At 45.6% G+C, this 72,089-nt stretch overlaps 1 protein-coding gene across 1 annotated transcript; it reads right to left on the bottom strand.

Annotated features, from left to right (window-relative positions):
- Positions 1-42,261: 42,261 nt before the first annotated feature.
- On the bottom strand, positions 42,262-56,906 carry LOC123119723 (uncharacterized). The gene is made up of 13 exons (XM_044539626.1): positions 56,489-56,906; positions 55,023-55,194; positions 54,731-54,948; positions 53,596-53,659; positions 51,862-51,934; positions 49,758-49,835; positions 49,408-49,565; positions 49,072-49,240; positions 44,979-45,438; positions 44,469-44,843; positions 43,764-43,967; positions 43,296-43,429; positions 42,262-42,892 (listed from the first exon to the last, which is right to left on the bottom strand). The coding sequence occupies exons 1-13, from the start codon at positions 56,852-56,854 to the stop codon at positions 42,712-42,714; spliced, it is 2,652 nt and encodes an 883-aa protein (XP_044395561.1). The 5' UTR covers positions 56,855-56,906; the 3' UTR covers positions 42,262-42,711.
- Positions 56,907-72,089: the final 15,183 nt, after the last annotated feature.

Here is a 72,089-nt window from a genome sequence, read left to right as displayed (position 1 = left end):
CAACGCCTGGTCAGGTCAGATACATTTACTCAAACATGATATCCTTCGAGCATTGACCCTCTATCGAATGGGCACCCTCAAGGGCGTCTTTGAAATAGTGCTCCGTCTTGCGGTGGTCCTTGCCTCTTGGTGGACCCTCAACTGCCACAACGGCGGCCTTCATTTTCGCCCAGTGCATCTTGACGCGGGCGAAGGCCATCTGCGCACCTTCTATGCATGTCGACCGCTTGACCGCGTTAATTCGGGGTAGCGCGCCGACGAGTCGCTGCACCAGGCCGAAGTAGCTGTTTGGAATGGGTTCGGCTGGCCATAGCCGGACTATGACGTCCCTCATGCCAATCCGAACATCCTATGCAGCTCGGCCCACTGCGTCATCTGGTCGTTCAACAATGCTGGGTGCTCCTATGTCGCGAACTGTGACCAGAATAGCTTCGCCGTCATGTGCCCCTCCTGGGCCCGGAAGAACTGCGCGGCATCGGTGGCACTCTTCGGAAGATCTGCAAAGGCGTCTAGAGAACTCCACAGTCAAGTGAGCGAGGCATACTTCTGACTGCCAAACTTACTCTATAAAAGAAAGGGCTTACCAGCCGCTATCTGCTCGGCCTGCTTGACCTCCTCGTGCGCCGCCCGGAGCTTGGTCCGTGCCTCCTTGCCCTCCTGGAGAGCCTTTGTCAGCTTGACCGCTTGGGCCTTATTATTCTCTTGCAAGGACTCGCACTGGCTGGCGGCATCCTTGAGCTCTTGTTCTACTTCGGTTACCGGCTCCTCACATTGGCGGCGGGCAACCTGCTCGACCTTTAAATCTGCAAACGCTTTGTCAGCAGCTGCTTGGCTCACTCGTCCCTGCTCCTTGGCTCGGGCGAGGTCGCCCTTCAGGGCCTCGACCACGGCTGCACTACCTGCAATAATGAACAAGGGCAACATAGGAGCTTAGACCCCACATGGGTATATTACTTTAGGTGTGTAAGCATTTTTTTCAAAAACATACCTTGCGCCTCTCAAACCTCTTGTTGATGCAGACAAGATCCTCATCGGCCAGCCCCAGCCTCCACTTGAGCTCAGATACTTCAGCGGCCTGGGCGGTTGCTGCTAATAGTGAAGCCTGCTTCTCAAAATAGACAAGTACATATCTTCTGCAATATTATCGATCCTCTGTTCAGCGTTTTTCCAAAAGTCGAACAGAGTCTCAGGGGCTACTATCTATGCACAGACATATTTTTCATATGGAAAGCAGCTAAAGACATTACATCGTATACCTCAAAGCCTGTTCATAGGCTAGTGAAGGCTTCGTTCAACCCGCGTTTGGCAGACTGTACCTTCTCAACCACCGTACCCATCAGGGTATGATGCTCTTCCAAAACGGACGCACTTCTAGTGCATCCGACTGAGTGTTCAGCGCCTCCAGATTAGAGGAGGTCGGTGCCGGAATAGGCGCTCCCCTGTCCTTCGAAAGGGGTCGCTCATTCGATCCCGGAGCCATTTGGGTCTCCGGAACGACATCTGGCTGGGGGCCGGACAGGTTAGGGCCCCCGTCGTCAGTCTCCATGGGGATTGTGCCCCCCATGTTCTCGGCAGCTGAGCCATTACCCTCTGGCACCGTCTCGGCGGTCCCCTGCGCCTCCCCATAGACCGAAGAGGTCCTTTGGGATAACAGCGTCATCTGCAATAGGTGGCAGGGAGGTTCACGGAGGCGTCTCACTCTCCATCATCTCCGACACCAGAGAATTCCCCGACGATGAAGATAGTTGGGGCAGATCGCGGGCCGGACTACAGCGCATGATTTAATATGATTCCCACGATTCGAAAAAGACTGGATGTGTGTAGAGCATCCTTAGATACTTGCAATTCGGCTAGGGGCTTGACCCTGGGGTGATGCTTGGGGATGGCCTCGGTGTCCGAATCCGAGCCATCCGATAGGGATATCGTTCCCCTCTTGGACACCTTCACCTCCGGGTCTATGGAGGTCGCCCTCTTCTTCCCCTTGGGAGGAGGGTTATCTTCTTCCTCCTCCTCTTCGTCTTCGTCTTCGTCCCCTTCGTGGGAGGAGGGAGCCTTGGTCCCTCCGGACATAGCGTCCAAAGTACCTTTATGGTGGAGGCCACTGTCAGCCTCCTTGCCCTTCTTCTTCTTGTCCTTCTTTGCCGGCGCCTGGTATGGCGCCGAGACCAGCATCTTCATTAGCAGAGGATCAGCTGAGTCTTCGGGGAGTGGAGCCGAACACCTGATCTGCTCTGCATTCTTTGTCCAGCCCGGTTTAGAGGATGGGATTCTCAGTGCACCCCCTCGGATTGATGAACTAAGCTACGTTAGGAAATTAAACACTTACCGGGGTGGCCGGATGATTGTAGTCGAGGCCGATGTCCTCGGTCGTCTTCGGCCATGACTTCTGAGTCTTGAAGAGCAATTTCCAGATTTCTTTTTGCATCATGCCGAAGAATTGTTGCAGGGTCCGCGGCCCTTCCGGATTAAACTCCCACATATGGAGAGGTCGTCGCTGGCAGGGAAAAGTTCGGCAGACGAGCATCACCTGGATCACGTCAGTGAGGATGGTGTCCTTTTCTATGATACTTTTGATGCACTTTTGCAGCATCAGCACCTCGTCAGATGATCCCCAGTCCAGGCCCTTGTTGGTCCACGACGCAAGCTGCAACGGGGGTCCGGATCTGAATGCAGGAGGGGCCGCCCTCTTGGTGCCGTTGGGTTCGGTGATGTAGAACCACTCCTGCTGCCATATCTTGATGGTCTCCACAAAGGCCCCTTTGGGCCAGGTAACATTGGGGAGCTTGCTTACCATGGTGCCGCCACAATCCGCGTGCTGCCCGTCGACCACCTTCGGCTTCACGTTAAAGGCCTTGAGCTACAGGCCGAAGTGTGGGGGATGCGGAGAAATGCCTCACACACAACGATGAATGCCGAGATGTGGAGGAAGGAGTTCAGGGCTAGATCGTGAAAATCTAGCCCATAATAGAACATCAGACCGCGAACGAAGGGGTGAAGGGAAAACCCTAACCCGCGGAGGAAGTGAGGGATGAACACAACCCTCTCGCCGGGCTCTGGAGTGGGGATGACTTGCCCTTTTGCAGGGAGCCTGTGTGCGATTTCCGTGATCAATTACCTCGCCTCCTGAAGCTCTTTGATATTCTCCTCCATGACAGAGGAGGCCATCCACTTGCCTTGAGAGCCGGATTCGGACATGGCTGGAGTGTTTGGTGGGAACAGAAAAGATCGAAACTTGGGCGCTGGAGCTCGAGGATGGAAGGGCTGAGGAAGAAGAAGGCGTGGGGCAAAAAGATGGGTCCTTATCCTCTTATAAGGGCAGTGGATATCAAGTGCCCCCTCACAAGCCTTAAAACTCGCCTATTCCCAAGGGGTCGTGCGAACAACACGGTTGGATTACCCAAACCCGTATTGATGAGAATCCCGCAATAAGGGGACATGATCTCTGCTTTGACAAGATGTGTCATTAGAGGCCACACCTCGAAACGCGAAGCAAGAGACCGCAAAACGGTTCAAAATAATAATAAGGCCAGACATAACGTCTTGCCGAAAAAGTAGTCAGTGGACATGACTTATTTTGTTTAAGTATCTTGCCCCTGTGGTTGGGGGTTGTAACTATTATACAGAGACGGATTCAGTTCTCTTGTTCGGAAGACTGCCTTGTTGTACTCGGAGGAGGAACCCGCCTTGCAATGCCGAAGATAATCTGCGCGCTGGACACATTGTCATTCAAGCCTGGTTCAGGGGCTACTGAGGGAGTCCTGGATTATGGGGTCCTCGGGCGTCCGGGCTATGTGACATGGGCCGAACTGATGGGTCGTGAAGATACAAGATGGAAGGCCTTCCCCCGTGTCCGGATGGGACTCCCCTTTGCGTGGATGGCAAGCTTGGTGTCCGGATGTGTAGTTTCCTTTGTCTATAAACCTCTTATGTACAAACCCTAACCCCCTCCAGTGTCTATATAAACCGAAGGGTTTAGTACATAGAGGCTATCATAAATCATACACGCTAGACATCTAGGGTTTAGCCATTACAATCTCGGGGTAGATCGACTCTTGTAACCCCTATACTCATCAAAGTCAATCAAGCAGGAAGTAGGGTATTACCTCCGTTAAGAGGGCCCGAACCTGGGTAAACATCATGTCCCCTGCCTCCTGTTACGTTTGATCCTCAGACGCGCAGTTTGGGACCCCCTACCCGAGATCGATCGGTTTTGACACTGACATTGCACACAGCAAAACAATAGTCTGGTGTGTGCTTGGCGCCCCCTCCCACATATATATAGGTGGGAGGGGGAGGGGAGAAGCCAGTAGGCGCCCCAAGTAGGACTGTGTCAGGACCCCGACTCAATGCCACATCGATCTAGCATGTAACACCTCATATCACTTTGCGGCCTCACGCACGGTATTCCCACGGGTGTCGCCTTACCTTTGCCCGGGACCGTTTGCGCCTTTTGGCACACGTATATGACAGTGTCGCTAGCATCCATATGATAAGGAGCCCGGGCTGACATGGCTAGTCGTAAACCCAAAGTGGCACAGACTTACAGGGACAGGCATCCATGACCCAGCATCGAACGTGTCGGTCATCAGCGAGTGGAATCCGGGCTGTAGCACTGGGCTAGCAGGACTCCGGTGAACCGGGCTGTAGCGGGCTAACAGGACTCCGGTATTCAACGCGTGACATTTCCCCGAAGGGACAGACACAGGAACGAAGAAGGACACATGCCGGCCAGCCTAAGTGTTCCGGAGCAGTAGCAAGCTACCATGGCTCAGTGGAAACACTAGGAGACATTTCCCCGTAAGAGAGGCTACTAAAGATAAACAACTAGATGGTCAGATCCCACACATACCAAGCATTTCAATAACATACACACAATATGCTCGATATGTGCAAATACAACATGGCATCACAACATGACTCTACGACTCAAGTATTTATTCAATAGGCTCCGAGGAGCGAGATATTACAAACATGGGTCTCACGACCCAACACTCAGAGCATACAAGTCAAAGCACAAGCGGAAGCTATCATGTCTGAGTACAGACATCTATAAATGAAAAAGGCTGAGAAGCCTGACTATCTATCAGATCCTGCCGAGGGCACAAGATCGTAGCTGAGGTATCAAGCTAAACGTCGAAGTCCACGTGGAACTACTAGTGAGACTGAAGTCTCTCTGCAAAACATAAAATAGGCAAACGTGAGTACAAATGTACCCAGCAAGACTTACATCAGATCTATCTACATATGCATCATTATCAACAAAGGGGATGGTGGAGTTTGACTGCAGCAAGCCAGCTTTGACTCGGTGGCTATCCTAAACTACGACTGCAAGCAACTCTTTTGAGGTGGCGCACACGAGTCCACATATTCACCAACCAATACACCACTATGGATCCCCTCCCGTCTCCCTACGAGAACGCCATCCATAGCACTCACGCTTATCTTGCGTATTTTAGAGTATCCACTTTCACTTGTCTATGAACTGATATAAGCAACCCAGAAGTCCTTTTCCGCGGACACGGCTATTCGAATAGATCATATTAACCCTGCAGGGGTGTACTTCTTCACACACGCTCTCACCACTTACCGCCGTTTACATGACATGTACTCGGCAACCTTCAAGCGGAAGCCCAACGTGGGTGTCGGCCACGGCCTACCTAAACACTCAAGTCTCTAGTCCAGGTTTATCGCCTATTCGGGTTCCATCCATGAGGAGATCCGGCCGGAGTTTCGCTCACAGCCCCAAACGATGTGTACAGGGTTCCGTGACACCAAACGGGTGCCCGGTTTACCCGGCCACGTGCCTACCGCATCACAGCCCACCCCTACGGTCAGCGCTGTCCACGGCCTCCAGCATACTACAAACACCAGAAACTACTTGCAACTCCTGGACAGAGGACAAGGGTGATCAAGAAGCCGAGAGGGTCCATTGGTTTCGGGCCCAATGCGTGGTAGTAGCTGAATCATGGATCACAAACACAGAACTCAGTTCCTGAGGACGGCTGCAATGAGACAACCCACCATGTACTCCTACATGGCCTCTCACCGCTACCTTTACCAAATCGTGTTCACACACTTAGCTCACACACAGTAGGACATGTTCACACACCTCTGATTCATCCCCGATGAATCAGACCTGACTCAACTCTAAGCAGTAGCAGGCATGACAAACAAGCATGAATGAGTAGGCACATCAGGGCTCAAACAACTCCTACTCATGCTAGTGGGTTTCATCTAATTACTGTGGAATGACAGGTCATGCAGAGGATAAAGGGGTTCAACTACCGCAGCAAGTAACAGATGAATCGATGTTGTCCTAATGCAGTAAAAGAGAGCAGGAGCGAGAGAGTAGGATTGTATCGGAATGAACAAGGGGGTTTTGCTTGCCTGGCACTTCTGAAGATAACATTGAGTCTTCATCAGTGTCAACGATCACATCATCGGTATCACGTCTATCGAGAGGGGACAAATACCGGCAACACAGAAAGGAACACAATCAATGCAATGCACAATATGATGCATGCTATGACATGGCAATATGAAGGTGTTTTGGGCTAATGCAACTAGCAACAGATTAAATGAAGTTGGTTTGAATATAAAATTCAAATTCAAACTCCATATGTGATTATTCAAATGCCATTCACTTCATTTGTCCTAAACAGTAGTGATAAGTTGTTCTAACATGCATGAAAATGGTACAGATGGATTCCTTGAATTTTTCTGATAATTTTTCATATATAATTTATTTAATTTGGAGTTACGGTTAATTTTCTATGATTTATTGAAGTTTTAGCTATTTTCTGAAATTAATAAATCATTTTAGGATTTATTTAAATTCCAGAACAAATACTGCGTCAGCATGACGTAATAGTGACGTCAGCAGGGTCAAAGGCGTCGACCAGGTCAAACCTGACCAGTGGGGTCCACTGGTCAGTGACCCAGTCAACTAACCGGGTTAGTTAGCCCTAACTAACTTAGTTAGCCGGGCGGGGCCCGCATGTCAGTGGCTCACCTAATTAACTAAATTAATTAACACTAATTAACCTAATACTAATTAGGCAGGCGCCTGGGCCCACACGTCAGGGGTCAAACCCCCGGGTCAAACCCGCCGGAGTTGACCCGCGGCTTGTCGCCGGCGACGCCAGCAACGGCGGAGGGCGTCGGAAACGCTCCTTCGGCGACCAAAACGGCGACTGAGGGGCTCTACGCGTAGCTGGGAGTCGCCCGCATCCATTTGTGCAAGCGGCAGGGGCTGAGGTGGCTCGAGCTCACCGGAACGGGGTCCGCGGCGGCGACCGGAGTTCGGGCCAGCGCGGGCACGGGGCTACGCTTAGCGAGCGAGCGAGCTGAGAGGCTGGGCGGGCTCCTGGGAGATCCACGAGCTCGGGGTCGTGCTCGGACGCGAGTTTGGTGACCTGCAACGACGGCGGCGACATCGCCGGCGGAGCCGAGCTCGCGGCTCCGGTGGAATCGAAGCTACAGGGCGAAATCGAAGGGGGAAAGAGGGAGGGGAGGCGTAGGAGCTCACAGCGGTGCCGTAGAGGAGGTCAGCGAGCTCGGGGAGGGGCTGGTGACGACGGGAGGTCGCCGGCGATCTCGGTGGCCCGAGGAGGAAGAAGACGTCGGGGACGGCGCTCCGGGGCTTCCGGCGTCACATGGGTTGGTGGAGACGAAGAAGAGGGTGCGGCGGTTCTTCTGGAGGCATCGGCGAGGCGAGGGGTGGTCGGTGGCCGCGGCGAACAGCGTCGGTGGCGACGGCTGCGCTCGGCACGAGAGGGAGAGGGAAACAGAGGAGGGGAAGAGCTCGGGAGAGAGTGAGGAAGTTCGTGGGGGCCGCGTGGCGTCTCCAGGGAGTAGTGGAGGCAAGCAGGGAGGCAGGAGGTGGCCGAAGCAGGGAGGAGGTGGCCGGGGCGCGTGGCCGCGCGCGCCGGGCGCGTGCCCGTCCTCCTGGCAGAGGAGGAAGGCGACAGGGGAGGCGCTGGTGGGCTGGGCCGGCCAGGGGGGGAGCTGGGCCGGCTGGTGGCTGCACGGGTGAGGCCAGGTATGTCCTTCTCCCTCTTTTTATTTTTGTTCTGTTTCATTCTGTTTTTGTTTTATTTAAATTATTTTGCCACTGTTTTGAATTTTAAAATAATTCAAACAATGCCAAAAACTCCTCTGAATATTTTATAATGCTAGATGGACTTTTCCAAAAGCTTATAAAATATTTCAGGGGGTATTTAAATTATATTCTAATTATATGAATATAATTCAAATTCAAATAGCTAAAGATTTAAATTCAAAGTCCCAAGAATAAATCCTTAAAAATGTTCAATATTTTGGTTGGGACCAGAACCCTTACCAAAAATTATCAAACATTTAAGAGGAGCACTTTGGAGCAATGAATGAGATTTCCAGGGTTTTTGCCCCTCTTTTATTTAGGGTTTTGAGGCTTCCAACATTCCTCAATTCAAGTTTCAAAAATATAGACATGATGCACACATGAGGCTAGGCTAGAGCAATGCCAGAAGCTAGGGATGTGACAACTCACCCCCACTAAACAAGAATCTCGTCTCGAGATTCAAACATAGGGTAAGGTGAAGGGGAAACGCAACTAGTATAATCTTCACGATCCAGGTTGCACTTCATAGGAACGTAGATTCGATCACCATCATCGTCTTGAAGTCTTGCTCTGAGAATTCCTGTCAACATGACATGGAGGGAAGAAGGAGACTCTAGAAGGGTCGATCTCCTCGAAGATCGAACAACTTACGGACTGAGACATAACAATATCCCTCAAGCTGAGAGACGAAGCACACCTCTAGAGAAATGGAGTGGAACAGATGACGAAGGTTCACTAGGTAGACAACAACTCCACACCTAAGAAGGTGTTAAACGATTGTCAACGTAGCGAGGAGTTGAGTTGCCATGATACCACAACGAGACACCTTCGGAACCGTGACTCGTAGAGATATTCCCTTAAGTGGCAAAAAGAATTACTTTTGATTCAGAGATCATTGAAACTCTTTATACTAGCTTAAGGCAAATCATAATCGATCATTTAGAGGGGTTCGATAGAATGGCATACTCAAACTTGGATGAGGTGGATTACCTTGTTGAAGACAACGTAATGGATGAATTTTGCTTATCACCGGAAATGGAAGAGACCCATGGTAGAATGGCACATTGGCGGTGCAAGCTGGGAACAAAATGCAAATGATGGGAATGATTCTGGTAACTGGGGAAGAACCCAACACTAGAGAGTTAATTCACTGTTTGAATAGGTCATAGCATTGCCGAGGAGACTGAGAGCAAACCCAGCTAGTGCCGATGATAAGGCGTAGCGCTTGTGCGTGCTCTCAAGAACTTGAGCATTTCCACAATCATCAAGGTTTTATCAACAACCGCGTCAAGGGTGATGACAACACAACATACTACCATGATGAATAGCGATGGACGATGCAGATGCGAAGGAGGATAACACTTTCTCAGATCTCACCTTAGCGAGGCTAAGCAAATAAAATCTGGATGATCGACCGAGAGACATTTAGCACTCCGCTTCTAATGTTCTCCTTGACGTCCTAGTGTATCCCATTCATAGATATGGTTTGATAACTAGAACATCAAGTAAAAGGTCGGACATCGGGAACACAATAATCATAAGGCACAACTAGGAAGTAAATCCTACGAAGTCCTTATGGGAAGGTGGCCAACTGCTTCAATCAAGATACCACAATAATAGGTCCTTCGGCTGGGTGGTGCTGGCCACGACATCCACTTTACCGGTTATCGAGGGACCAATATTATAGTTCTTGGGAAATGTTCCAAACCATCATATCTGTCTGAGATTCAGATCTGGTTGGTGTCAGGATATTCCAGACTCATCGAGTCTAGGAAGAAAATGAAAGTTTGCAACACAAATCGACGAGATGACGTTGCGGGATTCTCGGGAGATGAACTACGATGGCAAGCTCCAAAACATGAGCTAGTTCTGCTACAAACATGTGAACATGTTGTCCAAGACAAGCATGATCACAAGGTAGTCTTATAATAAAACACTACCGAGTTCAGGAGGGGGAACCATCATTAATGACATCGAAGTCTCCACGCGTGGAAGTCCAAAGAGTTCACCTTGGACAGACTCCTTTATCTTTGAACAACTCAATCAGTGGCTTGGTGTGCTAGGATATACATATAGAATGGAGGTTGCAAATCTCCAGACCACAGAATACTTCGCACGTATGCATGACTGACTTGGGATGATTCCAAGGAAACAACATTGACTTTCTCGAATTCACGGCGGCAACTTGCATCAGATGCACATGAATTAAAGGAAGTCACTCCTTCATCCAAACATATGCTTCATGAGCTAGCATGAACAAATGCTTTCAAAAATTTCCAACACTAGCTTAATGTTCAACAAAATTATGGAGGAGATAAGGATGTTGTCAATGGGCTCAACAACAATTCATCTGGGTTTCCTTTTAAAAGGAATTCCATAGTTAAGTGAACAAGTGATAGCATTGGTCAGGCCAAAGATGTAATGGTGTATGCTCGAGGGATCAACCACGAACAAGACAACATTACGAGCATCATTGGTATTGATTTGATTTGACGATAGCCCACACTCAAATCAAAGGATTGATAAGGCAATAGGTCCAGCAACTGATCACAGGGACCAACCGATGAAGATATCATCTTTCTTCAACACACACTACACAAGAATATCCCTTTGGAACGAACTAAGTCAGGCAAGCTTTTACCTTCCAACTCTCCAAGTTGTTGTCTAGCTTAACCAACTAGCTCAGGGATATCCATCATAGATTCTTGGAGAAAGGGTGGTTTACAATAAACCAACTTGATCACGAGCTCAACATAGCGGTCAGGTGACAACCTGGTAGTACTTCCGAGAAGATCTTCGGAAAATCACGAACCACCGATATGTTACTAAGCTCGAGAACAATCTTGCTTTTCGGGGCAAGATGATATGATCAAGTGAGCGAGGGCTTGACAAGATCCTAATTCATCAATCGAAGGGTGCACCGAAATAAGGACTAGGTAGCACGATCAGTCTTAGAAGGATGATTCAAAAACCAACATACTAAGAATGAAATTATTGTCCTTTAACTACCCAGCAACGAGGTTGCTAGGCGTATTGATTTCACACATCATGATTCACTTGTCGGCACTCCGGCTGCAACAACACGGAACCAAGGAATGAAAAAGGATGGCGTGAAGTATCACTATGTCAAGAATTCACAAAAGGTGGTGCAATTCTCATGAAATTCCTGTCATAAAGAAGGTAATACTTCAGGGTAGAGCAGACCAGAAGCTGGATTGTATCTTGATCTGCGGAACACAACTACTTTGACCCAATCCTAAATATGGATGAGGTACTGGAGTTTGTTTCTCCTAGTCATTCTGCGATAGAATGGCTTGACGGACCACAAGAGTAATAGGCATCGATAAACGAACGCACGCATACTCTTGACTATCAATTGATAGACGAGGGTCAGAATGCAACTAAAGAGAACAACTCAAAGGAACATATAATTTTCTGAGTTGTGGATGCATAGATTAGTATGTCGAACCAAGTTCAACATATTTCTTCCGGATAACCCATGCAGAAAGGTAGAACTGGCAGAGTCACGATTTATGAATGGAGGACTCCTCAAGGATAATCCTGTTGTGATATTTCAGTTCAACGAGGAACTTCTGCCATAAGTAGTTCATGGTATTTGGAAGAAGAAGATACCACAGACTTCAAGGACTATCGCAAAGGTTACTAATATCCTAAAGGCACTAGCAATTACTATCAACATGAAGTAGGTAGAGTGAATCTCGGGTTCAGAACCCAGGAGTAGAATACCTACTACTAAGTAGCATCACGGGATGCTTTCGAGAATAAAAGCCAGAATCATCACACTGGGAACACAAAACATTGCTAGATTACTAGGTGACTCCCTAAAACACCTAGGGTCATAATAATAGCTCCAACATATATGTCAAGGCAATAATTACCTCAACACACCGATTAGTGTGGTTAATCTGGCCCATGGGAACATCGGAAACAGAAGGAAGGATTTGCAAATGCATCAGACTATTAGAAACCTGGGATGACTCGGACAGCATAACGGCTGTAAATGCTCAGAAAAGATTTGAGACATTCACAAAAATGGTGGCATAACCACTCAGAAGCACAATATCAAGGTTTCGAGATCAACAATTAACATACGGAAGTAGTAGGAACTGAACTCAAGCTTAATCCAACAATCTTATAAGTCTACGGATTAGTAACACGTGATCCTAATAGAAAGAAGAGATAGCCTAGTTCTTAATCCCCGTAGAAGAGAAGATGACTCAGATCAGAAGGGCATAAGGTATAAGGAGTAAAAAGAGCCTTACGTTCCATCCCACAATCAATTCCCTTACATAACTAAAGAATTTCTAGACTCAACTTCGACCAGTTTGGCTTGGTAATCCTACAGGCAGTCAAGCTCTGATACCAACGCTGTCAGGACCCCGACTCAATGCCACATCGATCTAGCATGTAACACCTCATATCACTTTGCGGCCTCACGCACGGTATTCCCACGGGTGTCGCCTTACCTTTGCCCGGGACCGTTTGCGCCTTTTGGCACACGTATATGATAGTGTCGCTAGCATCCATATGATAAGGAGCCCGGGCTGACATGGCTAGTCGTAAACCCAAAGTGGCACAGACTTACAGGGACAGGCATCCATGACCCAGCTTCGAACGTGTCGGTCATCAGCAAGTGGATCCAGGCTGTAGCACTGGGCTAGCAGGACTCCGGTAAACCGGGCTGTAGCGGGCTAACAGGACTCCGGTACTCAACGCGTGACATTTCCCCGAAGGGACAGACACAGGAACGAAGAAGGACACATGCCGGCCAGCCTAAGTGTTCCGGAGCAGTAGCAAGCTACCATGGCTCAGTGGAAACACTAGGAGACATTTCCCCGTAAGAGAGGCTACTAAAGATAAACAACTAGATGGTCAGATCCCACACATACCAAGCATTTCAATAACATACACACAATATGCTCGATATGTGCAATACAACATGGCATCACAAAATGACTCTACGACTCAAGTAGTTTATTCAATAGGCTCCGAGGAGCGAGATATTACAAACATGGGTCTCATGACCCAACAATCAGAGCATACAAGTCAAAGCACAAGCGGAAGCTATCATGTCTGAGTACAGACATCTATAAATGAAAAAGGCTGAGAAGCCTGACTATCTATCAGATCCTGCCGAGGGCACAAGATCGTAGCTGAGGTATCAAGCTAAACGTCGAAGTCCACGTGGAACTACTAGTGAGACTGAAGTCTCTCTGCAAAACATAAAATAGGCAAACGTGAGTACAAATGTACCCAGCAAGACTTACATCAGATCTATCTACATATGCATCATTATCAACAAAGGGGATGGTGGAGTTTGACTGCAGCAAGCCAGCTTTGACTCGGTGGCTATCCTGAACTACGACTGCAAGCAACTCTTTTGAGGTGGCGCACACGAGTCCACATATTCACCAACCAATACACCACTATGGATCCGCTCCCGTCTCCCTACGAGAACGCCATCCATAGCACTCACGCTTATCTTGCGTATTTTAGAGTATCCACTTTCACTTGTCTATGAACTGATATAAGCAACCCAGAAGTCCTTTTCCGCGGACACGGCTATTCGAATAGATCATATTAACCCTGCAGGGGTGTACTTCTTCACACACGCTCTCACCACTTACCGCCGTTTACACGACATGTACTCGGCAACCTTCAAGCGGAAGCCCAACGTGGGTGTCGGCCACGGCCTACCTAAACACTCAAGTCTCTAGTCCAGGTTTATCGCCTATTCGGGTTCCATCCATGAGGAGATCCGGCCGGAGTTTCGCTCACAGCCCCAAACGATGTGTACAGGGTTCCGTGACACCAAACGGGTGCCCGGTTTACCCGGCCACGTGCCTACCGCATCACAGCCCACCCCTACGGTCAGCGCTGTCCACGGCCTCCAGCATACTACAAACACCAGAAACTACTTGCAACTCCTGGACAGAGGACAAGGGTGATCAAGAAGCCGAGAGGGTCCATTGGTTTCGGGCCCAATGCGTGGTAGTAGCTGAATCATGGATCACAAACACAGAACTCAGTTCCTGAGGACGGCTGCAATGAGACAACCCACCATGTACTCCTACATGGCCTCTCACCGCTACCTTTACCAAATCGTGTTCACACACTTAGCTCACACACAGTAGGACATGTTCACACACCTCTGATTCATCCCCGATGAATCAGACCTGACTCAACTCTAAGCAGTAGCAGGCATGACAAACAAGCATGAATGAGTAGGCACATCAGGGCTCAAACAACTCCTACTCATGCTAGTGGGTTTCATCTAATTACTGTGGAATGACAGGTCATGCAGAGGATAAAGGGGTTCAACTACCGCAGCAAGTAACAGATGAATCGATGTTGTCCTAATGCAGTAAAAGAGAGCAGGAGCGAGAGAGTAGGATTGTATCGGAATGAACAAGGGGGTTTTGCTTGCCTGGCACTTCTGAAGATAACATTGAGTCTTCATCAGTGTCAACGATCACATCATCGGTATCACGTCTATCGAGAGGGGACAAATACCGGCAACACAGAAAGGAACACAATCAATGCAATGCACAATATGATGCATGCTATGACATGGCAATATGAAGGTGTTTTGGGCTAATGCAACTAGCAACAGATTAAATGAAGTTGGTTTGAATATAAAATTCAAATTCAAACTCCATATGTGATTATTCAAATGCCATTCACTTCATTTGTCCTAAACAGTAGTGATAAGTTGTTCTAACATGCATGAAAATGGTACAGATGGATTCCTTGAATTTTTCTGATAATTTTTCATATATAATTTATTTAATTTGGAGTTACGGTTAATTTTCTATGATTTATTGAAGTTTTAGCTATTTTCTGAAATTAATAAATCATTTTAGGATTTATTTAAATTCCAGAACAAATACTGCGTCAGCATGACGTAATAGTGACGTCAGCAGGGTCAAAGGCGTCGACCAGGTCAAACCTGACCAGTGGGGTCCACTGGTCAGTGACCCAGTCAACTAACCGGGTTAGTTAGCCCTAACTAACTTAGTTAGCCGGGCGGGGCCCGCATGTCAGTGGCTCACCTAATTAACTAAATTAATTAACACTAATTAACCTAATACTAATTAGGCAGGCGCCTGGGCCCACACGTCAGGGGTCAAACCCCCGGGTCAAACCCGCCGGAGTTGACCCGCGGCTTGTCGCCGGCGACGCCAGCAACGGCGGAGGGCGTCGGAAACGCTCCTTCGGCGACCAAAACGGCGACTGAGGGGCTCTACGCGTAGCTGGGAGTCGCCCGCATCCATTTGTGCAAGCGGCAGGGGCTGAGGTGGCTCGAGCTCACCGGAACGGGGTCCGCGGCGGCGACCGGAGTTCGGGCCAGCGCGGGCACGGGGCTACGCTTAGCGAGCGAGCGAGCTGAGAGGCTGGGCGGGCTCCTGGGAGATCCACGAGCTCGGGGTCGTGCTCGGACGCGAGTTTGGTGACCTGCAACGACGGCGGCGACATCGCCGGCGGAGCCGAGCTCGCGGCTCCGGTGGAATCGAAGCTACAGGGCGAAATCGAAGGGGGAAAGAGGGAGGGGAGGCGTAGGAGCTCACAGCGGTGCCGTAGAGGAGGTCAGCGAGCTCGGGGAGGGGCTGGTGACGACGGGAGGTCGCCGGCGATCTCGGTGGCCCGAGGAGGAAGAAGACGTCGGGGACGGCGCTCCGGGGCTTCCGGCGTCACATGGGTTGGTGGAGACGAAGAAGAGGGTGCGGCGGTTCTTCTGGAGGCATCGGCGAGGCGAGGGGTGGTCGGTGGCCGCGGCGAACAGCGTCGGTGGCGACGGCTGCGCTCGGCACGAGAGGGAGAGGGAAACAGAGGAGGGGAAGAGCTCGGGAGAGAGTGAGGAAGTTCGTGGGGGCCGCGTGGCGTCTCCAGGGAGTAGTGGAGGCAAGCAGGGAGGCAGGAGGTGGCCGAAGCAGGGAGGAGGTGGCCGGGGCGCGTGGCCGCGCGCGCCGGGCGCGTGCCCGTCCTCCTGGCAGAGGAGGAAGGCGACAGGGGAGGCGCTGGTGGGCTGGGCCGGCCAGGGGGGGAGCTGGGCCGGCTGGTGGCTGCACGGGTGAGGCCAGGTATGTCCTTCTCCCTCTTTTTATTTTTGTTCTGTTTCATTCTGTTTTTGTTTTATTTAAATTATTTTGCCACTGTTTTGAATTTTAAAATAATTCAAACAATGCCAAAAACTCCTCTGAATATTTTATAATGCTAGATGGACTTTTCCAAAAGCTTATAAAATATTTCAGGGGGTATTTAAATTATATTCTAATTATATGAATATAATTCAAATTCAAATAGCTAAAGATTTAAATTCAAAGTCCCAAGAATAAATCCTTAAAAATGTTCAATATTTTGGTTGGGACCAGAACCCTTACCAAAAATTATCAAACATTTAAGAGGAGCACTTTGGAGCAATGAATGAGATTTCCAGGGTTTTTGCCCCTCTTTTATTTAGGGTTTTGAGGCTTCCAACATTCCTCAATTCAAGTTTCAAAAATATAGACATGATGCACACATGAGGCTAGGCTAGAGCAATGCCAGAAGCTAGGGATGTGACAGACTGAATCCTACTTGGGCTCCTCCCTAGCCGCGCGCCCCCCTACCATATATGTCGGAGGGGGAAGGAAAGGGAGGGGGAGAGGGAAGGAAGGGGGAATCCTATTCCTCTCTTTCCCCTCCCCTCTTTTCTTCTCCTCCTTGGCCGGCCCATATGGGGGGCGCACCAGCCCCTTGTGGCTGGTGTGTTTCCCTTGTCTCATGTGCATGGACATGTAAGGTTGGTCTGGGCCGCTTCATCCCACAATACCACTGAATCAAAATAAGATGTTGGTGGTAAGCAGTATGACTATCACCGCCCACAACTCTTTGTGTTCTACTCATGCATATCATCTATGCATAGACATGGCTCATGATGCCACTATTGGGAAACGTTGCATGGAAAATAAAAATAATTCTACGCACATGCAATGATCTATCGATGGAGATGCATAGTAGCGAGGGGGAGAGTGTGTCTACATACACTCGTAGACTGTAAGCGGAAGCGTTTCTCAATGCGGTTGATGTAGTCGAACTTCTTCGCGCTTCAACTGATCAAGTACCGAACGCACGACACCTCCGCGTTCTGCACATGTTCAGCTCGGTGACATCCCTCTCCTTCTTGATCCTGTAAGACATCGAGGTAGTAGATGAGTTCCGTCAGCACGACGGCGTGGTGACGGTGATGGTGAAGTGATCCTCGTAGGGCTTCGCCTAAGCACAACGAAAATATGACCGGGGGTGTAAACGGTGGAGGGGGTGCCATACACGTCTAAACAATAGTCTGATGTGTGCTAGGCGCCCCCACTCCCACATATATATAGGTGGGAGGGGCAGGGGAGAGGCCAGGAGGTGCCCCAAGTAGGACCTAATCCTACTTGGGCTCCTCCCTAGCCGCGCGCCCCGTGCCATATATGTCGGAGGAGGAAGGAAAGAGAGGGGGAGAGGGAAGGAAGGGGGAATCCTATTCCTCTCTTTCCTTTCCCTTCCCCTCTTTCATTCTCCTCATTGGCCGGCCATATGGGGGGGTGCACCAGCCCCTTGTGGCTGGTGTGTTTCCCTCTTGGCCCATAAGGCCCATACCTTTTGCCGGGGGTGCCCGGAACCCTTCCGGTGGCCTGATAAGTACCCGGTACTCCCTGAAACACTTCCGGTGTCCGAATACTATCTTTCTATATATCAATATTTACCTCTCGGCCATTTCGAGACTCCTCATCATGTCTGTGATCTCATCCGGGACTTCGAACAACATTCAGTCACCAAATCTCATAACTTCATATAATATTATATCATCATCAAACGTTAAGCGTGCGGACCCTACGAGTTTAAGAACTATGTAGACATGACCGAGACACCTCTCCGATCAATAACCAATAGCGGAACCTGGATGCCCATATTGGCTACTACATATTCTACGAAGATCTTTATAGGTCAAACCTTTATGACAACATACGTTATTGGAAGTGCAACTATCCCTGGGTGGTTTTGGTAATGTTAACAACATATAGCTCATTGAGCTAATACTATTTCAAGATAAATATTTCAGGAAAGCTCAATGATTGGCATGGCATGGATTAGAAAGTGGACCCCTCAAAATGCTAAGGACAAAAGATTGGCTCAAGCTTCAAAGTCCAAGACTCTACATTTTATTTTTAGTGATCCAAGATCACATTGAGTTCATAGGAAAAGCCAATACTATCAAAAGGGGGTGAGGTGTTGCTTAATGAGTTACTTGCTCAAAGTGCTTAGTGATATGGTCCAAAAATCCTCAACTACTTTCTCATACCGACATATGTCCCAAAACCAAAAGTCAAACTCGGCCCCACCGAAACTTTCTATCCGGCGCCACCGAGTTCACTTGACATAGCCACTGCCAGAAACCCTAGTCACTTCAGTCTCACCGATAGGGATCTCGGTCTCACCAAGATGGGATTGCAACCTCCCTGTTTCCCTTCGTAACATTTCGGTTCAATCGAGATGAGAGATCGGTCCCACCGAGATTGCAATGCAAACTCTTTGTTTCCCCTTCGTAACGTTTCGGTCTAACCGAGATGAGCGAATCGGTCCCACCAACTTTGCCTGACCAACTCTCCGTTTGATTATTACCAAAATCGGTTCCAATGAGTTTGAGTAATCGGTCCAACCGAGATTACGTTATGCCCTAACCCTAATGATATCGGTCCCACCAAGTTGACATGTTGGTCCCACCGAAAATCCTAACGTTCACATTTTGAACTAAATCGGTCTGACCGAGTATTCTGATTCGGTCCCACCGAGTTTGGTGATTTGTGTGTAATGGTTAGATTTTGTGTGGAGGCTATATATACCCCTCCACCCACTCTTCATTCGTGGAGAGAGCCATCAGAACATGCCTACACTTCCAACATACATTTTCTAAGAGAGAACCATCTACACTTGTGTTGAGGTCAAGATATTCCATTCCAACCACATAAATCTTGATCTCTAGCCTTCCCCAAGTTGCTTTACATTCAAATCATCTTTCTACCAAATCCAATCCTATGAGAGAGAGTTGAGTGTTGGGGAGACTATCATTTGAAGCACAAGAGCAAGGAGTTCATCATCAACACACCATCTATTACCTTTTGGAGAGTGGTGTCTCCTAGATTGGCTAGGTGTCACTTGGGAGCCTCCGTCAAGATTGTGGAGTTGAACCAAGGAGTTTGTACGGGCAAGGAGATCGCCTACTTCATGAAGATCTACCCTAGTGAGGCAAGTCCTTCGTGGGCGATGGCCATGGTGGGATAGACAAGGTTGCTTCTTCGTGGACCCTTCGTGGGTGGAGCCCTCCGTGGACTCGCGCAACCATTACCCTTCGTGGGTTGAAGTCTCCATCAACGTGGATGTACGATAGCAGCACCTAGCAGAACCACGGATAAAAAATTTCCGTGTCTACATTGCATTTGCTCCCTCCAAACTCCTCCCTTTACCTTCATATGCAATTGTTTTACATTCCGCTGCTATACTCTTAGAATTGCATGTGTAGGTTGATTACTTGATTTGTGCTAAGTTGCTAAAATCTGTCAAGACTTAAAATTGGGAAAAGGCTAGATTTTTATTTGGTCAAGTAGTCTAATCACCCCCCCCCCCCTATAGACATACTTTCGATCCTACAGTTATTCCATTTGTCTATCGGTATGTTACTTGCCCGAGATTCGATCGTCGGTATCTTCATACCTAGTTCAATCTCGTTACCGGCAAGTCTCTTTACTCATTCCGTAATACATCACCTCATGACTAACTCCTTAGTCGCTTGCTTGCAAGCTTATGATGTGTATTACCGAGAGGGCCCAGATATACCTCTCTGATACTCGGAGTGACAAATCCTAGTCTCGATCTATGCCAGCTCAACAAACACCTTTGGAGATACCTATAGAGCATCTTTATGATCACCCAGTTATGTTGTGACGTTTGATAGCACAAAAGGCATTCCTCCGGTATCCGGGAGTTGCATAATCTCATAGTCGAAGGAATATGTATTTGACATGAAGAAAGCAACAGCAATAAAACTAAACAATCATAGTGCTAAGCTAACGGATGGGTCTTGTCCATCACATCATTCCCCTAATGATGTGATCCCGTTATCAAATGACAACTCATGCCAATGGTTAGGAAACCTTAACCATCTATGATCAACGAGCTAGTCAAGTAGAGGCTCACTAGGGACACAATGTTTGTTTATGGATTCACACATGTATTTAAGTTTCTGATCAATAAAATTCTAGCATGATAATATACTTTTACCATGCATAAGGAAATATAAAATAACAACTTTATTATTGCCTCTAGGGCATATTTCCTTCAGTCTCCCACTTGCACTAGAGTCAATAATCTAGTTCACGTCGACATGTGATTAACACCTATAGTTTACATCGCCATGTGACTAACACCCAAAGAGTTTACTAGAGCCAATAATCTAGTTCACATCGCCATGTGATTAATACCCAAAGAGTACTAAGGTGTTTTGCTTGTGAGAGAGGCTTAGTCAACGGGTCTGCCACATTCAGATCTGTATGTATTTTGCAAGTTTCTATGTCTACAATGCTCTGCATGGAGCTGCTCTACCTAATTGCTCCCACTTTCAATATGTATCCAGATTCAGACTCAGAGTCATCTGAATCGGTGTTAAACCTTTCATCGACGTAACCCTTTATGACGAACTCTTTATCACTTCCATAACTGAGAAATATTTCCTTATTCCTCTTAGGTAACTAAGGATAATTTTGACCGTTGTCCAATGATCTACTCCTGGATCACTATTGTACCCCCTTACCAAACTCATGGCAAGGTACAAAATAGGTCTGGAACACAGTATGGCATACTTTAAAGAACCTATGGCTGAGGCATAGCGAATGACTTTCATTCTCTCTCTATCTTCTGCCGTGGTCGGGCTTTGAGTCTTACTCAACTTCACACCTTACAATACAGGCTAGAACTCCTTCTTTGACTGATCAATTTTGAACTTCTTCAAAACTTTTGTCAAGGTATGTATTTTATGGATGTCCTATTAAGCGTCTCGATCCATCCCTATAGATCTTGATGCCCAATATATAAGCAGCTTCACCGAGGTCTTTCATTGAAATTCTTATTCAACTATACTTTTATGCTATCAAGAAATTCTATATCATTTCCAATCAACAATATGTCATCCACATATACTATCAGAAATGCTATAGAGCTCCCACTCACTTTCTTGTAAATACAGGCTTCACCGTAAGTCTGTATAAAACCATATGCTTTGATCACCTCATCAAAGCGTATATTGATATTCCAACTCGGAGATGCTTGCACTAGTCCATAGATGGACCGCTGGAGCTTGCACACTTTGTTAGCACCTTTAGGATTGACAAAACCTTCTGGTTGCATCATATACAACTCTTCTTTAAAAAATCCATTAAGGAATGCAGTTTTGATGTCCATTTGCCAGATTTCATAAAATGCGGCAATTGCTAACATGATTCGGACAGACTTAAGCATCGCTACGGATGAGAAAATCTCATCGTAGTCAACCCCTTGAACTTGTCGAAAAACCTTTCGTGACAAGTCGAGCTTTGTAGACACTAACATTACCATCAGTGTCAGTCTTCTTCTTGAAGATTTATTTATTTTCTATTGCTTGCTGATCATCGGACAAGTCCACCAAAGTCCATACTTTGTTCACATACATGGATGCTATCTCAGATTCCATGGCCTCAAGCCATTTATCGGAATCTGGGCTCATCATAGCTTCTTCATAGTTCATAGGTTCGTTGTTGTCCAACAACATGACTTCTAGGACAGGATTGCCGTACCACTCTGGTGCGGATCGTTCTCTGGTCGACCTACAAGGTTCAGTAGCAACTTGATCTGAAGTTTCATGATCATCATCATTAGCTTCCTCTCTAGTTGGTGTAGGCATCATGGGAACGGATTTCTGTGATGTGCTACTTTCCAAATTGAGAGAAGGTATAATTACCTCATCAAGTTCTACTTTCCTCCCACTCACTTCTTTCGAGAGAAACTCCTTCTCTAGAAAGGATCCATTCTTGGCAACAAAGATCTTGCCTTCGGATCTGTGGTAGAAGGTGTACCCAGTTGTTTCCTTAGGGTATCCTATAAAGACGCACTTCTCCACTTTGGGTTGGAGCTTATCAGGCTGAAGCCTATTGACATAAGCATCGCATCCCCAAACTTTTAAGAAATGACAGCTTAGGTTTCTTGCCAAACCATAGTTCATACGGTATCGTCTCAACGGATTTAGATGGTGTGCTATTTAATGTGAATGCAGCTCCCTCTAATGCATAACCCCAAAACGATAGTAGTAAATCGGTAAGAGACATCATGGATCGCACCATATCTAATAAACTACGGTTACGACGTTCGGACACACCATTATGCAGTGGTGTTCCAGGTGGCGTGAGTTGTGAAACAATTCCACATTGTTTTAAATGAAGGCCAAACTCGTAACTCAAATATTCGCCCCCGCGATCAAATCGTAGAAACCTTATTTTCTTGTTACGATGATTCTCCACTTCACTTTGAAATTCTTTGAACTTTTCAAATGTTTCAGACCTGTATTTCATCAAGTAGATATACCCATACCTACTCAAATCATCTGTGAAGGTCAGAAAATAACGATACCTGCCGCGTGCCTCAACACCCATTGGACCGCATACAATGGTATGTATTATTTCCAATAAGTCATTAGCTCGCTTCATTGTTCCTGAGAATGGAGTTTTAGCCATCTTGCCCATGAGGCATGGTTCGCAAGTATCAAATGATTCATAATCAAGTTATTCCAAAAGCCCATCTAATGGAGTTTCTTCATGCGCTTTACACCAATATGACCTAAACGGTAGTGCCACGAGTATGTTGCACTATCATTATCAACTTTTGCATCTTTTGGCATCAATATTACGAATATGTGTATCACTAGGATCGAGATTCAATAAACCATTCACATTGGGTGTATGACCATAGAAGGTTTTATTCATGTAAATAGAACAACAATTATTCTCTGACTTAAATGAATAAATGTATTGCAATGAACATGATCTAATCATATTCATGCTCAACACAAGCACCAAATAACATTTATTTAGGTTCAACACTAATCCCGAAGGTAGAGGGAGTGTGCGATGGTGATCATATCAACCTTGGAATCATTTCCAACACACATCGTCACCTTGCTTTTAACTATTCTTTGCAACTCCCGTTTCGAGTTACTAATCTTAGCAACTGAACTGGTATCAAATACCTAGGGGTTACTACAAACACTAGTAAAATACACATCTATAACATGTATATCAAATATACCTTTGTTCACTTTGCCGTCCTTCTTATCCGCCAAGTATTTGGGGTGGTGCCTCTTCCAGTGACCATTTCCTTCGCGGTAGAAGCACTCAGTTTTAGGCTTAGGTCCAGCTTTGGGCTTCTTCACGGGAGTGACAACTTGCTTGTCATTCTTCTTGAAGTTCCCTTTCTTTCCCCTTCCCCTTTCTTGAAACTAGTGGTCTTGTTAACCATCAACACTTGATGCTCTTTCTTGGTTTCTACCTTCGCCGATTTCAGCATCACGAAGAGCTCAGGAATCGTCTTCGTGATCCCTTGCATATTATAGTTCATCACAAAGTTCTAATAACTTGGTGATAGTGACTAGAGAACTCTGTCAATCACTATCTTATCTGGATGATTAACTCCCACTTGATTCAAGTGATTGTAGTACCCAAACATTCTGAGTACATGCTCACTGGCTGAGCTATTCTCCTCCATCATGTAGGCAAAGTACTTGTCAGAGGTCTCATACCTCTTGACATGGGCATGAATCTCAAATACCAATTTTCAGCTCTTGGAACATCTCATATGCTCCGTGGCATTCAAAACGTTTTTGAAGTCCCGGTTCTAGGTCGTAAAGCATGGCGCACTAAACTATCAAGTAGTCATCATATCGAGCTTGCAAAACATCCATAACGTCTACATCTGTTCCTGGAACAGGTCTGTCACCTAGCGGTGCATCAAGGACATAATTCTTCTGTGCAGCAATGAGGATAATCCTCAGATCACCGACCCAGTCCGCATCATTGCTACTATCATTTTTCAACTTAGTTTTCACTAGGAACATATCAAAAATAAGGGAGCTACATCGCGAGCTATTGATCTACAACATAGGTATGCAAAAACTATTAAGACTAAGTTCATGATAAATTTAAGTTCAATTAATCAAATTACTAATGAAATCCCACTTAAATAGATATCCATCAAGTCATCTAAGTGATACGTGATCCAATCAACTAACCCATGTCCGATCATCACGTGAGATGGGGTAGTCATCAATGGTGAACATCTCTATGTTGATCATATCTACTATATGCTTCACGTTCGACCTTTCGGTCTCCGGTGTTCCGAGGCCATGTCTGTACATGCTAGGCTTGCCAAGTTTAACCCAAGTATTCTGCATGTGTAAAATTGTCTTACACTCGTTGTATGTGAACGTAGAGTCTATCACACCCGATCAGCACGTGGTTTCTTGAAATGACGAATTGTAGCAATGGTGCATACTCAGGGAGAACACTTTTACCTTGAAATTTAGTGAAGGGACCATCTTATAATGGTACCGTTGTTCTAAGCAAAATAAGATGCATAAAAGATAAACATCACATGCAATCAAAATATGTGACATGATATGGCCATCATAATCTTGTGCTTTTGATCTCCATCTCCAAAGCAACGTCATGATCTCCATCGTCACTGGCTTGACACCTTGATCTCCATCGTAGTGTCATTTTGTCAAGGTCATCACGCCAACTATTGCTTCTACAACTATCGCTAACGCATAGTGATAAAGTAAAGCAATTACATGGCGCTTGCACTTCATACAATAGAGACAACCCTAAGGCTCCTGCCGGTTGTCGATATTACAAAATATGATCATCTCATACATCAACATATATCACATCATATCTTGACCATATCACATCACAACATGCCCTGCAAAAACAAGTTAGACGTCCTCTACTTTGTTGTTGCAAGTTTTACGTGGCTGCTACGGGCTTCTAGCAAGAACCGTTCTTACCTACGCAAAAAACCACAATGGTGTTTCATCAAGTTTGTTGTTTTAACCTTCTTCAAGGACCGGCCATAGTCAAATTCGATTCAACTAAAGTAGGAGAAACAGACACCCGCCAGCCACCTTTATGCAAAACTAGTTGCATGTCTGTCGGTGGAACCTGTCTCATGTGCATGGACATGTAAGGTTGGTCTAGGCCGCTTCATCCCACAATACTGCCGAATCAAAATAAGATGTTGGTGGTAAGCAGTATGACTATCACCACCCACAACTCTTTGTGTTCTACTCGTGCATATCATCTACGCATAGACCTGGCTCATGATGCCACTGTTGGGAAACGTTGCATGGAAAACAAAAAAAAATCTACGCACACGCAATGATCTATCGATGGAGATGCATAGCAGCGAGGGGGAGAGTGTGTCTACGTACCCTCGTAGACCGTAAGTGGAAGCGTTTCTCAACGCGGTTGATGTAGTCGAACTTCTTCGCGCTTCAACCGATCAAGTACCGAACGCACGACACCTCCGTGTTCTGCACACGTTCAGCTCGGTGACATCCCTCGCCTTCTTGATCCTATAAGATGTTGAGGTAGTAGATGAGTTCCTTCAGTACGACAGCGTGGTGACGGTGATGGTCAAGTGATCCTCGTAGGGCTTCGCCTAAGCACGACGAAAATATGACCGGGGGTGTAAACGGTGGAGGGGGCGCCACACACGTCTAAACAATAGTCTGGTGTGTGCTAGGCGCCCCCCCTCCCACATATATATAGGTGGGAGGGGGAGGGGAGAGGCCAGGAGGCGCCCCAAGTAGGACCTAATCCTACTTGGGCTCCTCCCTAGTCGCGCGCCCCCTGCCATATATGTCGGAGGGGGAAGGAAAGAGAGGGGGAGAGGGAAGGAAGGGGGAATCCTATTCCTCTCTTTCCTTTCCCTTCCCCTCTTTCATTCTCCTCCTTGGCCGACCATATGGGGGGTGCACCAGCCCCTTGTGGCTGGTGTGTTTCCCCTCTTGGCCCATAAGGCCCATACCTTTTGTCGGGGGTGCCCGGAACCCCTTCCGGTGGCCCGATAAGTACCCGGTACCCCCTGAAACACTTTCGGTGTCCGAATACTATTGTCCTATATATAAATCTTTACCCCTCGACCATTTAGAGACTCCTCGTCATGTCTGTGATCTCATCCGGGACTCCGAACAACATTCGGTCACCAAATCTCATAACTCATTTAATACTATATCGTCATCGAGCGTTAGGCGTGCGGACCCTACGGGTTCGAGAACTATGTAGACATGACCGAGACACCTCTCTGGTCAATAACTAATAGCGGAACCTGGATGCCCATATTCTCTCCTACATATTCTATGAAGATCTTCATTGGTCGAACCGTTATGACAACATATGTAATTCCCTTTGTCTATTGGTATGTTACTTGCCCGAGATTCGATCGTCGGTATCTTCATACCTAGTTCAATCTCGTTACCGGCAAGTCTCTTTACTTGTTCCGTAATACATCACCTCATGACTAACTCCTTAGTCATTTTCTTGCAAGCTTATGATGTGTATTACCGAGAGGGCCCAAGATACCTCTCCGATACTCGTAGTGACAAATCCTAATCTCGATCTATGCCAACTCAACAAACACCTTCGGAGATACCTATAGAGCATCTTTATAATCATCCAGTTACGTTGTGACGTTTGATAGCCCACAAGGCATTCCTCCGGTATTCGGGAGTTGCATAATCTCATAGTCGAAGGAATATGTATTTGGCATGAAGAAAGCAATAGCAATAAAATTGAACAATCATAATGTTAAGCTAACGGATGGGTCTTGTCCATCACATCATTCTCCTAATGATGTGATCCCGTTATCAAATGACAACTCATGCCCATGGTTAGGAAACCTTAACCATCTTTGATCAATGAGCTAGTCAAGTAGAGGCTCACTAGGGACACGGTGTTTGTTTATGTATTCACACATGTATTTAAGTTTCCGATCTATACAATTCTAGAATGAGTAATAAACTTTTATCATGAATAAGGAAATATAAAATAACAACTTTATTATTGCCTCTAGGGCATATTTCCTTCAGGGAACCCTTTGGATCTAGATCTTGGAGTTCTTTTGTGTTCTCCTCATTTATTCTTCCTCTCATATTCATCCACAGCATTAGTTGTTGTGCTGGGATTAGGGAGAGAAGGACTTGAGCACTTTGGTGCTCTTCTATTGCATTTGGTGCATCGGTTTGAGTTCTTCACGGTGATACGTGGAAGTGAAAGTTGAGAGGCTTATTACTTGTGTGTGCTTGGTACCCTAAAGCTTGTTCCTCTTGGGTGCTTGGTTGCCCTAGACGGTTGGTGTTGTTGTGGAGCTCAATCATCGTGGTGTAAGGCTTGGGGACGTTTCGAGAGCCTCCAATTAAGTTGTGAAGATCGCCCCGGGCAATTTGTACAGGTTAGGTGACTGCCCTCAAGAGTCTCAAATTTTACGGGTTCGGTGATGTCACATCCCTGGTCCTGTTATGCACTAGGCTAGACCTCATGTGAGTATCATGTTTTAATTCAAATGAAATTTGAATTGAGGAATTTTTAAAGCCTCAGAAACCTTCTAAAAATGATCAACATTAAAATCTCCTCAAAGAAGTCCAAGAAAATGTTCCTCTTAGTCTCTGAAAATATTGCAAAGAGGTAAAACTCAAAACAATATTTTTGGTATCTCAGAGTTAATTATTTTGGGCCTTTGAATTAAATAAATAGCTATTTGCATTGGATATATATTTGATATATAAATAATATATGTCCAATAATTACTGGAACATTTTATGTGGTTTGGTATATTTTAGTCCTAGCCACATAACTATTTCCAGGATTTTATAAAATGGTTTAGTGTCTAAAACTAAATCAAAACAAACTACAGAAAATAGAAAACAGAATTAAATAGAAATGAAAGAGAGAGAGAGAAGGACTTATCTGGCGCTCACCCGGTAGCCAGCCGGCCCAGCTCCTGTGCGGCCCAGCCCATCTCCACTTCCCCCCCCCCCTGTCGCCTTCCTCCTCGCGCCAGTAGGCACAGGCGCGTGGCCGACGCACGCCGGCGCACGCCCCGGCCACCTCCTGCTTGCCGCTCCACCTCGACACCCCGGACGCCTCCATGCGTGCCACGCCACCCCCCTGGAACTCCCTCACTCTCCCGAACTCTCCCCCCCTCCTCTGCTTCCTCTCTCCCTCACTCGCCCGAACGGAGCCGCCGCCACCGACGAGCTCCCTCGCGGCCACCGCCACCCCCTAGCCTCGCCGATGCGCTCAAAGGCTCCGCCTCGACCCCCTCTTCCTCCCCACCGATCCACGGCCCTCCGGAAGCCCTGGATGCTGCCAGCTTCGCCGTTCCCCTCCTCGGCCACCGCGGATCGCCGCCGTCAAATCCGCCCCCGTCCGGCCTCCCTCAAGCTCGCCGTCCACCTCTACAGGGTCTACGTGAGCTCTCCGTCCGTTTCCCCCTCTCTGTTTCGTCGTTCGCGCGCCGTAGCTAGGTTATCCACCGCGGCCGAGAGCTTCTCGCCGCCGGCCATGGCGTGGCCGTGGCCACAGCCACCGCAGCTCGCTCCCGAGCCCACCGTCGTGCTCACCGCAACCCCAGGAGGCCGCAGCGCCCTTCCGTTTCCCCTCTTGTGCACCGTAGCGCCGTTCCCGCCAACGCCCGAGGTCCGGCAGCCGCTGAGCTCGACGCCGGCGAGGATTACGGCCGCCCTAGCTTCTCCCGTTTGCCCTGTTAGATGCGCGCGAGCCTGGGCATTCCGTAGATGCCCTCCGCCGGCCATTTGGTCGCCGGAGCAAGAAACCCGAAGGCCTCCGCCGCCTCGGCCTCGCCGGCGACTCAACGCCGGCGGGATTGAGTCGTTTGACCAGGGGTTTGACCTCCCCTGGGTCTATGACAGGTGGGCCCCCGCCATCAGGTGATTAGTTTAAGCTAATCACCACCTAAGCTAACCCCCTGACACTGACATGTGGGCCCTAGTGCCCCTAATCTTTAATTAAACTAAACTAACCCCCCCTGTCTAACCTGTGTCACTGACGTGTGGCCCCCACACGTCAGGTTTGACTCTGGGCGACCCAGTTGACCTGCTGACCTCAGCCTTACGCCATGCTGACGCAATATTCCTTTTCTGGAATTTAGTTCATTTTATAAATATTCAGGAAATTCCAGAAATTTGTAAAAACTTCTAAAAATCATAGAAATTCAACCGTAACTCCAAATTAGATAATTTATATATGAAAAATTATCAGAAAAATTCAAGGAATCCATCTGTACCATTTTCATGCATGTTAGAACAACTTATAGCTGCTGTTTAGCACAAATCAATTAAATGGCATTTGAATAATCACATATGGAGTTTGAATTTGAATCTTGTATTCAAACCAACTTCATTTAATCTGTTGCTAGTTGCATTAGCCCAAAACACATTCATTTTGCCATGTCATGATCATGCATCATATTGTGCATTGCATTGATTGTGTTCCCTTCTGTGTTGCCGGTATTTGTCCCCTCTCGATAGACGTGATACCGATGATGTGATCGTTGACACTGATGAAGACTCAATGTTATCTTCAGAAGTGCCAGGCAAGCAAAACCCCCTTGTTCATTCCGATACAATCCTACTCTCTCGCTCCTGCTCTCTTTTACTGCATTAGGACAACACCGATTCATCTGTTACTTGCTGCGGTAGCTGAACCCCTTTATCCTTTGCATGACCTGTCATTGCCACAGTAAATAGATGAAACCCACTAGCATGAGTAGGAGTTGTTTGAGCCCTGTTGTGCCTACTCATTCATGCTTGTTTGTCATGCCTGCTACTGCTTAGAGTTGAGTCAGGTCTGATTCATCGAGGGATGAATCAGAGGTGTGTGAACATGTCCTACTATGTGTGAGCTAAGTGTGTGAACACGATTTGGTAAAGGTAGCGGTGAGAGGCCATGTAGGAGTACATGGTGGGTTGTCTCATTGAAGCCGTCCTTAGGAACTGAGTTCTGTGTTTGTGATCCATGATTCAGCTACTACCATGCATTGGGCCCTGAAATATGACCCCGCTCGACTTCTTATTCACCCTAGTCCTCTGTCCAGGAGTTGCAAGTAGTTTCTGGTGTTTGTAGCTTACTGGAGGCCGTGGACAGCGCTGACCGTAGGGGTGGGCTGTGATGCGGTAGGTACGTGGCACGGTGTACCGGATGCCCGTTTGGTATCTCGGGAACCCTGTTCACATCGTTTGGGGCTGTGAGCGAAACTCCGGCCGGATCTCCTCATGGATGGAACCCGAATAGGCGATAAACCTGGACTAGAGACTTGAGTGTTTAGGTAGGTCGTGGTCTACACCCACGTCGGCTTTCGCTTGAAGTCTGCCGAGCACATGTCGTGTGCAGACGCTAAGTGGTGGAAACATGTATGAAGAAGTACACCCCTGCAGGGTTAACATCATCTATTCGAATAGCCGTGTCCGCGGAAAAGGACTTCTGGATTGCTTATATCAGTTCATAGACAAGTGAAAGTGGATACTTTAAAATGCGCAAGATAAGCGTGAGTGCTATGGATGGCGTTCTCGTAGGGAGACGGGAGCGGATCCATAGTGGTGTATTGATATGGTGAATATGTGGACTCGTGTGCGCCACCTCAAAAGAGTCGCTTGCAGTCGTAGTTTAGGATAGCCACCGAGTCAAAGCTGGCTTGCTGCAGTTAAACCCCACCATCCCCTTGTTGAAAATGATGCATATGTAGTTAGTTCTGATGTAAGTCTTGCTGGGTACATTTGTACTCACGTTTGCCTATTTTATGTTTTTGCAGAGAGACTTCAGTCTCACTAGTAGTTCCACGTGGACTTCGACGTTTAGCTTGTTACCTCAGCTACGATCTTGTGCCCTCGGCAGGATCTGATAGATAGTCAGGCTTCTCAGCCTTTTTCATTTATAGATGTCTGTACCCAGACATGATAGCTTCCGCTTGTGCTTTGATTTGTATGCTCTGAATGTTGGGTCATGAGACCCCTGTTTGTAATATCTCGCTCCTCGGAGCCTATTGAATAAATTACTTGAGTCGTAGAGTCATGTTGTGATGCCATGTTGTGTTTGCACATATCGAGCATATTGTGTGTATGTTATTGAAATGCTTGGTATGTGTGGGATCTGACTATCTAGTTGTTTATCTTTAGTAGCCTCTCTTATCGGGAAATGTCTCCTAGTGTTTCCACCGAGCCATGGTAGCTTGCTACTGCTCCGGAACACTTAGGCTGGCCGGCATGTGTCCTTCTTCGTTCCTGTGTCTGTCCCTTCGGGGAAATGTCACGCGATGAATACCGGAGTCCTGTTAGCCCGCTACAGCCCGGTTCACCGGAGTCCTGCTAGCCCAGTGCTACAGCCTGGATTCACTCGCTGATGACCGACACGTTCGATGCTGGGTCATGGATGCCTGTCCCTGTAAGTCTGTGCCACTTTGGGTTTACGACTAGCCATGTCAGCCCCGGGCTCCTTATCATATGGATGCTAGCGACACTGTCATATACGTGTGCCAAAAGGCGCAAACGGTCCCGGGCAAAGGTAAGGCGACACCCGTGGGAATACCGTGCGTGAGGCCGCAAAGTGATATGAGGTGTTACATGCTAGATCGATGTGGCATTGAGTCGGGGTCCTGACAGCGTTGGTATCAGAGCTTGACTGCCTGTAGGATTACCAAGCCAAACTGGTCGAAGTTGAGTCTAGAAATTCTTTAGTTATATAAGGGAATTGATTGTGGGATGGAACGTAAGGCTCTTTTTACTCCTTATACCTCATGCCCTTCTGATCTGAGTCATCTTATCTTTCCTACGGGGATTAAGAACTAGGCTATCTCTTCTTTCTATCAGGATCACGTGTTACTAATCTGCAGACTTGTAGGATTGATGGTTCTAAGCTTGAGTTCAGTTTCTACTTCCGTATGTTAATTGTTGATCTCGAAACCTTGATATTGTGCTTCTGAGTGGCTATGCCACCATTTTGTAGCATGTCTCCAATCCTTTGAGCATTTACAGCCGTTATGCTATCGGAGTCATCCCAGGTTTCTAAATAGTCCGATGCATTTGCAAATCCCTTCCTTCTGTTTCCGATGTGCCTTTGGTCAGATTAATCACACAAATTAGTGAGTTGAGGTACTTTATTGCCTCGACATATATGTTGGAATAATTATTATGACCCTAGGTGTTTTAGGGAGTCACCTAGTAATCTAGCAACGTTTTGTGTTCCCAGTGTGAAGATTCTGGCCTTTATTATCGAAAGCATCCTGTGATGCCATTTAGTTAGTAGGCATTCTATTCCTGGGTTCTTGAACCCGAGATTCACTCTACTTACTTCATGTTGATAGTGTTTGCTAGTCCCTTTAGGATAGTAGTAACCTTTGCGATAGTCCTCGAGGTTCGTGGTACATCCTTCTTCCAATTACCATGAACCATTCTTGGCAGGAGTTCTTCTGAACCAAAAGATGACAACAAGAGTGCTGTCGATGAGTTCTCCATGCTATATTGTGACTCTGCCAGCTCAACCCTTCTGCATGGGTTATCCGGAAGAATTATGTTGAACTTGGTTCGACATACTAGTCTATGCATCCACAACTCAGAAAGTTATATGTTCCTTTGAGTTGTCCCTCTTTAGTTGTCTACTGACCTTCGTCTATAAATTGATAGTCAAGAGTATGCGTGCGTTCGTTTATCGATGCCTACTACTTTTGTGGTCCGTCAAGCCATTCTATCACGGAATGACTAGGAGAAACAAACTCCAGTACCTCATCCATATCTAGGATTGGGTCAAAGTAGTTGTATTCCGCAGATCAAATGCCAATCCAGCTTTTGGTTCTGTTCTACCTTGGAGTATTACCTTATTCTATATCGAGATTGTTATAGGAATTGCACACCATCCTATGAACTCTTGGTACAGTGATACTTCTCACCATCATTAGTCATTCCTCGGCCCTCGTGTTGATGCAACCGGAATACCGACAAATGAATTGTGATGTGTGAAATCAATACTCCCAGGAACCTCGTTGCTTGGTAGTTAAAGGATAATAATTTCATTCTTAGTATGTTGGTTTTTGAATCATCCTTCTAAGACTGATCGTGCTACCTAGTCCTTATTTCGGTGCACCCTTCGATTGATGAGTTAGGATCTTGTCAAGTCCTCACTCATTTGATCATATCGTCTTGCCCTCAAAAGCGAGATTGTTCTCAAGCTTAGTAACATACCGGTGGTTCGTGATTTTCCGAATATCTTCTCGGAAGTATTACCAGGTTGTCACCTGACTGCTATGTTGAGCTCGTGATCAAGTCGGGTTCTTGTGAACCACCCTTTCTCCAAGAATCTGTGATGGATATCCCGGAGCTAGTTGGTTAAGCTAGACAACAACTTGGAGAGTTGGAAGATAAAAGCTTGTCTGACTTAGTTCATGTTAAGGGATATCTTTCTGTGTATGTGTGTGTGTTGAAGAAAGATGATATCTTCATTAATTGGTCCTTGTGATCAGTTGTTGGACCTATTGTCTTACCCCATCTATAATTTGAGTATGGGCTATCATCCAATCAGACCAGAACCAACGATATTCGTAATGTTGTCTTACTCGTGGTTGATCCCTCGAGCATACACCATTATATCTTTTGGGTCTGACCAATGCTAACACTTGTTCTCTTAACTATGGAATTCCTTTTAAAGGGAAACCCGGAAGAATTGTTGTTGAGCCCATTGACAACATCCTTATCTCCTCCATGATTTTGTTGAACATTAAGCTAGTGTTGGAAACTTTTGAAAGCATTTCTTCATGCTAACTCATGAAGTATTTGTTTGATGAAAGGAGTGACTTCCTCTTATACACGTGCATTTGGTGAAAGTTGCCGCCGTGGATTTGAGAAAGTTAGTTTTGCTTCCTCTGGAATCATCCCAAGTCAGTCATGCATACGTGCGAAGTATTCTGTGATCTGGAGACTTGCAACCTTCATTCCATATGTGTTCCGAGCACACCAAGCCACTGATTGAGTTGTTCAAAGATAAAGGAGTCTGTCCAAGGTGAACTCTTTGGACTTCCACGCGTGGAGACTTCGATGTCATTAATGATGGTTCCCCACCTGAACTCGGTAGTGTTTTATTATAAGACTACCACGTGGTCATGTTTGTCTGGGACAGTGTGTTCACATGTTTGTAGCAGAACCAGCTCATGTTTTGGAGCTTACTATCGTAGTTCATTCCCCAAGAATCTCGCAGCGTTGTCTCGTCGAATTGTGTTGCAAACTTTCATTTTTCTTCCTAGACTCGATGAGTCTGGAATATCCTGACACCAACCAGATCTGAATCTCAGGCAGATATGATGGTTTGGAACATTTCCCAAGAACTATAATATCGGTCCCTCGAAAACCGGTAAAGTGGATGTCGTGGCCAACACACCAAGCCGGAAGACCTGTTATTATAATATCTTGATTGAGGAAGTTGGCCACCTCCCCATAGGGATTTCGTAGGATTTACTCCCTAGTTGCCCCTATGGATTTTGAGATCCCGAAGTCCGACCTTTTACTTGATGTTCTAGATATCAAACCATATCTATGAATGGGTTACGCTAGCACATCAAGGAGAACATTAGAAGCGGAGTGCTAAATGTCTCTCGGTCGATCATCCAGATTTTGTTTCCTTGGCCTCGCCAAGGTGAAATCTAAGAAGGTGTTATCTTCCTTTGCATCGGCATCTTCCACCGGTATTCATCATGGTAGTAAGTTGTGTTGCCAGAATCCTTGACACGGATATTGGTAAAACCTTGATGATTATGGAAATGCTCAAGTTCTTGAGAGCACGCACAAGCGTTAGGTGTTACCATCGGCACTAGCTAGGTTTGCTCTCAACTTCCTCGGTTATGCTATAACTTCTCAACAGTGGATTCACTCTTTATTGTTGGGTTCTTCCCCAGTTACCAGAATCATTCCCAGCATTTGCATTTTGTTCCCAGCTTGCACCGCCAATGTGCCATTCTACCACGGGTCTCTTCCATTTCCGGTGGTAAGCAAATTCATCCATTACGTTGTCTTCAACAAGGTAATCCACATCATCCAAGTCCGAGTATGCCATTCTACCGACCCCCTCCAAATGATCGCTCGAGAATTGCCTTAGGCTGGTTTAAAGAGTTTCAATGATCTCTGAATCAAAAGTAATTCTTTTTGCCACTTAAGGGGATATCTCTACGAGTCACCTTCCCTAAGGTGTATCGTTATGGTATCATGGCAACTCAACTCCTCGCTACGTTGACAATCGATTACCACCTTCTTAAGCGTGAAATTGTGGTCTACCTAGTGAACCTTCGTCATCTGCTTCACTCCATTCCTATGGATGTGTGCTTCGCCTCTCAGCTCGAGAGATGTTGCTATGTCTCATTCCGTGAGTTAATCCTGAGTTGTTCGACCTTCGAGAAGAACCATTCTTTTAGGATCTTTCCTTTCCTCTCGTTGTCATGTTAGTTGGAGTTCTCAGAGCAAGACTTCGAGACAAAGATGGTGATCGAATCAACGCTTTGATAAAGTGCACCCTGGATCGTGAAGATTGTGCTAGTTTGCGTTTCCCCTTCACCCTACCCTACGCTTGAATCTCGGGACGAGATTTTTGTTTAGTGGGGGTGAGTTGTCACATCCCTGGTCCTGTTATGCACTAGGCTAGACCTCATGTGAGTATCATGTTTTAATTCAAATGAAATTTGAATTGAGGAATTTTTAAAGCCTCAGAAACCTTCTAAAAATGATCAACATTAAAATCTCCTCAAAGAAGTCCAAGAAAATGTTCCTCTTAGTCTCTGAAAATATTGCAAAGAGGTAAAACTCAAAACAATATTTTTGGTATCTCAGAGTTAATTATTTTGGGCCTTTGAATTAAATAAATAGCTATTTGCATTGGATATATATTTGATATATAAATAATATATGTCCAATAATTACTGGAACATTTTATGTGGTTTGGTATATTTTAGTCCTAGCCACATAACTATTTCCAGGATTTTATAAAATGGTTTAGTGTCTAAAACTAAATCAAAACAAACTACAGAAAATAGAAAACAGAATTAAATAGAAATGAAAGAGAGAGAGAGAAGGACTTATCTGGCGCTCACCCGGTAGCCAGCCGGCCCAGCTCCTGTGCGGCCCAGCCCATCTCCACTTCCCCCCCCCCCCCCTGTCGCCTTCCTCCTCGCGCCAGTAGGCACAGGCGCGTGGCCGACGCACGCCGGCGCACGCCCCGGCCACCTCCTGCTTGCCGCTCCACCTCGACACCCCGGAAGCCTCCATGCGTGCCACGCCACCCCCCTGGAACTCCCTCACTCTCCCGAACTCTCCCCCCCTCCTCTGCTTCCTCTCTCCCTCACTCGCCCGAACGGAGCCGCCGCCACCGACGAGCTCCCTCGCGGCCACCGCCACCCCCTAGCCTCGCCGATGCGCTCAAAGGCTCCGCCTCGACCCCCTCTTCCTCCCCACCGATCCACGGCCCTCCGGAAGCCCTGGATGCTGCCAGCTTCGCCGTTCCCCTCCTCGGCCACCGCGGATCACCGCCGTCAAATCCGCCCCTGTCCGGCCTCCCTCAAGCTCGCCGTCCACCTCTACAGGGTCTACGTGAGCTCTCCGTCCGTTTCCCCCTCTCTGTTTCGTCGTTCGCGCGCCGTAGCTAGGTTATCCACCGCGGCCGAGAGCTTCTCGCCGCCGGCCATGGCGTGGCCGTGGCCACAGCCACCGCAGCTCGCTCCCGAGCCCACCGTCGTGCTCACCGCAACCCCAGGAGGCCGCAGCGCCCTTCCGTTTCCCCTCTTGTGCACCGTAGCGCCGTTCCCGCCAACGCCCGAGGTCCGGCAGCCGCTGAGCTCGACGCCGGCGAGGATTACGGCCGCCCTAGCTTCTCCTGTTTGCCCTGTTAGATGCGCGCGAGCCTGGGCATTCCGTAGATGCCCTCCGCCAGCCATTTGGTCGCCGGAGCAAGAAACCCGAAGGCCTCCGCCGCCTCGGCCTCGCCGGCGACTCAACGCCGGCGGGATTGAGTCGTTTGACCAGGGGTTTGACCTCCCCTGGGTCTATGACAGGTGGGCCCCCGCCATCAGGTGATTAGTTTAAGCTAATCACCACCTAAGCTAACCCCCTGACACTGACATGTGGGCCCTAGTGCCCCTAATCTTTAATTAAACTAAACTAACCCCCCCTGTCTAACCTGTGTCACTGACGTGTGGCCCCCACACGTCAGGTTTGACTCTGGGCGACCCAGTTGACCTGCTGACCTCAGCCTTACGCCATGCTGACGCAATATTCCTTTTCTGGAATTTAGTTCATTTTATAAATATTCAGGAAATTCCAGAAATTTGTAAAAACTTCTAAAAATCATAGAAATTCAACCGTAACTCCAAATTAGATAATTTATATATGAAAAATTATCAGAAAAATTTAAGGAATCCATCTGTACCATTTTCATGCATGTTAGAACAACTTATAGCTGCTGTTTAGCACAAATCAATTAAATGGCATTTGAATAATCACATATGGAGTTTGAATTTGAATCTTGTATTCAAACCAACTTCATTTAATCTGTTGCTAGTTGCATTAGCCCAAAACACATTCATTTTGCCATGTCATGATCATGCATCATATTGTGCATTGCATTGATTGTGTTCCCTTCTGTGTTGCCGGTATTTGTCCCCTCTCGATAGACGTGATACCGATGATGTGATCATTGACACTGATGAAGACTCAATGTTATCTTCAGAAGTGCCAGGCAAGCAAAACCCCCTTGTTCATTCCGATACAATCCTTCTCTCTCGCTCCTGCTCTCTTTTACTGCATTAGGACAACACCGATTCATCTGTTACTTGCTGCGATAGCTGAACCCCTTTATCCTTTGCATGACCTGTCATTGCCACAGTAAATAGATGAAACCCACTAGCATGAGTAGGAGTTGTTTGAGCCCTGATGTGCCTACTCATTCATGCATGTTTGTCATGCCTGCTACTGCTTAGAGTTGAGTCAGGTCTGATTCATCGAGGATGAATCAGAGGTGTGTGAACATGTCCTACTATGTGTGAGCTAAGTGTGTGAACACGATTTGGTAAAAGGTGTCGGTGAGAGGCCATGTAGGAGTACATGGTGGGTTGTCTCATTGAAGCCGTCCTTAGGAACTGAGTTCTGTGTTTGTGATCCATGATTCAGCTACTACCATGCATTGGGCCCTGAAATATGACCCCGCTCGACTTCTTATTCACCCTAGTCCTCTGTCCAGGAGTTGCAAGTAGTTTCTGGTGTTTGTAGCTTACTGGAGGCCGTGGACAGCGCTGACCGTAGGGGTGGGCTGTGATGCGGTAGGTACGTGGCACGGTGTACCGGATGCTCGTTTGGTATCTCGGGAACCCTGTTCACATCATTTGGGGCTGTGAGCGAAACTTCGGCCGGATCTCCTCATGGATGGAACCCGAATAGGCGATAAACCTGGACTAGAGACTTGAGTGTTTAGGTAGGTCGTGGTCTACACCCACGTCGGCTTTCGCTTGAAGTCTGCCGAGCACATGTCGTGTGCAGACGCTAAGTGGTGGAAACATGTATGAAGAAGTACACCCCTGCAGGGTTAACATCATCTATTCGAATAGCCGTGTCCGCGGAAAAGGACTTCTGGATTGCTTATATCAGTTCATAGACAAGTGAAAGTGGATACTTTAAAATGCGCAAGATAAGCGTGAGTGCTATGGATGGCGTTCTCGTAGGGAGACGGGAGCGGATCCATAGTGGTGTATTGATATGGTGAATATGTGGACTCGTGTGCGCCACCTCAAAAGAGTCGCTTGCAGTCGTAGTTTAGGATAGCCACCGAGTCAAAGCTGGCTTGCTGCAGTTAAACCCCACCATCCCCTTGTTGAAAATGATGCATATGTAGTTAGTTCTGATGTAAGTCTTGTTGGGTACATTTGTACTCACGTTTGCCTATTTTATGTTTTTGCAGAGAGACTTCAGTCTCACTAGTAGTTCCACGTGGACTTCGACGTTTAGCTTGTTACCTCAGCTACGATCTTGTGCCCTCGGCAGGATCTGATAGATAGTCAGGCTTCTCAGCCTTTTTCATTTATAGATGTCTGTACCCAGACATGATAGCTTCCGCTTGTGCTTTGATTTGTATGCTCTGAATGTTGGGTCATGAGACCCCTGTTTGTAATATCTCGCTCCTCGGAGCCTATTGAATAAATTACTTGAGTCGTAGAGTCATGTTGTGATGCCATGTTGTGTTTGCACATATCGAGCATATTGTGTGTATGTTATTGAAATGCTTGGTATGTGTGGGATCTGACTATCTAGTTGTTTATCTTTAGTAGCCTCTCTTATCGGGAAATGTCTCCTAGTGTTTCCACCGAGCCATGGTAGCTTGCTACTGCTCCAGAACACTTAGGCTGGCCGGCATGTGTCCTTCTTCGTTCCTGTGTCTGTCCCTTCGGGGAAATGTCACGCGATGAATACCGGAGTCCTGTTAGCCCGCTACATCCCGGTTCACCGGAGTCCTGCTAGCCCAGTGCTACAGCCTGGATTCACTCGCTGATGACCGACACGTTCGATGCTGGGTCATGGATGCCTGTCCCTGTAAGTCTGTGCCACTTTGGGTTTACGACTAGCCATGTCAGCCCCGGGCTCCTTATCATATGGATGCTAGCGACACTGTCATATACGTGTGCCAAAAGGCGCAAACGGTCCCGGGCAAAGGTAAGGCGACACCCGTGGGAATACCGTGCGTGAGGCCGCAAAGTGATATGAGGTGTTACATGCTAGATCGATGTGGCATTGAGTCGGGGTCCTGACAGGTGATCGCCCTCAAGGATCCCTTATTGAAGACACGACACTTGCATTGTGCGAGGGCATGAGGAAAATATGGTGAGCCATGGTGGCGCTTGGGGATCATTGTGCCTCCACACTGCTCTAAAGTAGATTAGCATTCACAAGGGTGTGAACTTCGGGATACATCATCACCTCCGTGTGCCTTGGTTATGTCTTACCCGAGCCAGTTACTTATGCACTTACTTTATGATAGCCATAGTGCTTCATGTTATATATCTTGCTATCACATGGTTGTTTATCATGCTCAGCATAAGTTGTTGGTAAACACAGTTGAGCTTATTAGGTTTTGTACTTGATAAATTAACGCTAGTCTATTTCACATTTTGTCAAGCCTAAACCATAATTGTTTTTAAACCGCCAATTCACCCCCTCCCCCCTCTAGGCGACATCCACCCCCTTTCAGTTGGTCCGATGGCGGCAAAGAAACATCTTTTTAACTTTGGATCTTTTGCGATAAAGGACGGCTCAAAGATACGTTTCTGGGAGGAAAATTGGCTAGGAAATGCTACTCTCCGAGAACAGTATCCAACCATGTATTGTATTGTTCGCGATGAGAATGATACTCTGCCCAACACTTCCCACTGGATGTTTAATTCAGGTGGGATTTGATTGGCCCTCGTCTTATGTCATGGCAGCATCTCCTATCATAGTTGGATTCGATTAGGCTAACGCAAGGATGGGATGTGTTTCGCTAAAATTTTAGTACATTTGGGTCCTTCACAGTTGGCTCTATGTACCATCCTCTTACGAGCTCAGAGATTCAGTGGATAACAATAAACCAATATGAAATTCAAATATACCAGTATACCACTAAAAGTTAAGATTTGCATGTGGTATTTTCGGAGGAGAGTTGTGCTAACCAAAGACAACCTCGCTCTCCGCAACCGACAAGGATGTAAGAGGTGTAGTTTTTGTTCTCACGGTGAGACAATCAAACAGCTCTCCTTTCCAGTGCAAGTTTGTGCCATCCAACTAGCGTCCAATTTATATCCGCCCATAAGTGTTGCCAATATTTATGGTCACTGGATGGATGGAGTACCAAATAGTTTTAGAACGCTAATAAGCATGGGAGCGTCTGTCTTATTATGGTCGCTTTGGCTATGTAGAAATTATATTGTTTTCAATGGCACAAACTCTTCTCCTATGATGGTTATTTTCTATTGTACGCACTTCCTTCATACACGGTCTATACTGCACTGAATGAAGTACATACCGTTGGAGTGTTTATATTGCTGGACTAGGTGGTTAAAGAGGGTTTTTCTGAACATGGATGGCATGATAACCTCTGGATTGATCTACCACTTCCTTCTAGTTAAGTCGGAGTTTTTCCTTTAGTTACTTGGGTCAGAATAGTTGTTTTGGTTGTGTGCATCCTAATTATGTAGAGGTTGGGTGCTGATTATTATGTGTTATATTTGCTTGATGCTATATTTTGAGTTAATAAATGTGTCTTTAAAAAGCAGATATAGCAGTTGCTCCAAAGTCCAAACTGATGATATATTTCAACACTCATTCACATATAGACTATTTTAGTTCTTGGATGTGGGATCAATCTTGACCGCAAAATCTTTTATGGTTAATACTATGTCGGCAGGGCCTTGAACTTGAGATCTCTTAGCTCAAATATTATATTGAATTCATGCTTCAATCAGTTGCTCCAAAAGTTCGAACTCATGGAGAGAGGTGAACAATATATTTCAACAATTTGCTACTCTCTCCGGTCCATAATACTCCCTCCGTTTTTAAATATAAGACCTTTTAGAGATTTCAATATATACTACACACGGATGTATATAGATGTATTCTAGAGTGTAGATTCATTTATTTTGTTTCGTATGTAGTCCATATTGGAATCTCTAAAAGATCTTATATTTAGTAATAGAGGGAGTATTTGTCTTAAATTCACCTAGATACGGATGTATCTAGACATGTTTTAGTGTTAGATACATCCGTATTTAGACAAATCTAAAACAAGTAATATGGATCGAAGAGAGTGTTGGCGCAAATCATCATGGAGAATCTATCATATTAGGTTGTGCTCTTCTGTCCAATGAAGATAGCGAGACTTTTGTTTGGTTATTTAAACATTGGCTATGTTGTATGTCAAGCAAACGACCAAATGCTATAATCACTGACTAGTGCAGATCAATGGAGAATGGTATTGAAGAAGTTTCCCTCAAGCTCATCATAGATGGTTATGTAGCCACTTGTGAAATTTCCGCATCCTAGGACAAGAGAACTATGCTGTTTCTTGTGAAATTTCTGAGGTCCAAACATGCCAAGTAGGGCAGTACACACTAACAAGAATGTGCTAGGAAAAGGAAAGCACATTTTGTTTCCTCTATTGAAACTGTCTGTCATCTTTAGATACATCGTACAACACACGGTGACTAGACCGAACTTGACACGGACGGGGGATCAAAGCAACGCAGAAGCGTAAGCTGAGCTTTCCTCCATCGGCACATGCAGCAACTCCCTTGTCGCCATCAAAATTTCATGAGGCAAGCTCAGGCCTATCAATGGTATGGAGCTGAGTGATTTCCGTGTAATAGATCAGATCGCCAGATCACGGCTGCAGAGGGCTCCCGAGTTCAAACTCAAAACAGAACTGCTACTCGGCTGGTGGTTGGAGTGCAGAGTTCCCGTTCCCGATTTGTTTGGCTGCAAGAACCCTGTCCAGGGTCTCATCCAGGACCTTAATTCCATTTGTCTCCATTTCTGCGACCACGGCGATGGCCGCATCCATCTCCTCCAGATCAAGGCACAGCAAGATTACCTCATCGTACAACGGGCTGATTCCAGTACAAAAAAAGTAACGGAAGGTATATTAGTACACCTTGCCACATATACACAAAATATTTCAGAGCTGCAGTTCACTGGATTATGTGTGTTTTAGAGTCCATGAGATAGTAATGTCCTTGAAATGAAAATACTCCCTCCGTCCCATAATATAAGAGCGTTCTTTACACTACACTAGTGTAAAAAACGCTCTTATATTATGGAACGGAGGGAGTATTAAACTACATGCACGGTGCAAAGGTGCAGTGGCCTATACACTTATTTCTGGACGGCGAGAAAAAAAGCTGTAATGCTCGTCGGACATATACAGAGCTAAAATTCCAACATGAAATGGGCAAGAAAATCATGGATGTAACCTGTTTAATGCAGCAATAGCCATAACAATTTAACATTTACCTTCCAAATTTATGGCCCAGGCTATGTGTTGTTTGCAATATTGTAATAAAAGCAGAGGGGACTGGAGCTCTCATTGCTGCGCGCAGTATAATGGCACAATCTCCAATAGTCGGACTACCACCCAGCTCTATTACCTGAAATTCAACAAAACAGTAATATGGCACAGTTTGAATGTCAGGCCTCTTTAACTTTTGTGCAAGCCCAAAGCACCAACACAACGCCACATCACTAATCAGGCTAACCTAGAAACCAACAAAAGCAATGTATAATTAAAAGAAAACTATGTATCCAACTGGAAAATATTCAAGTAAAACAAAGCATATGTGTTTGGCGTCCTTTAGTCTGCAAAACAGTGGAGGTCCACAGCTTTGTGAGAGAAAATGGTTAACCAAAGAAAGCAATAGTCAACGAGACAACATCATACCAGGAAAACAACTCTTAAGAATTTGGCTAGAGAACTAAGAATACCTTATTCATTATCTTGATAGCTAACTCAACCTCCCATTCCTGTGACCATCTGCGTGGCATCTTTTTCTTTAGCTCTCTCTCCCATGTCCATCCCCAGGCATCTGCGGTAGTATACATATCTGCCACGTCAAACATTCTTGTCTCGCGCATAACCTTGAAAGCTTCAATTGGATCTTCAGGAAACCAATCTTCGTCATCATCAATCTGCAGATACAGCAAGAAATATGCTTCAAAATCTGTAAGAATCTTACAAACTTAGCTCTTATCGCTATATCCACCTGACATAACAACTGGACACAATTTATATCTAACAAAGGTCACTAACATGAATTTTCAAATTAGAGGAAACAACGAACATAGTTTTGCTACGATCTGCTAACTAAAGCCTACAGATTCCTCAAGAATATATTGCAAACCTTATCTTAATTCTCGACAATTTAAACAAGAATACAGATAGAAAATTTAACACCTATGCAATTTGTTGCCATGGTAGTCATTTGATGCTATTTAGATGATTGGAAAGTTTCAATTCACTAGCCAACAAAAAATAATTAATTGCATTGGAAGGTCCAGGCAAGTCTTAAATTTCCTAGAATGAAAGCATATGCTCTATATAGATAGACAAAGATATCAAAAGCTTTAACGGACTTATAGTGAAAACAAGTTAAGCATCTCTTAGAACACACCGTCAGATTAGTTCCATACCTCAGGTATTTTTTTTAATTTCTTTGTTGAACCAGATGTCTTCTCTAGATCCTTCAATAACTGGACTCCTATCATTTGAAGATGCTGATTGGGTCCTTTCGCTGGTTTGTCCTTGGTCTCGTCATCACCAGCTTGATTTTCCGTTCGGTCAATGACCTCATCATCTATCTCATCTTCATCTGCTTCTTTGGCGGAATCATCGTCATCATCATCGTCGTCGTCCTCATCTAACTCGTCATCAAAATCTGGGTCTTCTTTGCTATCTTCTTCACAAAGATGGTTTCGAGTTTCTCCCAGAAAACGCCGTTTCCAGAACTCTGTATTTCCATCTTCTAGCTTGATTCGTGAGATCATTTCATCTAACTCTTCGTCGACCTATCAAGAGTGTTGCGTGTGACATTAAGGAACTATATATAAAAAGTAACACAATTTACTGATAACATTGTTACCTGTCACATGGTAAAGTAACAGATGAAAAACAATTATAGGAAGTATTGTCACATTGCATACCACTTCGTCATCTTCCACAGGAGGAACCCAAAGTGGTATACCACGTGAGCGATTAATTCGCCTGGCCTTTTGAACTCGCTGGTAAAGTACTTGTCTAGTTCCATCTGTAGGTAACCCTTGCGCCTCCAGCTCGATTTTCAATTCAGCTACTACCATTTTGCTCGCTGCCTTGGGCTTAACAACATTCTTCTTTGGCCCTACAACTAATTTCTTTAATCTTTCGACTACTCTTCGTACATCATCTTCAGATACATCACCTAAAATACCAGGGCCTTCATTCCGCAGTGTAATTAAGAGTCTTCGGTGATATAACTTCAATTCCTCAAAACACCGCAGTTTAAAAGATGTCTCTATTGGATTTGAATAGGCAAAACCAAATTCATCTGGATCTAGAGGAGTTTTCCCTCTACGAGGCACCCAACGTTTGCGCTCACCTGTAAGACCTCCTTCTTCAATATACCTGCAAAACCAACACAGGTGGAACAAATATTGTAAACAACAATACTATGGAGGAACAAAACTTGCAGTTGCATGTACGAGATCTCTCTAGAGTTGCAATATTTATTATTAAAGTTTTGAACCGCTATTCAATCATCTTGTGTTCTCACTCATTGTGTTATGGCGCTGCTAGAAGGAGGGTGCGAGAGGGCTGGCCGGGGGCCTTTTTGCCCACGGCCGGGCAAGAGGGAAGGGATTTCCTTCTTAATTCTTGCTTGATTAGATTGATACATCTCCTCTCTTTATATAGAGAGGTTTACTTGACTCCCAAGCAAGGCTTACTTGACCTCTAAGCAAGCAACCCTTATCTCTAATTAACCCTAAGACTAATGGGTCCATTAGGCCCATTACGTACTCTAACACTACACCCCACCTGGACATACAGCTTGTCCTCGAGCTGCAGCCTAACCAACTTATAACCATGACTCGACGCAACACAAACCTAACACCTAAAAACAAGCCTTTTACATCTCGGCTTGTTTTATTGTTCTCAACCTAAAATGGACCGAGACGCTTTATTTTGGACCCTTTAACAAAAAGTGGACACCATCCGCACGTCGGACGTGCACGTGTACAGCCACCTGGATCCCATGGACACCACCTGGACCAAAGGAGTGCATGTGTATGGCCACCTAGAAGTGGTTGCAAGAGCGACCAGCAGAGGCGCCCTCGCGGCGGTCGGCGGCGGAAAGCAGTGGTGCTACGCGGTGCGCTCCTGTCGGTGACACCCTGCCTTCTCCCAGCCGGACGGCTGTTGGTCTGCACCGCACAGGAAAGAGTGGAGGGCTTGCGATTGAGAATGACGAGGAGGGGTGCGCCCCCCCAACCGCCGAAGTCGCAGACTTTGAGGTTGCTGCCCGCGGGGAAAACAACATGCCAGCCGCCCGTGGGGGAAACCGCATGCCCAAGATCCCCGACGCAGCGGATGAGATCGAGGTCCTTTGCGCAGCGAAGGGCAACTTGGAGGAGTGGCAGCTGCAGATCACGCATCTCCCGCACACGCCGATGCGCTAGGAGGCCGCGCGCAGCAGCCTGCAGCCTCATCGCCGCCGACACGTGGCGGGTAGCGATCCAAGACGGAAGCGATGACGGCGACGGCAGGGACTTGATCTGCTGGATGTGGACGCCTTGGGATGGTGGCAGCGCTGATGGGAACGAGGTCGTCGCACTCCCGTCGTAGGGCATCCCATACTGGGCGGCGGAGCTGACCGGCGGTGGCCGCTGCAGCTGCAGCGGCTGCTGCGCTGTCACGCCGGGCAGCGGCAACGGCTGCTGCGTCGGAGCGCCGGGCACTGCGGAGGCCGCCAGGAGCGGCGGCTGCCAGCGGCTGCCACTGCAGCCAGGGCTGGGCGGTGGTGGCGATGGATGGCAGCTGCAGCGGCCTGGCGAGCGCGGCGAAGGCCGCCTGGTGCGGCGGCTGCCACCGCAGCCACGGCGGCGCGGGGGCGGCGATGGGCGGCGCAACCGGGTGCGGCCCGAAGGACCCGGCCAAGAACTGGTGGATCTCTTGGACCGCCTGGGTTAGGTCCCGTAGCACCCCGGACACCTCCTCCCAGGTGAGGACGGCGGGGGCGGGCGCGACAGAGGATCCCGGCGCGGGCAGGAGCGGGGCGACGGTCGTGGTGGTCGCCAGAAGCGACAAGGTGACCGGCAGCGGAAGAGACGGGCTTGGCGGCGGCGAAGACAAGATCGAACCAAAGCTAGCTGATACCAAATTGTTATGACGTGCGGATGGTGTCCACTTTTTGTTAAAGGGTCCAAAATAAAGCGTCTCGGTCCATTTGAGGTTGAGAACAATAAAACAAGCCGAGATGTAAAAGGCTTGTTTTTAGGTGTTAGGTTTGTGTTGCGTCGAGTCATGGTTATAAGTTGGTTAGGCTGCAGCTCGAGGACAAGCTGCATGTCCAGGTGGGGTGTAGTGTTAGAGTACGTAATGGGCCTAATGGACCCATTAGTCTTAGGGTTAATTAGAGATAAGGGTCGCTTGCTTAGGGGTCAAGTAAGCCTTGCTTGGGAGTCAAGTAAACCTCTCTATATAAAGAGAGGAGATGTATCAATCTAATCAAGCAAGAATTAAGAAGGAAATCCCTTCCCTCTTGCCCGGCCGTGGGCAAAAAGGCCCCCGGCCAGCCCTCTCGCACCCTCCTAGCAGCGCCATAACACATTGGCCCAAGGCTTAGTTTTCCATCAACATGGGGCTGTTTGGTTGCTACCCTGAGCGAAATTTGCCTGGCCAGGAGCAAGCCGGGCATGCACATGCGTCTTGTTTGGTTGGTGCCTGAGTGCTATTTGGACCAGCCTGACCAGAGCTGTCCGGCAAGTAATTAGCCGGACTCAGGCCACCGAATTTGCAGGCCCGACTCAGGCAGAAGCAATCAGGTGCGTCCATGCATGTACTCTATGATGCTTGATATTATTTTAATATTTCTCAGGCACAGGGAAAGCTCAAGGACTGAGCAGGCCAAAGTCATGCGAGCCGCGGCGGCCTGTCAGGCGCCCATTTTTTTCAGGCAGAGTGCTCAGGGCACCATCCAAACAGCCCCATACTTTGTTACTCATGCAGAGTGAACTTTGGAACCGTTAGAACACGAAGGCACACTCCATGGGTACACTTGGACTTGACATTCTGGCGTCAAGCAAGTATTCAGTATGGGCAAATTTAGAGTCTCATATTGGTTTATGAGACCACAGTGAATGGTTTTTTAACCGAAGACTGTAGGGCGGGCCCTGACAACAAATTTATTAGAAGAGAACAATTCGTGCTGTCGATACCAGTGTAGTTTCTTCTGATTAGCAATGTCACTGGTGTTGAGACAATCCTGTAGCATCAGCCAGATGAAAGTTTAAGCTTGGTTGGGTATGCTTTTGCATTTCCAGATAATTGAAGGCGATTAGGGGCATATGTTACTCTTTTTTCGAACCATGCAGGAGAACTGCATGTAGATTAAAAAGAGAAAAGAGGAGGACAAAGAGCCCATACAAGGTCCTAGTACACAACATCAAGTGTCGAATCTTTTGGCATGGTATGTATTGCTGCCTCAGGTGTAACTCCAGATATCAATGTTATTCTCATCACACTGGAAGTTCTAGAGGCTGTATCAGATCTTGAAGCTCGCGGAAAGCTTGTCATCCCACAGTGAATGGTATATGTATTTTATATACCAATAGGGTATGAAAATATATCAATAAGGTTTTTGTATTTTCTATATATCAACAGAACACGATAGTCAACCAGCAAAATGCGAGCATTCAGCCATTGATCTGACAGATCCTCTTGTAATTAACGGACCACAACTGATAAATCTTGATAAGGGGGCTAGGCTGGAAAAAAATAATAAGAACAAAAATACTAGCCCACGAGTTTGGCACATAAATAAACTAATGTTGCATGTTAGGACCCGAAGCTGCAATGTCACTATGTGCACCAAACCCTTCACAACCCAAACCCTTCACAAAAACTATGTACAAGCCCATCACCAAAAAAGAAGAAAATAGTTGACAATTAGGCATATCATGACTGGTTAATCATCCTGAATTGTAAGAACCTAAGACAACTTAATGTTTTCCTCAAAACAAAAACTTTTCAAGGTCATACCTGGCTACATAATCAATGTCGAAGCCAACATCAGCTTCTTCTTGTAATGGTTCTATCCAGGAGCTCACCAATGTGCGGTATTTTCGGTTTAAAATCATTGCTCGAGGTGCAATAGTCTGGTTATCGTCAGCCATTGCTTCTAAGGCCTCAAGCAACTCATCAGCTCTTCCTGGTTATAAAAATAAGTTACCTGCTCAGGAAAGTACTAAATGTTCACAATAATGCAAAAGCTCCTAAAAGTATAGAAGACAAATGCTAGTTGATATTTTGAGCACAGAATACATAGGGGTGAAACAATGTTGGATAAAACTAATCAACAGAAGGGTGAAAGCTCACCATCGAGGCACAGTGAACGTAGATAGAGAGAAAGTGGATCGCCGCAATTCCCTGCATTGTACAGAACTTTTGTTCCTCCAGGAATTCTCCGTAAAGCACGAAAATGCCTGATTGCTTCATTGACCATACAGTACTTTGTAAAGCATTCCACTAACAACCTGGGAACAGTAGCTGGGTCATCCATCGTTGCTTTAGAGAAACACATATTACAAGAAAAATGAGAGTTGGCAAACTAGAAACAAGAACATTTCTATTGATTTTCAGAAATCAAACATAGACACAGCATACTCGATCCCTTTGAGAATCATAAGCTCTTCAAATAGTGACTACTCTACAAGGGAAGTTCTTACGCATAAGTTCTTGCATTAGGCTGAACACGTTTGTAGTCTTCCACCATCATCCCGAGTAGCTCTGCCACATCCGGTGCCCTGCAGACAATAAAACACCATAAATGAAGACAAGATATAACTCAAACATGGATCATAGTGTAACATGTTCTCACACACAAAAAAAAGTGAGTTATTATTTCCAGGTTCCATTCTCAAAAAGGAAACATGGAAAATTAATTGAAGAACTAGGTGAAAAATCCACAAAAGCAGCAGACGCAAAGGCTGCAAAAACATTTTTTTGTCAAGAATACGAAGGAGACTTGCATATATTTTCATTGAAAAGAAGAGAATACAAACTGCCTCTCGCCGCTACAACGGCAGCCAGAACATGAAGCATGGAAGCAGAATCCTATATTTACACTACTATTGATGGCAGCGAAGTTAGATGTTCCCTCAGTTCTCCAGTCAACATAGCATGCTTCTTTCCAACGTTTTTCCATGTTTAAGAAACAGTAGCTATCACAGAGCAAGGTGAGATGCCGTTCCAAAATTTTGAGCTTTCCCTACATATGCCATGGAGCTACAACTACCATTTGTTCTTTTACATCGAACTGTTCCAAACATTCAGGTTTGATACAAATACACATGCTTGTGTTAACAAGCTTTTTTTTTTAGAAAAGGAGGATGACCCCCGGCCTCTGCATCTGGGAGATGCATACGGCCACTTTATTGATTATTCTCGAGGACCTTACAAAGTATTACAACAATGAGCCTGAATCCACCATCTTGGCAACACATGCCGCTACTTCTATCCAAAATGATGAAGGAGTGCTAGCTGGGCCACTACCCAAACCACTCACCTAAACCTAACATCAAAAAGCCGGAAACCGAAACATATTCGGAAGCCCCAGCCGAGCCACATACCGGGTCTGGGGCACAATCCGGTCAGACGCACTCGTGTGTCGTCGCCGCCATCTTCCACAGGTCCGTCTTCAGATCATATTGAGGCTTCTACCTTGTCTGGCCACTCTGCCATCGACATCACCATGACGCCAGACAACAACCTCCTCCTGCGCGAGTCCATCTCCGCGCATCGGGCGCCGAGCCTCCACAGCGCCATGCCGCCGATCTTCGCCGCCATCAATGAGTGAGATGAAGTACCGCTCCACCACGGCATGTACAAGGTGAGGAAGGGCGAGGTCCTCATCGGAGACACGGCCGGAAGAGAAGCACCGCAGCCCCGAGACACTGCCCGGAGCTGCGACGCAGTAGACCAGGCGGGCCGCCACCAGGAACCAGACAAGCTCGCCATGCACACCCAGCATCCCCATGCCCAAGTCGGCGCCTTCAAGAAGGTGACGACGCTGTGGCGCCGCCGCCGCTTAGCACCGGGGCTAGGGTTTTCACCCGGGCGCAGGGGAAGGGGGGGGGGGGCAGGGGAGGTTTAGCCTCGGCGCCGCCACCAAGGAGGGAATGGCGTCCGGGACGCCATCGACGCCGTGTCCGCCGCCGGCGGTCAAAGGTTTCCCCCGGCCAAGCACCCTGCCGCCACCTCCGAAGCAGCCACAACATCAGCAGGCGCGTGTACGCCGGAGATCCAGGCCGGCCGGAGGTCATGCATCACGAGCGGACCAGGATCGCCTCCGATCTGACGAGGGGAGCCCGGGGCCTCCCCGTGCCATGACCTGCGCCCACCGGGACCTCGCTGCCCGCGCAGCCGAGGGGAACCGGCCTACCTCACCGACGAGCACTCCCCGCCGCCGGAGGAGCGCCGTCCGCACCAGCGAGGCCGCCGTCTCAGATCCGGACCCTCACCACTGAAAGGGAGCGATCAGATTGGGGGGATCGCTGGATCCAGCCAAGTCGCCCCGCCGCCACCATCCCGGGAGCCGGCGCCGGCTTCGCCGGCCGTTCCTCCGGTGGCGGCGAGGTGGGGAGGGAGATGGGAAGGGTGTAAGGCGCGGGGATCTGGGTTCCCCCGTCGCCGCCAGGGAGGGCGACGCGGGGGACGCGTTTGTGACGAGGATGTATCAAGTGTGTGTTAACAAGCTAACTATGATAAATATGAAAAATAGAACAAAGTAACACATATGGCAGAAAACCTGGAAGTAAATATTAGGCATACCTATCGTGGGACGTAGCTCTAGTAAATGCCTGTATAACCCAATTATAAGACTCGGTATCAGGTTTCATGTAATCTACAATGAGAGGGAAAGAAAGTCAGCATCAAATTTAATTCAGTTTCAAAATTAGGGGAGAATCAGTATCTAGATTACATGAAAACATCATGATTGCACATGTGATATAAGTTAGCCAGATATTTCTGTTTTCCTTGTACAAGAAAGCTAGTATTACTACTGCTGAGATACATTAAATATTGTAGTAACAGGGGGAGAATTCTGTTGGAAAACCAGTGAACTAAAGGTCAACAATCCAAAAAGAACATTTGGTGCATTTGTTTGCACATAAGCTACATTGGCTATAAAGTTGAACACTCAGACCTTGATGTCACCTTGTATAATTGTAACTTTCTTACAGATTCGTATTGAGGTCAATAATATTAATACTTCATAGAAAGCGGAGCAGCGAGGCTCAAGGACGGCACAGGTACATAACAATGTATGCAGTTGGAGGATTATCTTTTGGTTGGTGTTGGAGGAGTGAGGAATCGAGTTAGTATATTGAGTCATTGTCTTAGGAGCCAAGTCATGTTAGTTCTGTAAAAGGGAGTCCACTGGGATATAAAAAAGGCTCTTAGGCAAGAATAACAAACTTCTTCCTAAAACGTATTCCAATCCTCTGTACTTTCTCTCATCTACCCGGTTACCTTTCTACAACTTGTCAGCCACGGTGCCAGCACAGCACCAACGGCCTCAGCCACAGGTGAACCACCTGGGGAATTTCCACCACCACTAAGCCTACGTCGACCTTACAATCCATAATCCGATTTCAGTAACTACTAACTACAGACTAGTTCAAGTAGACAAATACTCCCCCCGGTCCTTTGTAGTCTGCATATAAATTTTGTCTGAAGTCAAAGTATCTCCACTTTGACCAAATTTATAGAAATAAGTATCAACATTCACAATGCCAAATCTACATTGTTAGATTCATTATGAAATGTAGTTTCATAGTATATATATTTGGTATTGTATATGTTGATATTTTTTTATATAAATTTGGTCAAACTTTGTACAGTTTGACTTGACACAAATCTAATACGCGGAGTAAAAAGGACTAGAGGGAGTAACAACTAGTTCAAGTAGACAAATAACAAAATAGCAAAACACTACCTGCAATAAATGGAGAATATAGACATAATGTCCCAGCAATGGTTAAACATGCACACCGAATGCTAAACGAACCGTCTACCCGAATGATGCTTATCAATACCACTCATGTAACACCCCAGCCTCTCGCCCAGACCGGCAGTCGTTACTCCTGGTGGGATCTAGACAGGCCCCACAAACCAACATCGGTCACACTTTGTCCTCACTCGTGCGTACCTAAGAAGAACTTCCTGGTCGGTCAACCATCCCCAAATTGCACCAAGCCAACCCCACTTAACCCAGAGGTTCTTCGGAGACGAGCTTTCGGAAAAGAAGGTGCACCTTGTTGATACGAGTAGTCTATCATTCCTTTTTAGCTAGGATGGCGAGTTGTACGGACTATACACGTGAACACAATATTTTGACGTCTTAAGTTTAAATTGTTAGCATAAAACCATTAATTATATGAACAAACAATATTTGGTAAAACAAATATGGTTAAGACTTCCCAAATGTCTGGCAAGAAAACAGGAACCACGATAAAATGAAAGCAAAAGGCATAGCAGATTCAGTGGACGTGTTGGGCATACCTTCACCTCCATATTCCATGTTTTCATAAGTTGAAAATGCAATTTCAGGAATTCCACACGTAGCCTGAACAAAAGGAATTTTTATTTTAAAACATTGAACATATTCGTATAGAATCTAAAACATAAACACCCATGCATTGAACCATGTTCCTAAAGCAGACGATATATTGTCTGAAAAAATTTCTAATCTAATGGTAGCTTAAACAGCTGATGCATCAGGATTAGTTCACAACACCTAAGACTAACCAAACCCAGCTCACTTACAATTTATGAACTGCACATATGCTACTGATGTGTTAGAGATACATCCATGTAAAAACAAGATACATCCATGTAAAAACAAATCCAGCTAGAATCAACTAATGTGTAAACAGTTCATAAATCCACTTGATAGTTAATATACATGGATACTAAATGACTGCCAATGTCACAGTGTCCGGCAGTTAGATAGACAGACCTAGAACACCATTGGTGTAGGTAAAGTAAAACTCACACCTGTAGTGAAAATTTAGAAAACAGTCCAAGCATTAGCATTAACCCCTATATCATGAATCACATTACTATGCTGCATAAGCTGCTTGCTGTTCTGGGAGCAGAAGTCATATTATTTTCACAAATTAATCCCGATAGGATTTTTTTTTTTACCTGGATGAAGTATTGGTAGAAAATAATCCCTATATATATTCCTCTACTAAACTCCGCCTATGTCTTCTAGGCATAGCCGGTCCCAAGCCCAGGTAAAGGAGGAGGGTTGTGATAGGCTTGGCGAGCCAACGTAAAAACTAGCCAGTCCCATAGGTATGAAACCCATTTGAGCGAGAATAGTACTAGGATGGGTGACCTCCTAGGAAGTCCTCGTGAAAGGGTTTCATATCTAAGGGTTGTGATAGGCTTGGCGAGCCAACGTAAAAACTAGCCAGTCTTTTGGGTATGAAAACCCATTTGGGCGAGAGTAGTACTAGGATGGGTGACCTCCTGGGAAGTCCTCGTGAAAGGGTTTCATATCTAGCCTACCCCAACTTGTTTGGGATAAAAGGCTTCGTAAGTAAGTAAGTCATATATTCCTCTACTAGGCCAACTGAACAAATAGATGGCAGAAGGAAATAGCAAACTATGGTGTAAATCAAGGTCACACCTGCACACTGAGAAGGCAATTAAAATGGAATGTGGTTGCCATTCTTCCAGCAGCCTCCATTTGGTATGCAACTGTTAGCGCATTGGAGTGGTCTCCAGCTTTACAATCTTCTTCAATCAAAAGATCGTAAAGTTCATCAGTTCCTTGTAAACCACCTTTTGCTCCTTTCAGAAATACTGTATTGGCGTCCTCCAGATAATGGTTCCTGACTAGCTCCTCTGTTCACAGAAGGAAGACTACAATAACCATTCAATGAACAAATCAAACATTCAAGGCAAGCCAATTTCCATACCTACAAGAACTAGCCAAGCCTTGCGAATATCATACTTATATCTCTCCATAGCAGCAAGAATCTCCATTGCCCTGGTAGAAAGACCCTTCTTGGCAAAGACACGGACTAGAGCCACAAAAGTTTCATGTAAAGGACGCACACCGGAACTTAGCTCCCTCCTAAGAGCTTGCATCTGCATACAAAATGTAACATTGCATTCTGTAAATTCAACACATGTGATTATTTGAAAAAAAAAACATGTAAGTTTTTACATTCATCAAAGCAATGTGCAAGCGTCCCACAAAAATAATTAAGCATCATAAACACAAGTCCAGAATAACCTGACTATCACTGAAATAAACTTAGGATCACAGAATCAACATATCTATACATGTATAATTACTCTGAAGCCTCCATAGAGAAGCCAGAGGCAGAGGTGACAACCTCTGGCCTTAAAAATCTTAAGAGGTTCTACCCTCGAATATATTTGAGAACTGACCTTGCGCTGATAACTCATTTAAGTTTGATGTTGATCAAATCAATTTACATGGTGTTCAATTTGTTGACAGAAATCTTAGGTCAGTAAGGCACGGGCACGCGCACACACAACACCACTTTTTCTTTTCGCAGAAAATGAGATGCCGTGCCTGCATATATATCCTACTCCTCACCAGAATTCCAAAACACCATTGGTCAGCCCCGCAGCATCTAAATACCTCCACACCTTTCATCTACTTTTATATACATCATGGCTGACCACTGCAGACTGGATTGTCCCTGAAGAAGAAGCCCGACATGTATTTTGTTCGCTGGAGATATAATGCTTTTCTAAACAATATATGGTTGGGTTACTGCTTGTTTGACAGTTACCCTACTTGCCTTCTTGGGTTTTGATGTCATAATTCATATGTTACCATCAGATTCCTGTGCGGCACCGCTGCTTTTCATTTTCCATTTAGCTTGCAGGATCAACAGAATTTTAAATCCACTTATGGTGCACCAAACAACAAATCACCAGAGCACTACATACCGCCTGAAAGTCTTCAAGGCGGTAAGGACAAAGCTACCAAACCTTGAGCTTTGCCTCCGAGAACCTCCTGTTCACTCGACAATTGCACATTTACGACCACAGAAACCCAACCAAAGCAAACGCTCATGGACTCATAACTTGGTGAAACAACTCCGGCCAAGCACCCAGCCGCCTTAATTACCTACCAAGCACAAACACCCCAAAGAGGCGCGCGCATTTCATCAAACACCTCACGCGAACTTCTGTGGTCTCACACCGGTGCAATAGACGAAGCTAGAAAAAATTTCCTATGGGGTCATCATTATATTATCTCTGCTACATTGGTGTCATCTTCTACAAATACACATTAGTTTGTGCTAACTAATGAAGTGTTTTCAAACATTCATTGGGGTCAGTTGACCCCAATGCCACTATACCAGCTCCGTCAAATCAAAACTTAACATCTGTGTACACTTACAGCGCCTTCGGCGTCGCCAGCGAGGGCGTGTGCGGCGACGAGCCCGTGGAAGGAACGGGGCCCGGGCGAGAGGCCTGCGGCGACCATGTCGTAGATGGTGTCCGCGACGCCGAGGGCGTCGGCGGCGCGGGCGCGCTCTGCGAGCTGCTCCAAGAAGGCCAGGCGCAGGCCCTTCTCCACTGCCCCCGCGGCCGCCGAGCGGTCGCCGCCGCTCCCTTCTGGTAGTCGCCGCCGCCGCGTACGGCGCCGCTCAGCGAGGGCGGGGATGCGCGTGCCGGAGGTGGAGGCGCGAGGGAAGCGGGCAGCAGTAGTGAGGGGGAATGCGGAGGAGGCGGCCGTGGAGGCGGAGGTGGAAGGGGTGGCCATCGTGGCCGGGGTTTAGTGGAGAAGACGAGAGTGAGGGTTTTGGATAAGATAGGCAGGTTTTCAAGTTTTGGAGGGAGAGAGAGGGCCGGCGCAGCCGTTCGCCCTTTTTCTTTTTTCTTTCGACAGTTGCTAGACCATATTTTCAAATAATTTAATTTTTCAAATAATAAGTGTCACACGTGTGGCACCAAACAACATGGTTGAAATGCCTTCATTATCATCTGTTTTGACACATCTAACAGATGGCATCAACGATTTTTGGGGGGGTTTCGGACTTCAAAATGTCTTATCTCTTAAATAAAATATCCGATTAAAAATCCATTTTCGTCATTAAATCTATCTCAAAAAGATCTTTAAAAGTAGATCCCGTATTGATATGTATCGACGATTTTTTTCGCCAAAAGTTGTCATGATGTCATACAAAAGTAATTCACCATGGCAATTTTAGTTTCTAGTTCATAGCAAATTTAAGTAATTGACTAGACATGGCAATGTATTTTAATTATGTGTAACTTCCCGGGGAATAAACACATGAGTTTCCTCGAGGTGCTTCATTTCTCTCATGAAGTGTCCATAATTGTCAGGACACCTGAGCACAAAACAATTAGTCTGAATTACAATTGGCAGATCTACCAATGAAATGATATGGCTACACCCTCCATATTACCATTAATAATTTCACCTTCTAGAACATCATTGGCTTCAATAAATACATCGTCGATAGATAGGGCCACCAAGTCCGTCGACTGCTGGGAACAAGGTTTGTACGAAGCCACAACACATAAGGGTTCGTTTATAGAACACTAGACCATCGAAGCCCCTCTCGCACGTGTGACGCTGGAAGTGGGGCAAAAATATTTAGATAAATTGCGAAAGTCGGGATTTGAACTAAGACCTTAAGATCTGATATCATGTTAAACTCCATGCACTAGCCAACACAACCGAAAATTTCAACTGATGAAAAGGGTTAGGCAATCCACATATACAATTCAACAGGAATGTCCAAAACTAAGTGGATCAAAACTTGAACTCAAGACCTTAAGTCTTTTATACCATGTTAAACTTCATGCACAAGTCAATGCAACCAAAACTTTGAACCGATGAAAAGAGTTAGGTAATCCACATATACACTTCAACAAGAATGTCCCAAACTAAGTGGATGGATGTCACCTTGGTAAGCAAGATAAAACTTGGTGTGAATATCAACATATGGCACACACGCTCGGCAAAATGAGGTCGTGTGCGACCGGCGAGCGAGAAAATACGGCTATATGTACAGTAGTGCTCAAAAAATACAATTATACAGGCGAAATCATTTCCGGTCGTAAGTACATCTCACATAGTCAGCCCCCGCTAAACGTTTCCGTTCGTATGTACATTCCACACAGTTCATCCAAGGAATACGTTTTCGTTAGTATGTACATCTCACACAGTTAATCCAAGAAATACCAAACGTTTGCGATGCGCACAATATCTCAAACAATCAATTATTTTGAAGTATGTGTGATATGGTGACTATCGCAAACATTTAATAAGAAAGAACTGTGTGCGATGCTGTTGTTAATCGCACACGTTTTTTCTTGGCTGATCGTGTGTGCAGTGGCGATTGATCGCATACGTTTTTTCCTAGTTGATCGTGTGTGCGGTGGAGATTGATCGCACACGTAGTGGATCCTAGAAACATGTCTGATCTCCACGTCTATCGCAGACGTTTCGCTTTTGCAAACTGTGTGTAGTGTAATCCCTAATTAATCCCTAATTTAAAAATCACATTTTTGAATTTGAAAGTAAGCAATCACTTATTTCATATCCAATCAGGTTTATTACAAATATATGTTCAACCACGAATGCATAATTCGAAGCACAGGTACATATACTGAAGAACTACAGAAGCACCAAGTAAAGAATGATGAACCGCAGTTGTACTAAAGACTGTAAAGAGAGAGGCGAAAGGCATTCTGGTTGTTGCAGAAGCTGAAGCGGAATGTCCGTATTGTGCCCTCCTTCATGCGTAATGTGCGCACGACTCTAGGCTAACCCCTTGTGATGGCTCCCCGTCCATCCTTCACTGTCTTCATTACGACTTCTCGATGCTCATTGTAGTCTGGATGTAATATTTTAACCTTCATTGCGTGTCCATCAATCATGTACTTTGCGAGGTAATCTTGAGTGAACTACTTAGGGAACCACTGCGAACAAAAAGATTCAGACATTGTTGTCTAACAACTCATTATGGGCAGTAAAAAGAGAAGGCTGCAGAGTTTGTAGTTACCATCCTACAGCTCCCTATTGTGTTGGATAGAGCATAAACCAATAACTTGCTTGCCACTATTCGTATCTTTTTGCTAATAATCCTTATCAGTTTCCACACTTGATGCTTGTTCATGAATATCTCATTGCCCCATACGCAAAAAGGGTTGATGCATGGATCCTTGCCAAGGGCATATGTACCTACAAGCAACAAGTTAATGTTAGAAGCTAACAACTGTCCAAGCCTGGATCTATTGCACTACATTATGGAACAACGGGGGAGTACAAGCCGAGAGATGAAGCTAACCTCGGCGGAAAATGGTGCCCACTCCCGTTGTTGTCCTGCATAAGTAGTGAAAAGGCATGATAAGTACGGTAACCTTAACATCAAACAAATATAGCAAAGGTGAACAATATCATCTCCAAATGATAGCTTGAATGTGTTGTTTTCAGCATGCTCTTAAAGCATATATAAAATGGAAGGCAATGTTACTGACAGCAGGCTTAACAACCATCAAATATTGCAATTCAAACTGGTATTGTTGAAAATAATAGAACGTAGGTAATGCTTAAACATCACTGGATAAATGTGTAAACTGAAATAAAGGGCATGTGTTAACTACACCGGGCATAAATGGAACCAAATATAGTCGTTCAAACTGGTATTGATGCAGTCGAGTGGCACAGTTCCGACTTGCACATAATAAACAACACATTGTGAATGATTGATATAAACAAGGCATAAATGATCAGTATGGCAACCAAATATAGCCATTGAAAACTGGACAGAGTCTCATTGGAACCAACCTAGCAAGCAAATAAAGATAAACAGGACATATGCTTGAAAACTGGACAAATGCTCGCTGCAACCAATCTAATAAGCAAATACAGATAAACAAGGCATCTGCTTGAAAACTGGACAAATTCTAAAAAAAAGTAACCTAACAACCAAATACATATAAACAAGGCATCTGCTTGATAACTGGACAAATGCTCACTGCAACCAAACTAAGACAAAATACATATAAACAAGGCATCGACTCGATAACTGGAAAAGTGCTCACTGCAACCAACCTAACAACCAAACACAGATAAACGATGCATCTACTCACTATAAACAACCAAATATAACCATTCGTGAAACTGAAGTGGACAATTCATACTTAAACATCACATAGCCCTATTGAACAATACATTTTTGCATAACTGAAATAATTAAACACGACACAGTTATAGCACCGCACGACAAATGCTACTACAACAAAGGGTACGGGTTGGCAAGCTAGAAAAGGTAAGATTTGCTGATAGGATGTTGCCTCACATTTCATGGACAGGATCCTTCTAGTTGGAAGATGAAAGGATCGAGAAGAGGTGTCTAGAGGGGGATGATTAGACACTAAGTACCAAAAGTTGCAGTTTTTAACTTCTTTAATTTTAAGTGGGGTTTTGGCACAACTTTAACACTTACAATACATAACAAGCAAGCATGCAAAGAGTATATGAGCAGCGGAAAGTAAAGCATGCAACTTGCAAGAATGTAAAGGGAAGGGTTTGGAGGATTCAAACGCAATTGGAGACACGGATGTTTTTGTCGTGGTTCCGATAGGTGGTGCTATCATACATCCACGTTGATGGAGACTTCAACCCACGAAGGGTAACGGTTGCGCGAGTCCACGGAGGGCTCCACCCACGAAGGGTCCACGAAGAAGCAACCTTGTCTATCCCACCATGGCCGTCGCCCACGAAGGACTTGCCTCACTAGCGGTAGATCTTCACGAAGTAGGCGATCTCCTTGCCCTTACAAACTCCTTGGTTCAACTCCACAATCTTGTCGGAGGCTCCCAAGTGACACCTAGCCAATCTAGGAGACACCACTCTCCAAGAAGTAACAAATGGTGTGTTGATGATGAACTCCTTGCTCTTGTGCTTCAAATGATAGTCTCCCCAACACTCAACTCTCTCTCACAGGATTTGGATTTGGTGGAAAGAAGATTTGAGTGGAAAGCAACTTGGGGAGGCTAGAGATCAAGATTCATATGGTAGGAATGGAATATCTTGGTCTCAACACAAGTGTAGGTGGTTCTCTCTTAGAAAATGCAAGTTGGAAGTGTAGGTTCGTTCTGATGGCTCTCTCCACGAATGAAGAGTGGGTGGAGGGGTATATATAGCCTCCACACAAAATCTAACCGTTACACACAACTTGCCAATCTCGGTGGGACCGAATTGAGAAACTCGGTCGGACCGATTCAGCAAATCTAGTGACCGTTAGGATTTTCGGCGGGACCGACATGCAACTCGGTAGGACCGATATGGTTAGGGTTAGGGCATAACGTAATCTCGATGAGACCGATTACTCAAACTCGGTAGGACCGATTTTGGTAATAAGTTAACCAGAGAGTTGGTCAGGCAAACTCAGTGAGACCGATTACACAAACTTGGTGGGACCAATTTTGGTAATAAGCTAACTAGAGAGTTTGCATTGTAATCTCAGTAGTACCGATTGCTCAAACTCGGTGAGACCGATTTTGGTAATGGACATACACAGAGAGATTACAATCCCATCTCGGTGAGACCGAGATCCCTATCGGTGAGACCGATTTGCCTAGGGTTTGTGGCAGTGGCTATGACATCTGAACTCGGTGGCGCCGGATAGAAAGAATCGGTAGGGCCGAGTTAGACTTTTGGTTTAGGACATATGTGGATGTGAGAAAGTAGTTGAGGGCTTTGGAGCATATCACTAAGCACTTTGAGCAAGTAAGCCATTAAGCAACACCTCATCCCCTCTTGATAGTATTGGCTTTTCCTATAGACTCAATGTGATCTTGGATCACTAAAATAGAAAATGTAGAGTCTTGTGCTTGAGCTTGAGCCAATCCTTTGTCCTTAGCATCTTGAAGGGGTTCCACATCCTTTAGTCCATGCCACTTCATTGTTGAACTTGTCTGAAACATACTAGGTAAAAGTATTAGTCCAACAAGAGATATGTTGACATTAATTACCAAAATCACCCAGGGAGCACTTGTGCTTTAAATCTCCCCCTTTTTGGTAATTGATGACAACATACATCAAAGCTTTAGATAAGGATATAGAGAATAGCAAGTAAAGCTTTGGAAAGACATGTAACAAGCATAGGCTCCCCCTACATGTATGCAATCATGTGAATATGGAATATAGGAGCAAGTGAATGCATAAGCATGACAGAGTAGGAAATGTGTTACATGTATCATGGCTATATGCATCAGAGCAAAAGATGTGAATATGGGAAATGTACCTTCATGCTCATGAGTCCTTCTTGCAAACAATATGTACATCAGCAAGAATTCCTCATACACATGATTGTGATGCATATACTTACCTTGTGGTCTTGAGTTGGCTTAGGATGGAATGAACCTGTGAAAATAAGGTTAGATAACACAGATGCACTTACTAGCCAAAGCAATCAGAAAGAAACCACAAGAGTACCAAGACTGGGATGACATGTAGAGTGAGTACTAAGTACCACATTGGATATAGACATGTCCCCAAAGGTAAAGATGTGCAATGAATTTAAAGAATCTCTTTACCTTAGATGTCTTGCTCCCCCTAAATCTAGCATGGGATACTGGGAGAAGATAGGGAACAGAAAATCAGATCTCAAAGAAACAAATGAACAGAGCTAATGCAAATAAGCACATCTGAACATGTCTTTCCCCTCAAGAAGACATGTGGCATCTCTCCTCTTGAACACCAAGCATCTGGGATCCTTGAAGATTACTCTCTCCTTGAGTATTCTCTCCCCCTAGAGATGTGATTAAGCTTTGATGTGATCTCTCTCCCCCTCTTTGACATCAATTTCTAAGAAGGGCCTTCTGGAATTTGTCGTGAATGGGTTTGGTCCTTGAGTCATAGCACAAAGCACTAAGGTAAATGTGATGCTTGTAGAGGACAAGATTCATTGAGTGGAGCTGGATCAAGAGTAATGTAGGAATAAATGGCAAAATGTCTTTTCTGTAGTGAAATCGGTGGCACCGAGTGGTATATTTTGGTTGCACCGAAAGAATTCGGTTAGACCGAAAACAAGAAACCGGTGTGACCAAGTTCATCACAGAGAAAACACTTGTCACCTCAGCTCACTAGACAAGTAAGATCTCACAAGGATTTGCAAGGAATTAACTGAAGGATTTGCAATGAATTAGATGCAGGGAATGCAGAGCAAACAGAAAAGAAAAGAAATCTAGATAAAGTTTTTTTGAAAGGGGAAACAAATATGTATGAGACAAATACAGGAGCACAGAGAAGAACACAAGAGAACTTCATCTAGAATTGGTCGGCGACAAAGTCACCTATGTTAGAGTATATTGACTTAGGAGTCAAGTGAGATCACTTGATCATAGGTCATACTCATCGTTTAAGCTCAAAATGGTGTTACCATTTTTTGTTTAAGCATCTTGATGTATTCACATCTTGTCGAGTTGCTTTGACTCATAACTTGGAGTAAAGCTTCTCTAAGATGGAATAACATACCTTGGGTGGTGGTGGTGATCGTGATCATGTAGTTGAACTTGTGTGGGTTACTCAAGGTTGATGTAGCTCATCAAGAGTTAGGAGCACCACTTGGAATTTGAGTTCATCTACCTACATGGGTTAGTTTTTGCAAGGAAGAGCACTTGTGTATCCAAAATGACAATCATGAAGTTCAATAATAAATTTGTCAAAGGATATGTTTGAATGGTTCCGTGCTTCCTTGTCTTCAACCACCGTTGTGTAGAGACTTGGTGATGTAGAGATTGCTCAAGATGTGAGTGAGTTGCAATCTCATAGATTTAGATTCATCCAAGTACCTACATGGGTTAGATAACATGCAAGGTGCAAATGCATCCAAGACATAAGATAGTCATCATAAGAGAAATATCAAGGATTAGTCATAAGCTCATGTCTTGCATGTATCCAATGGAGTTCCTACTCCAAGTTTGAAGCATCAATGATGTTCAATTCACCTCTTACCCTGCAAAACACTTTCTCATCAAGTGGTTTAGTGAATATATCCAATAATTGTTTTTTGGTGCGAACATGCTTAAGATTAATGTCACCCTTAGCAACATGATCTCGAATGAAATGATGACGAACTTCAATATGCTTAGTTCGAGAGTGTTGCACAGGATTGTGAGCAATCTTGATAGCACTTTCATTGTCACAAAGTAATGGAACATGTTTCACATATATCCCATAATCTTTAAGAGTTTGGGTCATCCAAAGTAATTGAGCACAACATGAACCAGCGGCAATGTATTCCGCTTCGGCGGTGGATAAGGATACCGAGTTTTGTTTCTTGGAAGACCAAGACACAAGAGATCTACCAAGAAATTGACAAGTACCCGAAGTGGACTTTCTATCAACCTTGTCACCGGCATAGTCCGAGTCGGAGTAGCCAACAAGATCGAAAGAGGCCCTCTTGGATACCAAATGCCAAAATTTGGTGTATGGATTAAGTATCCTCACTATCTTTTCACGGCCTTAAGATGACATTCTTTAGGAGCAGCTTGATATCGTGCACACATGCACACACTTAGCATGATATCGGGACGTGAAGCATATAGATATAACAATGAACCAATCATAGAGCGATAAACCTTTTGATCAACCGGTTCACCATCTTTGGTCAAATCAAGATGTCCACTAGTAGGCATGGGTGTAGTCATACATTTGCATTCTTGCATATTGAACTTCTTGAATAAGTCCTCGGTGTACTTTGTTTGAGTGACAAAGGTACCTTCCTTAGTTTGCTTGATTTGCAAACCAAGAAAGAATTTGAGTTCACTCATCATAGACATCTCAAACTTCTCCGACATTAGCTTTCCAAACTTTTCACTAAAATGAGGGTTAGTAGAACCAAATATAATATCATCAACATAGATTTGCCATACAAATAGCTCTCCATTGACCCTCTTAGTAAAAAGAGTAGAATCTATTCTCCCAATTTCAAAGCCTTTTTCAATAAGGAACTTGGTCAAGCATTTATACCACGCTCTAGGAGCTTGTTTAAGACCATAAAGAGCTTTGTGCAGTTTGTAAACATGATTAGGTTTCTTAGGATTAACAAAGCCGGGAGGTTGCTTAACATAAACTTCCTCTTCTATTTCACCATTTAGAAAGGCACTTTAATGTCCATTTGGTACAAGGTGATATCATGGTGATTAGCATAGGCAAGTAAGATGCGAATGGACTCAAGTCTAGCAACGGCAGCATAAGTCTCACCATAGTCCATACGTTCGACTTGTGTGTAGCCTTGGGCGATGAGACGTGCTTTGTTGCGAACTACTTGTCCATCTTCATCTTGCTTGTTGCGAAACACCCATTTGGTACCGATGATGTTGTGGTTGTTGTCGGGCTTCTCAACCAATGTCCAAACTTGATTTCTCTCAAACTTGTGTAGCTCTTCATGCATGGCATTTATCCAATCAGGATCTTCCAATGCTTCTTCAACCTTCATAGGTTCAATGCTAAAGATGAATTAATAGTGTTCACAAAAGTTAGCTAAACGAGTTTTAGAGCGAGTGATTCTCCCGGTTTGGATATCTTTGTAGATTTGCTCAACGGGATGATCTTTAGCAATTCTTGCTCGAACTCGTGAAAGCTTTTGCTTGGGTCTTGGTTGAACATCTTCTTCATCTTGTTCTTCTTCTTGGCCTTCTTCATTGTTGGCGTTGTCGTTCTCTTGTCGTGGTGGAGAAGGAGGTTGTTGACGTTCGTCTTGGTGCACTTCCTCGTTTTCTTCATCTTGGTGTGTCCCACTTGTGGATGCTTCCATATCAACTCTTGGTTCACCTTGTCGTGAGGTAGAAGCTTCCACTTGGACAGATGAGGTACTCTCCTTCACCTCCATTGGACGAATCTTGCCAATAGACAAGTCTTGAATTGCTTCTGAGGGGTCTTTGTCTCCTACATCAATTGGCAATTGCTCTACTTGCGAGCCGTTAGATTCATCAAACTTCACATCTACCGTTTCTTCAACCTTTCAGGTGAAATTGTTGTAGACACGGTATGTGTGAGAGTTTGAGCCATAACCAAGTAGGAAACCTTCATGAGACTTAGGAGCAAATTTAGAACGATGATGCTTATCAAGAATGTAGCACTTTGAGCTGAGTACTCGAAAGTATCCAACTTGGGGTTTGTTACCGCTGAGGAGCTCGTATGCCGTCTTGCCGAGTAGCTTGTGAAGATACAAGCGATTTGTTGCATGACAAGCTGTCTCAACCGCTTCTGTCCAAAAGTGCTTCGGCGTCTTGTACTCATCAAGCATCATTCTCGCCATTTTGATGAGCGTCTGGTTCTTCCTCTCAACAACTCCATTTTGTTGAGGTGTGTACGTAGCCGAGAACTCGTGTGAAACACCTTCTTCGTCAAGAAAGGTATCCACATTTGCGTTGTTGAACTCCGTTCCGTTGTAGCTGTGAACTTTCTTGATCTTCACTTCAAATTGATTTTGGGCCTTCCTAGCAAAGTTTTTGAAGATCTTTTGAGCCTGTGATTTATCATCGAGAAAGAACACCCACGTAAATCTTGAAAAATCATCAACTATAACTAGACCAAAAGAATTTCCACTGAGACTTTTGTAAGAGTTGGGACCAAAAAGATCCATGTGAAGTAGCTCGAGTGGCCTCCTTGTGTCATGATGTTTTTCACGGGATGCCTCCCTCCGACCTGTTTGCCTGCCTGACAAGCGCTGCAAAGTCTATCCTTATCAAATATGACATCGTTAACGCCAAGGATATGATTTCCTTTATTAAGCTTGTCAAGGTTTCGCATGCCAACATGACCTAATCGTCTATGCCATAACCAACCTTTAGAGGATTTAGCAATAAAGCAAGTTCTAGGTTGAGCCTTTTTTACTGAAATCAACAATGTATAGGTCACCTCTACGTACACCGGTAAAGACCATTTTATAATTATCTCTACGAAACACTTGGCAATCTACTTCAGTAAATAGGACACTGAAACCAAAATCAGCAAGTCTAGATACTGAAAGTAAGTTGTAGCCAAGAGATTCAATGATCATGACGTTTTGTATGGACCTATCATGTGATATGGCCACCTTACCAAGGCCAACCACCTTACCCTTTGAGTTATCACCAAAAGTGACATACTTTCGAGGACCATCGTTTTCAGCAAGCTCACGAAACATATCTTTATCTCCGGTCATGTGATTGGTACATCCACTATCAAGAACCCATTCCTTTCCTCCTGCCATATATCCCCGAAGATTTGCCATAAGACCAAAGTGTCTCATTGCATCATCAAGATCAAAGTCACTATCATCATCCTCATCATAGTATCCATGTTCAACATCGTCATGTGGTGGATCAAATCCTAGAGAGGGTGATTCGTTAGAGTGAGTTTGACAGTGATCTTGTTTATGAATTTTTGTAGCTTCGGAAATGATATCACTAATAATTCCAACATCTCCTTTGGCATGCATAAGGTTTGTAAGCTCAAATAGACAATCACCAGACGTAGGATCACCGGAATTCATCTTACTCAAGGCAATAGACTTATGGAGAATTTCATCTAGATTTTTTAAGGAATAATTTGGAAACGTTCCTCAAGAAATTTCCATATAGTGTAGGCACACTTAAGAGTAGGAAAACATCCAATCAAGTTTCTAGGCAAACCTCTAGTGATAAGTTCAACAGTTCTAAGATTGCGAATCATGTCAATTGACTCATCAAGGGTAGGATGCATAGGATCAACATGAGGTGCACAAGGGCTAGCAATGTACTTGTTCAAATGATATTGATTGAAAATCACAAGCATCTCATTTTTCCACTCATGAAAGTACTCTCCATCAAGTATAGGCACTCTATGTCTAAGACTCCCAATAGTAGACTCATCCATCTTCCTCCAATGGTGTTTAAACCAAAGCAATGGAGACCAAAGCTGTGATACCAATTGAAAGGATCAAGAAGAGGTGTCTAGAGGGGGGTGATTAGACACTAAGTACCAAAAGTTGCAGTTTTTAACTTCCTTAATTTTAAGTGGGGTTTTGGCACAACTTTAACACTTACAATACATAACAAGCAAGCATGCAAAGAGTATATGAGCAGCGGAAAGTAAAGCATGCAACTTGCAAGAATGTAAAGGGAAGGGTTTGGAGGATTCAAACGCAATTGGAGACACAGATGCTTTTGTCGTGGTTCCGATAGGTGGTGCTATCGTATATCCACGTTGATGGAGACTTCAACCCACGAAGGGTAACAGTTGCGCAAGTCCACGGAGGGCTCCACCCACGAAGGGTCCACGAAGAAGCAACCTTGTCTATCCCACCATGGCCGTCGCCCACGAAGGACTTGCCTCACTAGCGGTAGATCTTCACGAAGTAGGCAATCTCCTTGCCCTTACAAACTCCTTGGTTCAACTCCACAATCTTGTCGGAGGCTCCCAAGTGACACCTAGCCAATCTAGGAGACACCACTCTCCAAGAAGTAACAAGTGGTGTGTTGATGATGAACTCCTTGCTCTTGTGCTTCAAATGATAGTCTCCCCAACACTCAACTCTCTCTCACAGGATTTCGATTTGGTGGAAAGAAGATTTGACTGGAAAGCAACTTGGGGAAGGCTAGAGATCAAGATTCATATGGTAGGAATGGAATATCTTGGTCTCAACACAAGTGTTGGTGGTTCTCTCTCAGAAAATGCAAGTTGGAAGTGTAGGTTCGTTCTGATGGCTCTCTCCACGAATGAAGAGTGGGTGGAGGGGTATATATAGCCTCCACAAAAAATCTAACCATTACACACAACCTGCCAATCTCGGTGGGACCGAATTGAGAAACTCGGTCGGACCGATTCAGCAAATTTAGTGACCGTTAGGATTTTCGGGGGGACCGACATGCAACTCGGTAGGACCGATATGGTTAGGGTTAGGGCATAACGTAATCTCGGTGAGAGTGATTACTCAAACTCGGTAGGACCGATTTTGGTAATAAGTTAACCAGAGAGTTGGTCAGGCAAACTCGGTGAAACCGATTACACAAACATGGTGGGACCGATTTCGGCAATAAGCTAACCAGAGAGTTTGCATTGTAATCTCGGTAGTACCAATTGCTCAAACTCGATGAGACCGATTTTGGTAATGGACATACACAGAGAGTTTACAATCCCATCTCGGTGAGACCGAGATCCCTATCGGTGAAACCGATTTGCCTAGGGTTTGTGGCAGTGGCTATGACATCTGAACTCGGTGGCGCCGGATAGAAAGAATCGGTAGGGCCGAGTTAGACTTTTGGTTTAGGACATATGTGGATGTGAGAAAGTAATTGAGGGCTTTGGAGCATATCACTAAGCACTTTGAGCAAGTAAGCCATTAAGCAACACCTCATCCCCTCTTGATAATATTGGCTTTTCCTATAGACTCAATGTGATCTTGGATCACTAAAATGTAAAATGTAGAGTCTTGTGCTTGAGGCTTGAGCCAATCCTTTGTCCTTAGCATCTTGAAAGGGGTTCCACATCCTTTAGTCCATGCCACTTCATTTGTTGAACTCATCTGAAACATACTAGGTAAAAGTGTTAGTCCAACAAGAGATATGTTGACATTAATTGCCAAAATCACCCAGGGAGCACTTGTGCTTTCAGAAGAGCACAGACCCATGGTGGAAGAACCTTTGTGGGTGCCCTCCTCGTGGTCATGGTCGTGGTCGATGAGATCTGACTTGGCAATTGAGGATTCCAAGCCACCGCCATAGAATGTGTCCTTTAGAAATGACAAAATGGGCTCGATGGCATATAAGGATCGCAAATCCTTGACCGCTTGGTGGAGGAGATCAGCGGCAGGGCCGTTGAAGAGATCGACGGTGGTTGAACTAGAGGGGTTGGGGATGGACCACGTAACTTGTGACATGGCCCACGTGAAGCCGTCACTGTCGACGAGCTTACTGTCATAGCCAGCTTTCCCGAGATACAGTAATACGCAAGCCCGCTGACATGAAGCCTTTAACATGGCAACATAGTCAACGTCTTCGCTGTCTTCCGCGGTGACGTGTTGCTCCGGGATCGACAGGTCGGGGTGAACGGTGGCCACCTTGCCAACGTGCGCTGAAGTGGCCATGATAAACCACTTCTTGGCCGAACGCTCGTCGGGCCCCATGGGATACGTGGTCGAGCTTAGAATGCGACAATCTAGAGCAGAGGATGTGGATCTGGCAGGGAGGGACACCGCAGGCCTCATCTAAAAACTCAGGGGAGTGGGGCGACGGTATGGAAATCGTTGGGTAACCTGAACTTTATTATCTAAGCTAGGAGGAACGGGCAGACCTGCATGGGTTGGCGGCAGCGCCGGCGGCGGCATCGAGCTAGGGTTCGAGGGGGGGAGGGGGCGGGGGGGGGGACTGTGGTGGGGGGATTGTGGTGTTTGAGGATACGCCACGACTACTGAAAATTTTAGTAATGGTGGGCGGAGATGGTGGTGGATGAGGGAGGGCAACAGTTCAAATGCCTCGGCTGCTGCAATTTTACTATAAGGTCGGTGCTGGAGGAGTGTGGGCGACGATTGAAGTACGGCGACACTAAAATTTGGGTAAAGGAATTGATGCGGGGCGGGAGTGCCCAAGATCGCGCATGGTCCAATAAGAATGTGCGTGTATGATAATAAGGAAAAGTGGCGGAACCCCCGATTTTTGCAATGCTCAAGGTGGGTAGTTTATTTTTATATTTCTAGCTAGTTGGTCTGTCGCACATGGCTCGTCCTAATTTCTAAATAAACTCACCCGCCTTTAGCTTGCGTAGTCGTGGTGATTTTACAGCGCACTTGCATCGCACATGATTAAGCCAGTACCTCCACCATTTGCTCGCGCTTGCGCAGTCGTGGTGATTTTATAGCGCACTTGCATCACATACAGTTAAGCCAGTACCTGCACCATTTTGCTCGCGCTTGTGCAGTCGTGGTGATTTTACATCGCATTTGCATTGCGCATGATTAAGCCAGTACCTGCACCATTTTGCTCGCGCTTGCACAGTCATGGTGATTTTACAGCAAAAAAAACCTATAAAACATAATCTACAAATTAGCAAAACAAGGATGATCCCAAGGTTTATATAATATGCAACCTCCCACTGGGATCCTTTTGCTTCTTAATTATGTAAAACTAAATTATTGTCAAGGAAAACTTGTAAACCCAAAATTCAAATAAAATTCGCCTAAGTGAAATCTTGGACCATATAATTTTTTTCCAATATTATCCATGGCCCAAGACTAGCCCTTAAAATTAGTGGCACTTAAACCTAAAACAAGAGTTTAACTTAAGTGCAAAAGCTTAGGAAGTAAAATTTCCTAAAAGTCAAACTAAGACTTTACAACACCTGATGGCCTCACTTGCAGCAATTGTTTTTTGAAGTGGTCCCAAGTTTTTCTTTTCGTGCCATTTTAAAAATCAACATTTTAGCATTTAATTAGTAAAAATAAGTTCTGGTTTTGGCAAAATCCATAGAAGTTCAACTTAGTTTTTTTGGACTTTCCAAGCACGTCTAGGTCAAAAACCTATCTAGCCCCTTCTCAAAAAGTTCGAAATATGGTTAAACCCGATTTGGTTCAAACTTTGGTCAAGATAAGACTTGGAGCAAACCACTTCAAAAAATGTGAAGAAAACCATTGAGGTGATCTATTCCACCCCAACCCTCTAGACACCGGATTTATTCCATGGACTTGTAACATTGAACTCTAACTCAATTCAAACTTTTGTTTTGAATTTGAATTCAAACACATTATGTATGAATCTTCACCAAAACTTCTAGAAGTCCAAGCCTGGTGTTGCGGAACATAGTAATTTCAAAAAAAATCATACGCACACGCAAGATCATGGTGATGCATAGCAACGAGGGGGAGAGTGTTGTCTACGTACCCTCGTAGACCGTAAGCAAAAGCGTTATGACAACGCGGTTGATGTAATCGTACGTCTTCACGATCGACCAATCCTATCATCGAAGGTACGGCACCTCCGCGATCTCCACACGTTCG

This window comes from Triticum aestivum, chromosome 1B (genome assembly GCF_018294505.1).
Source record: "Triticum aestivum cultivar Chinese Spring chromosome 1B, IWGSC CS RefSeq v2.1, whole genome shotgun sequence".
NCBI lineage: Eukaryota > Viridiplantae > Streptophyta > Magnoliopsida > Poales > Poaceae > Triticum > Triticum aestivum.
Note: the sequence above shows the minus strand (reverse complement) of the source record. Positions and strands in the feature narration are given on the sequence as shown.

What these genes read in the sequence shown, in the direction of transcription:
- LOC123119723 (XM_044539626.1), bottom strand. Translation starts at nt 56,854, where the DNA reads ATGGCCACCCCTTCCACCTCCGCCTCCACGGCCGCCTCCTCCGCATTC. An exon ending in CTGGCGACGCCGAAGGCGCT is followed by an intron (nt 55,195 to 56,488) that starts GTAAGTGTACAC and finishes TTTTGTATGCAG; the next exon opens with ATGCAAGCTCTTAGGAGGGA. An exon ending in CTGTGGAAGATGACGAAGTG is followed by an intron (nt 44,844 to 44,978) that starts GTATGCAATGTG and finishes CACTCTTGATAG; the next exon opens with GTCGACGAAGAGTTAGATGA.